This window comes from Triturus cristatus, chromosome 10 (genome assembly GCF_964204655.1).
Source record: "Triturus cristatus chromosome 10, aTriCri1.1, whole genome shotgun sequence".
NCBI classification, from domain to species: domain Eukaryota; kingdom Metazoa; phylum Chordata; class Amphibia; order Caudata; family Salamandridae; genus Triturus; species Triturus cristatus.
In genome coordinates, this window is record NC_140593.1 from 826,654,508 (window position 1) to 826,726,596 (window position 72,089).

Below are 72,089 nucleotides of genomic sequence, written 5' to 3' on the forward strand. Positions count from 1 at the left end.
TGGAACAAAAACAAGTGTGTTTAGTGTCACTTTAATGCCTTAAATTGGTCGAAATAGAAGCTTCTGAATAGGAGAAAAAGTCTGTAATAATGGCAATTTTGGTCACATTGAGGCTTTAAAAAATAGTTCTTCAACATGAGGCACATTCCAAATGACATTTTGAATCAATTTTTCTACAGTCCAAAAAATAAATTTTCTGACGAAAAACGATGACCCGTGACCTGTCGAAATTTCTCCAGATGGTCAGAAATGGAAATTTTTTCATGTTTAATTTTTTGACTGCAAATGACTATTCCATGTAAAGTATCACTTTTGGAACAAAAACAAGTGTGTTTAGAGTCACTTTAATGCCTGAAATTGGTCGAAATAGAAGCTTCTGAATAGGAGAAAAAGTCTGTAATAATGGCAATTTTGGTCACATTGGGGCTTTAAAAAGCAGTTCTTCAACATGAGGCACATTCCAAATGACATTTTGAATCAATTTTTCTACAGTCCAAAAAATCAATTTTCTGATGAAAAACGATGACCCGTGACCTGTCGAAATTTCTCCAGATGGTCAGAAATGGAAATTTTTTAATGTTTAATTTTTGACTGCAAATGACTATTCCATGTAAATTATCACTTTTGGAACAAAAACAAGTGTGTTTAGAGTCACTTTAATGCCTGAAATAGGCCGAAATAGAAGCTTCTGAATAGGAGAAAATGCCTGTAATAAGGCAATTTTGGTCACATTGAGGCTTTAAAAAGAGTTATTCAACATGAGGCACACTCCAAATGACATTTTGAATCAATTTTTCTACAGTCCAAAAAATCCATTTTCTGATGAAAAATGATGACCCGGGACCTGTCGAAATTTCTCCAGATGGTCAGAAATGGAAATTTTTTTATGTTTAATTTTTTGACTGCAAATGACTATTCCATGTAAAGTATCACTTTTGGAACACAAACACGTGTGTTTAGAGTCACCTTAATGCCTGAAATTGGTCGAAATAGAAGCTTCTGAATAGGAGAAAAAGTCTGTAATAATGGCAATTTTGGTCACATTGAGGCTTTAAATAATAGTTCTTCAACATGAGGCACATTCCAAATGACATTTTGAATCAATTTTTCTATAGTCCAAAAAATCAATTTTCTGATGAAAAACGATGACCCGGTGACCTGACGAAATATTTCCAGATGGTCAGAAATGGAAATTTTTTAAAGTTTAATTTTTTGACTGCAAATGACTATTCCATGTACATTATCACTTTTGGAACAAAAACAAGTGTGTTTAGAGTAACTTTAATGCCTGAAATTGGTCGAAATAGAAGCTTCTGAATAGGAGAAAAAGTCTGTAATAATGGTAATTTTGGTCACATTGAGGCTTTAAAAAGTAGTTATTCAACATGAGGCACATTTAAAAAGACATTTTGAATACATTTTTCTACAGTCCAAAATATCAATTTTCTGTTGAAAAACGATGACCCGTGACCTGAGGAAATTTCTCCAGATGGTCAGAAATGGAATTTTAAGTTTAATTTTTTGACTGCAAATAACTATTCCATGTAAATTATCACTTTTGCAACAAAAACAAGTGTGTTTAGAGTCACTGTAATGCCTTAAATTGGTCGAAATAGAAGCTTCTGAATAGGAGAAAAAGTCTGTAATAATGGCAATTTTGGTCACATTGAGGCTTTAAAAAGAGTTATTCAACATGAGGTACACTCCAAATGACATTTTGAATCAATTTTTCTACAGTCCAAAAAATCCATTTTCTGATGAAAAATGATGACCCGGGACCTGTCGAAATTTCTCCAGATGGTCAGAAATGGAAATTTTTTTATGTTTAATTTTTTGACTGCAAATGACTATTCCATGTAAAGTATCACTTTTGGAACACAAACAAGTGTGTTTAGAGTCACCTTAATGCCTGAAATTGGTCGAAATAGAAGCTTCTGAATAGGAGAAAAAGTCTGTAATAATGGCAATTTTGGTCACATTGGGGCTTTAAAAAGTAGTTCTTCAACATGAGGCACATTCCAAATGACATTTTGAATCAATTTTTCTACAGTCCAAAAAATTAATTTTCTGATGAAAAACGATGACCCGTGACCTGTCGAAATTTCTCCAGATGGTCAGAAATGGAAAAAATTTTATGTTTAATTTTTTGACTGCAAATTACTGTTCCATGTAAATTATCACTTTTGGAACAAAAACAAGTGTGTTTAGAGTCACTGTAATGCCTTAAATTGGTCGAAATAGAAGCTTCTGAATAGGAGAAAAAGTCTGTAATAATGGCAATTTTGGTCACATTGAGGATTTAAATAATCGTTCTTCAACATGAGGCACATTCCAAATGACATTTTGAATCAATTTTTCTACAGTCCAAAAAAATCAATTTTCTGATGAAAAACGATGACCCGTGACCTGTCGAAATTTCTCCAGATGGTCAGAAATGGACATTTTTTAATGTTTAATTTTTTGACTGCAAATGACTATTCCATGTAAATTATCACTTTTGCAACAAAAACAAGTGTGTTTAGAGTCACTGTAATGCCTGAAATTGGTCGAAATAGAAGCTTCTGAATAGGAGAAAATGTCTGTAATAAGGCAATTTTGGTCACATTGAGGCTTTTAAAAATAGTTCTTCAACATGAGGCACATTCCAAATGACATTTTGAATCAATTTTTCTACAGTCCACAAAATCCATTTTCTGACGAAAAACGATGACCCGTGACCTGTCGAAATTTCTCCAGATGGTCAGAAATGGAAATTTTTTAAAGTTTAATTTTTTGACTGCAAATGACTATTCCATGTAAATTATCACTTTTGGAACAAAAACAAGTGTGCTTAGAGTCACTTTAATGCCTGAAATTGGTCGAAATAGAAGCTTCTGAATAGGAGAAAATGTCTGTAATAAGGCAATTTTGGTCACATTGAGGCTTTAAAAAGTAGTTATTCAACATGAGGCACAATCCAAATGACATTTTGAATCAATTTTTCTACAGTCCAAAAACATCAATTTTCTGATGAACAACGATGACCCGGGACCTGTCGAAATTTCTCCAGATGGTCAGAAATGGAAATTTTTTTATGTTTAATTTTTTGACTGCAAATGACTATTCCATGTAAATTATCACTTTTGCAACAAAAACAAGTGTGTTTAGAGTCACTGTAATGCCTTAAATTGGTCGAAATAGAAGCTTCTGAGTAGGAGAAAAAGTCTGTAATAATGGCAATTTTGGTCACATTGAGGCTTTAAATAATAGTTCTTCAACATGAGGCACATTCCAAATGACATTTTGAATCAATTTTTCTACAGTCCAAAAAATCAATTTTCTGATGAAAAACGATGACCCGTGACCTGACGAAATTTCTCCAGATGGTCAGAAATGGAAATTTTTTAAAGTTAAATTTTTTGACTGCAAATGACTATTCCATGTAAATTATCACTTTTGGAACAAAAACAAGTGTGTTTAGAGTAACTTTAATGCCTGAAATTGGTCGAAATAGAAGCTTCTGAATAGGAGAAAAAGTCTGTAATAATGGTAATTTTGGTCACATTAAGGCTTTAAAAAGTAGTTATTCAACATGAGGCACATTTAAAAAGACATTTTGAATACATTTTTCTACAGTCCAAAAAATCAATTTTCTGTTGAAAAACGATGACCCGTGACCTGTGGAAATTTCTCCAGATGGTCAGAAATGGAATTTTTTTTAAGTTTAATTTTTTGACTGGAAATAACTATTCCATGTAAATTATCACTTTTGGAACAAAAACAAGTGTGTTTAGAGTCACTTTAATGCCTTAAATTGGTCGAAATAGAAGCTTCTGAATAGGAGAAAAAGTCTGTAATAATGGCAATTTTGGTCACATTGGGGCTTTAAAAAGTAGTTCTTCAACATGAGGCACATTCCAAATGACATTTTGAATCAATTTTTCTACAGTCCAAAAAATCAATTTTCTGACGAAAAACGATGACCCGTGACCTGTCGAAATTTCTCCAGATGGTCAGAAATGGAAATTTTTTAATGTTTAATTTTTTGACTGCAAATGACTATTCCATGTAAAGTATCACTTTTGGAACAAAAACAAGTGTGTTTAGAGTCACTTTAATGCCTGAAATAGGCCGAAATAGAAGCTTCTGAATAGGAGAAAAAGTCTGTAATAATGGCAATTTTGGTCACATTGGGGCTTTAAAAAGTAGTTCTTCAACATGAGGCACATTCCAAATAACATTTTGAATCAATTTTTCTACAGTCCAAAAAATCAATTTTCTGATGAAAAACGATGACCCGGGACCTGTCGAAATTTCTCCAGATGGTCAGAAATGGAAATTTTTTTATGTTTAATTTTTTGACTGCAAATGACTATTCCATGTAAAGTATCACTTTTGGAACACAAACAAGTGTGTTTAGAGTCACCTTAATGCCTGAAATTGGTCGAAATAGAAGCTTCTGAATAGGAGAAAAAGTCTGTAATAATGGCAATTTTGGTCACATTGGGGCTTTAAAAAGTAGTTCTTCAACATGAGGCACATTCCAAATGACATTTTGAATCAATTTTTCTACAGTCCAAAAAATTAATTTTCTGATGAAAAACGATGACCCGTGACCTGTCGAAATTTCTCCAGATGGTCAGAAATGGAAATTTTTTTATGTTTAATTTTTTGACTGCAAATGACTGTTCCATGTACATGATCACTTTTGGAACAAAAACAAGTGTGTTTAGAGTCACTGTAATGCCTTAAATTGGTCGAAATAGAAGCTTCTGAATAGGAGAAAAAGTCTGTAATAATGGCAATTTTGGTCACATTGAGGCTTTAAATAATAGTTCTTCAACATGAGGCACATTCCAAATGACATTTTGAATCAATTTTTCTACAGTCCAAAAAATCAATTTTCTGATGAAAAATGATGACCCGTGACCTGACGAAATTTCTCCAGATGGTCAGAAATGGAAAGTTTTTTAAAGTTTAATTGTTTGACTGCAAATGACTATTCCATGTAAATTATCACTTTTGGAACAAAAACAAGTGTGTTTAGAGTAACTTTAATGCCTGAAATTGGTCGAAATAGAAGCTTCTGAATAGGAGAAAAAGTCTGTAATAATGGTAATTTTGGTCAAATTGAGGCTTTAAAAAGTAGTTATTCAACATGAGGCACATTTAAAAAGACATTTTGAATAAATTTTTCTACAGTCCAAAAAATCAATTTTCTGTTGAAAAACGATGACCCGTGACCTGTGGAAATTTCTCCAGATGGTCAGAAATGGAATTTTTTTTAAGTTGAATTTTTTGACTGCAAATAACTATTCCATGTAAATTATCACTTTTGGAACAAAAACAAGTGTGTTTAGAGTCACTTTAATGCCTTAAATTGGTCGAAATAGAAGCTTCTGAATAGGAGAAAAAGTCTGTAATAATGGCAATTTTGGTCACATTGAGGCTTTAAAAAATAGTTCTTCAACATGAGGCACATTCCAAATGACATTTTGAATCAATTTTTCTACAGTCCAAAAAATAAATTTTCTGACGAAAAACGATGACCCGTGACCTGTCGAAATTTCTCCAGATGGTCAGAAATGGAAATTTTTTCATGTTTAATTTTTTGACTGCAAATGACTATTCCATGTAAAGTATCACTTTTGGAACAAAAACAAGTGTGTTTAGAGTCACTTTAATGCCTGAAATTGGTCGAAATAGAAGCTTCTGAATAGGAGAAAAAGTCTGTAATAATGGCAATTTTGGTCACATTGGGGCTTTAAAAAGCAGTTCTTCAACATGAGGCACATTCCAAATGACATTTTGAATCAATTTTTCTACAGTCCAAAAAATCAATTTTCTGATGAAAAACGATGACCCGTGACCTGTCGAAATTTCTCCAGATGGTCAGAAATGGAAATTTTTTAATGTTTAATTTTTGACTGCAAATGACTATTCCATGTAAATTATCACTTTTGGAACAAAAACAAGTGTGTTTAGAGTCACTTTAATGCCTGAAATAGGCCGAAATAGAAGCTTCTGAATAGGAGAAAATGCCTGTAATAAGGCAATTTTGGTCACATTGAGGCTTTAAAAAGAGTTATTCAACATGAGGCACACTCCAAATGACATTTTGAATCAATTTTTCTACAGTCCAAAAAATCCATTTTCTGATGAAAAATGATGACCCGGGACCTGTCGAAATTTCTCCAGATGGTCAGAAATGGAAATTTTTTTATGTTTAATTTTTTGACTGCAAATGACTATTCCATGTAAAGTATCACTTTTGGAACACAAACACGTGTGTTTAGAGTCACCTTAATGCCTGAAATTGGTCGAAATAGAAGCTTCTGAATAGGAGAAAAAGTCTGTAATAATGGCAATTTTGGTCACATTGAGGCTTTAAATAATAGTTCTTCAACATGAGGCACATTCCAAATGACATTTTGAATCAATTTTTCTATAGTCCAAAAAATCAATTTTCTGATGAAAAACGATGACCCGGTGACCTGACGAAATATTTCCAGATGGTCAGAAATGGAAATTTTTTAAAGTTTAATTTTTTGACTGCAAATGACTATTCCATGTACATTATCACTTTTGGAACAAAAACAAGTGTGTTTAGAGTAACTTTAATGCCTGAAATTGGTCGAAATAGAAGCTTCTGAATAGGAGAAAAAGTCTGTAATAATGGTAATTTTGGTCACATTGAGGCTTTAAAAAGTAGTTATTCAACATGAGGCACATTTAAAAAGACATTTTGAATACATTTTTCTACAGTCCAAAATATCAATTTTCTGTTGAAAAACGATGACCCGTGACCTGAGGAAATTTCTCCAGATGGTCAGAAATGGAATTTTAAGTTTAATTTTTTGACTGCAAATAACTATTCCATGTAAATTATCACTTTTGCAACAAAAACAAGTGTGTTTAGAGTCACTGTAATGCCTTAAATTGGTCGAAATAGAAGCTTCTGAATAGGAGAAAAAGTCTGTAATAATGGCAATTTTGGTCACATTGAGGCTTTAAAAAGAGTTATTCAACATGAGGTACACTCCAAATGACATTTTGAATCAATTTTTCTACAGTCCAAAAAATCCATTTTCTGATGAAAAATGATGACCCGGGACCTGTCGAAATTTCTCCAGATGGTCAGAAATGGAAATTTTTTTATGTTTAATTTTTTGACTGCAAATGACTATTCCATGTAAAGTATCACTTTTGGAACACAAACAAGTGTGTTTAGAGTCACCTTAATGCCTGAAATTGGTCGAAATAGAAGCTTCTGAATAGGAGAAAAAGTCTGTAATAATGGCAATTTTGGTCACATTGGGGCTTTAAAAAGTAGTTCTTCAACATGAGGCACATTCCAAATGACATTTTGAATCAATTTTTCTACAGTCCAAAAAATTAATTTTCTGATGAAAAACGATGACCCGTGACCTGTCGAAATTTCTCCAGATGGTCAGAAATGGAAAAAATTTTATGTTTAATTTTTTGACTGCAAATTACTGTTCCATGTAAATTATCACTTTTGGAACAAAAACAAGTGTGTTTAGAGTCACTGTAATGCCTTAAATTGGTCGAAATAGAAGCTTCTGAATAGGAGAAAAAGTCTGTAATAATGGCAATTTTGGTCACATTGAGGATTTAAATAATCGTTCTTCAACATGAGGCACATTCCAAATGACATTTTGAATCAATTTTTCTACAGTCCAAAAAAATCAATTTTCTGATGAAAAACGATGACCCGTGACCTGTCGAAATTTCTCCAGATGGTCAGAAATGGACATTTTTTAATGTTTAATTTTTTGACTGCAAATGACTATTCCATGTAAATTATCACTTTTGCAACAAAAACAAGTGTGTTTAGAGTCACTGTAATGCCTGAAATTGGTCGAAATAGAAGCTTCTGAATAGGAGAAAATGTCTGTAATAAGGCAATTTTGGTCACATTGAGGCTTTTAAAAATAGTTCTTCAACATGAGGCACATTCCAAATGACATTTTGAATCAATTTTTCTACAGTCCACAAAATCCATTTTCTGACGAAAAACGATGACCCGTGACCTGTCGAAATTTCTCCAGATGGTCAGAAATGGAAATTTTTTAAAGTTTAATTTTTTGACTGCAAATGACTATTCCATGTAAATTATCACTTTTGGAACAAAAACAAGTGTGCTTAGAGTCACTTTAATGCCTGAAATTGGTCGAAATAGAAGCTTCTGAATAGGAGAAAATGTCTGTAATAAGGCAATTTTGGTCACATTGAGGCTTTAAAAAGTAGTTATTCAACATGAGGCACAATCCAAATGACATTTTGAATCAATTTTTCTACAGTCCAAAAACATCAATTTTCTGATGAACAACGATGACCCGGGACCTGTCGAAATTTCTCCAGATGGTCAGAAATGGAAATTTTTTTATGTTTAATTTTTTGACTGCAAATGACTATTCCATGTAAATTATCACTTTTGCAACAAAAACAAGTGTGTTTAGAGTCACTGTAATGCCTTAAATTGGTCGAAATAGAAGCTTCTGAGTAGGAGAAAAAGTCTGTAATAATGGCAATTTTGGTCACATTGAGGCTTTAAATAATAGTTCTTCAACATTAGGCACATTCCAAATGACATTTTGAATCAATTTTTCTACAGTCCAAAAAATCAATTTTCTGATGAAAAACGATGACCCGTGACCTGACGAAATTTCTCCAGATGGTCAGAAATGGAAATTTTTTAAAGTTAAATTTTTTGACTGCAAATGACTATTCCATGTAAATTATCACTTTTGGAACAAAAACAAGTGTGTTTAGAGTCACTGTAATGCCTTAAATTGGTCGAAATAGAAGCTTCTGAATAGGAGAAAAAGTCTGTAATAATGGTAATTTTGGTCACATTGAGGCTTTAAAAAGTAGTTATTCAACATGAGGCACATTTAAAAAGACATTTTGAATAAATTTTTCTACAGTCCAAAAAATCAATTTTCTGTTGAAAAACGATGACCCGTGACCTGTGGAAATTTCTCCAGATGGTCAGAAATGGAATTTTTTTTAAGTTTAATTTTTTGACTGGAAATAACTATTCCATGTAAATTATCACTTTTGGAACAAAAACAAGTGTGTTTAGAGTCACTTTAATGCCTTAAATTGGTCGCAATAGAAGCTTCTGAATAGGAGAAAAAGTCTGTAATAATGGCAATTTTGGTCACATTGGGGCTTTAAAAAGTAGTTCTTCAACATGAGGCACATTCCAAATGACATTTTGAATCAATTTTTCTACAGTCCAAAAAATCAATTTTCTGATGAAAAACGATGACCCGTGACCTGTCGAAATTTCTCCAGATGGTCAGAAATGGACATTTTTTAATGTTTAATTTTTTGACTGCAAATGACTATTCCATGTAAATTATCACTTTTGCAACAAAAACAAGTGTGTTTAGAGTCACTGTAATGCCTTAAATTGGTCGAAATAGAAGCTTCTGAATAGGAGAAAAAGTCTGTAATAATGGCAATTTTGGTCACATTGAGGCTTTAAAAAATAGTTCTTCAACATGAGGCACATTCCAAATGACATTTTGAATCAATTTTTCTACAGTCCAAAAAATCAATTTTCTGACGAAAAACGATGACCCGTGACCTGTCGAAATTTCTCCAGATGGTCAGAAATGGAAAAATGTTTATGTTTAATTTTTTGACTGCAAATGACTATTCCATGTAAAGTATCACTTTTGGAACAAAAACAAGTGTGTTTAGAGTCACTTTAATGCCTGAAATTGGTCGAAATAGAAGCTTCTGAATAGGAGAAAAAGTCTGTAATAATGGCAATTTTGGTCACATTGGGGCTTTAAAAAGTAGTTCTTCAACATGAGGCACATTCCAAATAACATTTTGAATCAATTGTTCTACAGTCCAAAAAATCAATTTTCTGATGAAAAACGATGACCCGTGACCTGTCGAAATTTCTCCAGATGGTCAGAAATGGAAATTTTTTAATGTTTAATTTTTTGACTGCAAATGACTATTCCATGTAAATTATCACTTTTGGAACAAAAACAAGTGTGTTTAGAGTCACTTTAATGCCTGAAATAGGCCGAAATAGAAGCTTCTGAATCGGAGAAAATGTCTGTAATAAGGCAATTTTGGTCACTTTGAGGCTTTAAAAAGAGTTATTCAACATGAGGCACACTCCAAATGACATTTTGAATCAATTTTTCTACAGTCCAAAAAATCAATTTTCTGATGAAAAATGATGACCCGGGACCTGTCGAAATTTCTCCAGATGGTCAGAAATGGAAATTTTTTTATGTTTAATTTTTTGACTGCAAATGACTATTCCATGTAAAGTATCACTTTTGGAACACAAACAACTGTGTTTAGAGTCACCTTAATGTCTGAAATTGGTCGAAATAGAAGCTTCTGAATAGGAGAAAAAGTCTGTAATAATGGCAATTTTGGTCACATTGGGGCTTTAAAAAGTAGTTCTTCAACATGAGGCACATTCCAAATGACATTTTGAATCAATTTTTCTACAGTCCAAAAAATTAATTTTCTGATGAAAAACGATGACCCGTGACCTGTCGAAATTTCTCCAGATGGTCAGAAATGGAAATTTTTTTATGTTTAATTTTTTGACTGCAAATGACTGTTCCATGTAAATTATCACTTTTGCAACAAAAACAAGTGTGTTTAGAGTCACTGTAATGCCTTAAATTGGTCGAAATAGAAGCTTCTGAATAGGAGAAAAAGTCTGTAATAATGGCAATTTTGGTCACATTGAGGCTTTAAAAAGAGTTATTCAACATGAGGTACACTCCAAATGACATTTTGAATCAATTTTTCTACAGTCCAAAAAATCCATTTTCTGATGAAAAATGATGACCCGGGACCTGTCGAAATTTCTCCAGATGGTCAGAAATGGAAATTTTTTTATGTTTAATTTTTTGACTGCAAATGACTATTCCATGTAAAGTATCACTTTTGGAACACAAACAAGTGTGTTTAGAGTCACCTTAATGCCTGAAATTGGTCGAAATAGAAGCTTCTGAATAGGAGAAAAAGTCTGTAATAATGGCAATTTTGGTCACATTGGGGCTTTAAAAAGTAGTTCTTCAACATGAGGCACATTCCAAATGACATTTTGAATCAATTTTTCTACAGTCCAAAAAATTAATTTTCTGACGAAAAACGATGACCCGTGACCTGTCGAAATTTCTCCAGATGGTCAGAAATGGAAAAAATTTTATGTTTAATTTTTTGACTGCAAATTACTGTTCCATGTAAATTATCACTTTTGGAACAAAAACAAGTGTGTTTAGAGTCACTGTAATGCCTTAAATTGGTCGAAATAGAAGCTTCTGAATAGGAGAAAAAGTCTGTAATAATGGCAATTTTGGTCACATTGAGGATTTAAATAATCGTTCTTCAACATGAGGCACATTCCAAATGACATTTTGAATCAATTTTTCTACAGTCCAAAAAATCAATTTTCTGATGAAAAACGATGACCCGTGACCTGTCGAAATTTCTCCAGATGGTCAGAAATGGACATTTTTTAATGTTTAATTTTTTGACTGCAAATGACTATTCCATGTAAATTATCACTTTTGCAACAAAAACAAGTGTGTTTAGAGTCACTGTAATGCCTGAAATTGGTCGAAATAGAAGCTTCTGAATAGGAGAAAATGTCTGTAATAAGGCAATTTTGGTCACATTGAGGCTTTTAAAAATAGTTCTTCAACATGAGGCACATTCCAAATGACATTTTGAATCAATTTTTCTACAGTCCACAAAATCCATTTTCTGACGAAAAACGATGACCCGTGACCTGTCGAAATTTCTCCAGATGGTCAGAAATGGAAATTTTTTAAAGTTTAATTTTTTGACTGCAAATGACTATTTCATGTAAATTATCACTTTTGGAACAAAAACAAGTGTGTTTAGAGTCACTTTAATGCCTGAAATTGGTCGAAATAGAAGCTTCTGAATAGGAGAAAATGTCTGTAATAAGGCAATTTTGGTCACATTGAGGCTTTAAAAAGTAGTTATTCAACATGAGGCACAATCCAAATGACATTTTGAATCAATTTTTCTACAGTCCAAAAACATCAATTTTCTGATGAACAACGATGACCCGGGACCTGTCGAAATTTCTCCAGATGGTCAGAAATGGAAATTTTTTTATGTTTAATTTTTTGACTGCAAATGACTATTCCATGTAAATTATCACTTTTGCAACAAAAACAAGTGTGTTTAGAGTCACTGTAATGCCTTAAATTGGTCGAAATAGAAGCTTCTGAGTAGGAGAAAAAGTCTGTAATAATGGCAATTTTGGTCACATTGAGGCTTTAAATAATAGTTCTTCAACATTAGGCACATTCCAAATGACATTTTGAATCAATTTTTCTACAGTCCAAAAAATCAATTTTCTGATGAAAAACGATGACCCGTGACCTGACGAAATTTCTCCAGATGGTCAGAAATGGAAATTTTTTAAAGTTAAATTTTTTGACTGCAAATGACTATTCCATGTAAATTATCACTTTTGGAACAAAAACAAGTGTGTTTAGAGTCACTGTAATGCCTTAAATTGGTCGAAATAGAAGCTTCTGAATAGGAGAAAAAGTCTGTAATAATGGTAATTTTGGTCACATTGAGGCTTTAAAAAGTAGTTATTCAACATGAGGCACATTTAAAAAGACATTTTGAATAAATTTTTCTACAGTCCAAAAAATCAATTTTCTGTTGAAAAACGATGACCCGTGACCTGTGGAAATTTCTCCAGATGGTCAGAAATGGAATTTTTTTTAAGTTTAATTTTTTGACTGGAAATAACTATTCCATGTAAATTATCACTTTTGGAACAAAAACAAGTGTGTTTAGAGTCACTTTAATGCCTTAAATTGGTCGCAATAGAAGCTTCTGAATAGGAGAAAAAGTCTGTAATAATGGCAATTTTGGTCACATTGGGGCTTTAAAAAGTAGTTCTTCAACATGAGGCACATTCCAAATGACATTTTGAATCAATTTTTCTACAGTCCAAAAAATCAATTTTCTGATGAAAAACGATGACCCGTGACCTGTCGAAATTTCTCCAGATGGTCAGAAATGGACATTTTTTAATGTTTAATTTTTTGACTGCAAATGACTATTCCATGTAAATTATCACTTTTGCAACAAAAACAAGTGTGTTTAGAGTCACTGTAATGCCTTAAATTGGTCGAAATAGAAGCTTCTGAATAGGAGAAAAAGTCTGTAATAATGGCAATTTTGGTCACATTGAGGCTTTAAAAAATAGTTCTTCAACATGAGGCACATTCCAAATGACATTTTGAATCAATTTTTCTACAGTCCAAAAAATCAATTTTCTGACGAAAAACGATGACCCGTGACCTGTCGAAATTTCTCCAGATGGTCAGAAATGGAAAAATTTTTATGTTTAATTTTTTGACTGCAAATGACTATTCCATGTAAAGTATCACTTTTGGAACAAAAACAAGTGTGTTTAGAGTCACTTTAATGCCTGAAATTGGTCGAAATAGAAGCTTCTGAATAGGAGAAAAAGTCTGTAATAATGGCAATTTTGGTCACATTGGGGCTTTAAAAAGTAGTTCTTCAACATGAGGCACATTCCAAATAACATTTTGAATCAATTGTTCTACAGTCCAAAAAATCAATTTTCTGATGAAAAACGATGACCCGTGACCTGTCGAAATTTCTCCAGATGGTCAGAAATGGAAATTTTTTAATGTTTAATTTTTTGACTGCAAATGACTATTCCATGTAAATTATCACTTTTGGAACAAAAACAAGTGTGTTTAGAGTCACTTTAATGCCTGAAATAGGCCGAAATAGAAGCTTCTGAATAGGAGAAAATGTCTGTAATAAGGCAATTTTGGTCACTTTGAGGCTTTAAAAAGAGTTATTCAACATGAGGCACACTCCAAATGACATTTTGAATCAATTTTTCTACAGTCCAAAAAATCAATTTTCTGATGAAAAATGATGACCCGGGACCTGTCGAAATTTCTCCAGATGGTCAGAAATGGAAATTTTTTTATGTTTAATTTTTTGACTGCAAATGACTATTCCATGTAAAGTATCACTTTTGGAACACAAACAACTGTGTTTAGAGTCACCTTAATGTCTGAAATTGGTCGAAATAGAAGCTTCTGAATAGGAGAAAAAGTCTGTAATAATGGCAATTTTGGTCACATTGGGGCTTTAAAAAGTAGTTCTTCAACATGAGGCACATTCCAAATGACATTTTGAATCAATTTTTCTACAGTCCAAAAAATTAATTTTCTGATGAAAAACGATGACCCGTGACCTGTCGAAATTTCTCCAGATGGTCAGAAATGGAAATTTTTTTATGTTTAATTTTTTGACTGCAAATGACTGTTCCATGTAAATTATCACTTTTGGAACAAAAACAAGTGTGTTTAGAGTCACTGTAATGCCTTAAATTGGTCGAAATAGAAGCTTCTGAATAGGAGAAAAAGTCTGTAATAATGGCAATTTTGGTCACATTGAGGCTTTAAATAATAGTTCTTCAACATGAGGCACATTCCAAATGACATTTTGAATCAATTTTTCTACAGTCCAAAAAATCAATTTTCTGATGAATAATGATGACCCGTGACCTGACGAAATTTCTCCAGATGGTCAGAAATGGAAAGTTTTTTAAAGTTTAATTGTTTGACTGCAAATGACTATTCCATGTAAATTATCACTTTTGGAACAAAAACAAGTGTGTTTAGAGTAACTTTAATGCCTGAAATTGGTCGAAATAGAAGCTTCTGAATAGGAGAAAAAGTCTGTAATATTGGTAATTTTGGTCACATTGAGGCTTTAAAAAGTAGTTATTCAACATGAGGCACATTTAAAAAGACATTTTGAATACATTTTTCTACAGTCCAAAAAATCAATTTTCTGTTGAAAAACGATGACCCGTGACCTGTGGAAATTTCTCCAGATGGTCAGAAATGGAAATTTTTTAAAGTTTAATTTTTTGACTGCAAATGACTATTCCATGTAAATTATCACTTTTGGAACAAAAACAAGTGTGTTTAGAGTCACTTTATTGCCTGAAATTGGTCGAAATAGAAGCTTCTGAATAGGAGAAAAAGTCTGTAATAATGGTAATTTTGGTCACATTGAGGCTTTAAAAAGTAGTTATTCAACGTGAGGCACATTCCAAATGACATTTGGAGTCAATTTTTCTACAGTCCAAAAAATCTATTTTCTGATGAAAAACGATGACCCGTGACCTGTCGAAATTTCTCCAGATGGTCAGAAATGGAAATTTTTTAAAGTTTAATTTTTCGACTGCAAATGACTATTCAATGTAAATTATCACTTTTGGAACAAAAACAAGTGTGTTTAGAGTCACTTTAATGCCTGAAATTGGTCGAAATAGAAGCTTCTGAATAGGAGAAAATGTCTGTAATAAGGCAATTTTGGTCACATTGAGGCTTTAAAAAGTAGTTATTCAACATGAGGCACAATCCAAATGACATTTTGAATCAATTTTTCTACAGTCCAAAAACATCAACTTTCTGATGAAAAACGATGACCCGGGACCTGTCGAAATTTCTCCAGATGGTCAGAAATGGAAATTTTTTTATGTTTAATTTTTTGACTGCAAATGACTATTCCATGTAAATTATCACTTTTGCTACAAAAACAAGTGTGTTTAGAGTCACTGTAATGCCTTAAATTGGTCAAAATAGAAGCTTCTGAGTAGGAGAAAAAGTCTGTAATAATGGCAATTTTGGTCACATTGAGGCTTTAAATAATAGTTCTTCAACATGAGGCACATTCCAAATGACATTTTGAATCAATTTTTCTACAGTCCAAAAAATCAATTTTCTGATGAAAAACGATGACCCGTGACCTGACGAAATTTCTCCAGATGGTCAGAAATGGAAATTTTTTAAAGTTAAATTTTTTGACTGCAAATGACTATTCCATGTAAATTATCACTTTTGGAACAAAAACAAGTGTGTTTAGAGTAACTTTAATGCCTGAAATTGGTCGAAATAGAAGCTTCTGAATAGGAGAAAAAGTCTGTAATAATGGTAATTTTGGTCACATTAAGGCTTTAAAAAGTAGTTATTCAACATGAGGCACATTTAAAAAGACATTTTGAATAAATTTTTCTACAGTCCAAAAAATCAATTTTCTGTTGAAAAACGATGACCCGTGACCTGTGGAAATTTCTCCAGATGGTCAGAAATGGAATTTTTTTTAAGTTTAATTTTTTGACTGGAAATAACTATTCCATGTAAATTATCACTTTTGGAACAAAAACAAGTGTGTTTAGAGTCACTTTAATGCCTTAAATTGGTCGAAATAGAAGCTTCTGAATAGGAGAAAAAGTCTGTAATAATGGCAATTTTGGTCACATTGGGGCTTTAAAAAGTAGTTCTTCAACATGAGGCACATTCCAAATGACATTTTGAATCAATTTTTCTACAGTCCAAAAAATCAATGTTCTGACGAAAAACGATGACCCGTGACCTGTCGAAATTTCTCCAGATGGTCAGAAATGGAAATTTTTTAATGTTTAATTTTTTGACTGCAAATGACTATTCCATGTAAAGTATCACTTTTGGAACAAAAACAAGTGTGTTTAGAGTCACTTTAATGCCTGAAATTGGTCGAAATAGAAGCTTCTGAATAGGAGAAAAAGTTTGTAATAATGGCAATTTTGGTCACATTGGGGCTTTAAAAAGTAGTTCTTCAACATGAGGCACATTCCAAATAACATTTTGAATCAATTTTTCTACAGTCCAAAAAATCAATTTTCTGATGAAAAACGATGACCCGTGACCTGTCGAAATTTCTCCAGATGGTCAGAAATGGAAATTTTTTAATGTTTAATTTTTTGACTGCAAATGACTATTCCATGTAAATTATCACTTTTGGAACAAAAACAAGTGTGTTTAGAGTCACTTTAATGCCTGAAATAGGCCGAAATAGAAGCTTCTGAATAGGAGAAAATGTCTGTAATAAGGCAATTTTGGTCACATTGAGGCTTTAAAAAGAGTTATTCAACATGAGGCACACTCCAAATGACATTTTGAATCAATTTTTCTACAGTCCAAAAAATCCATTTTCTGATGAAAAATGATGACCCGGGACCTGTCGAAATTTCTCCAGATGGTCAGAAATGGAAATTTTTTTATGTTTAATTTTTTGACTGCAAATGACTATTCCATGTAAAGTATCACTTTTGGAACACAAACAAGTGTGTTTAGAGTCACCTTAATGCCTGAAATTGGTCGAAATAGAAGCTTCTGAATAGGAGAAAAAGTCTGTAATAATGGCAATTTTGGTCACATTGGGGCTTTAAAATGTAGTTCTTCAACATGAGGCACATTCCAAATGACATTTTGAATCAATTTTTCTACAGTCCAAAAAATTAATTTTCTGATGAAAAACGATGACCCGTGACCTGTCGAAATTTCTCCAGATGGTCAGAAATGGAAATTTTTTTATGTTTAATTTTTTGACTGCAAATGACTGTTCCATGTAAATGATCACTTTTGGAACAAAAACAAGTGTGTTTAGAGTCACTGTAATGCCTTAAATTGGTCGAAATAGAAGCTTCTGAATAGGAGAAAAAGTCTGTAATAATGGCAATTTTGGTCACATTGAGGCTTTAAATAATAGTTCTTCAACATGAGGCACATTCCAAATGACATTGTGAATCAATTTTTCTACAGTCCAAAAAATCAATTTTCTGATGAAAAACGATGACCCGTGACCTGACGAAATTTCTCCAGATGGTCAGAAATGGAAAGTTTTTTAAAGTTTAATTGTTTGACTGCAAATGACTATTCCATGTAAAGTATCACTTTTGGAACAAAAACAAGTGTGTTTAGAGTCACTTTAATGCCTGAAATTGGTCGAAATAGAAGCTTCTGAATAGGAGAAAATGTCTGTAATAAGGCAATTTTGGTCACATTGAGGCTTTTAAAAATAGTTCTTCAACATGAGGCACATTCCAAATGACATTTTGAATCAATTTTTCTACAGTCCAAAAAATCCATTTTCTGACGAAAAACGATGACCCGTGACCTGTCGAAATTTCTCCAGATGGTCAGAAATGGAAATTTTTTAAAGTTTAATTTTTTGACTGCAAATTACTATTCCATGTAAATTATCACTTTTGGAACAAAAACAAGTGTGTTTAGAGTCACTTTATTGCCTGAAATTGGTCGAAATAGAAGCTTCTGAATAGGAGAAAATGTCTGTAATAAGGCAATTTTGGTCACATTGAGGCTTTAAAAAGTAGTTATTCAACATGAGGCACAATCCAAATGACATTTTGAATCAATTTTTCTACAGTCCAAAAACATCAATTTTCTGATGAAAAACGATGACCCGGGACCTGTCGAAATTTCTCCAGATGGTCAGAAATGGAATTTTTTTTAAGTTTAATTTTTTGACTGGAAATAACTATTCCATGTAAATTATCACTTTTGGAACAAAAACAAGTGTGTTTAGAGTCACTTTAATGCCTTAAATTGGTCGCAATAGAAGCTTCTGAATAGGAGAAAAAGTCTGTAATAATGGCAATTTTGGTCACATTGGGGCTTTAAAAAGTAGTTCTTCAACATGAGGCACATTCCAAATGACATTTTGAATCAATTTTTCTACAGTCCAAAGAATCAATTTTCTGATGAAAAACGATGACCCGTGACCTGTCGAAATTTCTCCAGATGGTCAGAAATGGACATTTTTTAATGTTTAATTTTTTGACTGCAAATGACTATTCCATGTAAATTATCACTTTTGCAACAAAAACAAGTGTGTTTAGAGTCACTGTAATGCCTTAAATTGGTCGAAATAGAAGCTTCTGAATAGGAGAAAAAGTCTGTAATAATGGCAATTTTGGTCACATTGAGGCTTTAAAAAATAGTTCTTCAACATGAGGCACATTCCAAATGACATTTTGAATCAATTTTTCTACAGTCCAAAAAATCAATTTTCTGACGAAAAACGATGACCCGTGACCTGTCGAAATTTCTCCAGATGGTCAGAAATGGAAAATTTTTTATGTTTAATTTTTTGACTGCAAATGACTATTCCATGTAAAGTATCACTTTTGGAACAAAAACAAGTGTGTTTAGAGTCACTTTAATGCCTGAAATTGGTCGAAATAGAAGCTTCTGAATAGGAGAAAAAGTCTGTAATAATGGCAATTTTGGTCACATTGGGGCTTTAAAAAGTAGTTCTTCAACATGAGGCACATTCCAAATAACATTTTGAATCAATTTTTCTACAGTCCAAAAAATCAATTTTCTGATGAAAAACGATGACCCGTGACCTGTCGAAATTTCTCCAGATGGTCAGAAATGGAAATTTTTTAATGTTTAATTTTTTGACTGCAAATGACTATTCCATGTAAATTATCACTTTTGGAACAAAAACAAGTGTGTTTAGAGTCACTTTAATGCCTGAAATAGGCCGAAATAGAAGCTTCTGAATAGGAGAAAATGTCTGTAATAAGGCAATTTTGGTCACATTGAGGCTTTAAAAAGAGTTATTCAACATGAGGCACACTCCAAATGACATTTTGAATCAATTTTTCTACAGTCCAAAAAATCCATTTTCTGATGAAAAATGATGACCCGGGACCTGTCGAAATTTCTCCAGATGGTCAGAAATGGAAATTTTTTTATGTTTAATTTTTTGACTGCAAATGACTATTCCATGTAAAGTATCACTTTTGGAACACAAACAAGTGTGTTTAGAGTCACCTTAATGCCTGAAATTGGTCGAAATAGAAGCTTCTGAATAGGAGAAAAAGTCTGTAATAATGGCAATTTTGGTCACATTGGGGCTTTAAAAAGTAGTTCTTCAACATGAGGCACATTCCAAATGACATTTTGAATCAATTTTTCTACAGTCCAAAAAATCCATTTTCTGACGAAAAACGATGACCCGTGACCTGTCGAAATTTCTCCAGATGGTCAGAAATGGAAATTTTTTAAAGTTTAATTTTTTGACTGCAAATGACTATTCCATGTAAATTATCACTTTTGGAACAAAAACAAGTGTGTTTAGAGTCACTTTATTGCCTGAAATTGGTCGAAATAGAAGCTTCTGAATAGGAGAAAAAGTCTGTAATAATGGTAATTTTGGTCACATTGAGGCTTTAAAAAGTAGTTATTCAACGTGAGGCACATTCCAAATGACATTTGGAGTCAATTTTTCTACAGTCCAAAAAATCAATTTTCTGATGAAAAACGATGACCCGTGACCTGTCGAAATTTCTCCAGATGGTCAGAAATGGAAATTTTTTAAAGTTTAATTTTTCGACTGCAAATGACTATTCAATGTAAATTATCACTTTTGGAACAAAAACAAGTGTGTTTAGAGTCACTTTAATGCCTGAAATTGGTCGAAATAGAAGCTTCTGAATAGGAGAAAATGTCTGTAATAAGGCAATTTTGGTCACATTGAGGCTTTAAAAAGTAGTTATTCAACATGAGGCACAATCCAAATGACATTTTGAATCAATTTTTCTACAGTCCAAAAACATCAATTTTCTGATGAAAAACGATGACCCGGGACCTGTCGAAATTTCTCCAGATGGTCAGAAATGGAAATTTTTTTATGTTTATTTTTTTGACTGCAAATGACTATTCCATGTAAATTATCACTTTTGCAACAAAAACAAGTGTGTTTAGAGTCACTGTAATGCCTTAAATTGGTCGAAATAGAAGCTTCTGAGTAGGAGAAAAAGTCTGTAATAATGGCAATTTTGGTCACATTGAGGCTTTAAATAATAGTTCTTCAACATGAGGCACATTCCAAATGACATTTTGAATCAATTTTTCTACAGTCCAAAAAATCAATTTTCTGATGAAAAACGATGACCCGTGACCTGACGAAATTTCTCCAGATGGTCAGAAATGGAAATTTTTTAAAGTTAAATTTTTTGACTGCAAATGACTATTCCATGTAAATTATCACTTTTGGAACAAAAACAAGTGTGTTTAGAGTCACTGTAATGCCTTAAATTGGTCGAAATAGAAGCTTCTGAATAGGAGAAAAAGTCTGTAATAATGGTAATTTTGGTCACATTGAGGCTTTAAAAAGTAGTTATTCAACATGAGGCACATTTAAAAAGACATTTTGAATAAATTTTTCTACAGTCCAAAAAATCAATTTTCTGTTGAAAAACGATGACCCGTGACCTGTGGAAATTTCTCCAGATGGTCAGAAATGGAATTTTTTTTAAGTTTAATTTTTTGACTGGAAATAACTATTCCATGTAAATTATCACTTTTGGAACAAAAACAAGTGTGTTTAGAGTCACTTTAATGCCTTAAATTGGTCGCAATAGAAGCTTCTGAATAGGAGAAAAAGTCTGTAATAATGGCAATTTTGGTCACATTGGGGCTTTAAAAAGTAGTTCTTCAACATGAGGCACATTCCAAATGACATTTTGAATCAATTTTTCTACAGTCCAAAAAATCAATTTTCTGATGAAAAACGATGACCCGTGACCTGTCGAAATTTCTCCAGATGGTCAGAAATGGACATTTTTTAATGTTTAATTTTTTGACTGCAAATGACTATTCCATGTAAAGTATCACTTTTGGAACAAAAACAAGTGTGTTTAGAGTCACTTTAATGCCTGAAATTGGTCGAAATAGAAGCTTCTGAATAGGAGAAAAAGTTTGTAATAATGGCAATTTTGGTCACATTGGGGCTTTAAAAAGTAGTTCTTCAACATGAGGCACATTCCAAATAACATTTTGAATCAATTTTTCTACAGTCCAAAAAATCAATTTTCTGATGAAAAACGATGACCCGTGACCTGTCGAAATTTCTCCAGATGGTCAGAAATGGAAATTTTTTAATGTTTAATTTTTTGACTGCAAATGACTATTCCATGTAAATTATCACTTTTGGAACAAAAACAAGTGTGTTTAGAGTCACTTTAATGCCTGAAATAGGCCGAAATAGAAGCTTCTGAATAGGAGAAAATGTCTGTAATAAGGCAATTTTGGTCACATTGAGGCTTTAAAAAGAGTTATTCAACATGAGGCACACTCCAAATGACATTTTGAATCAATTTTTCTACAGTCCAAAAAATCCATTTTCTGATGAAAAATGATGACCCGGGACCTGTCGAAATTTCTCCAGATGGTCAGAAATGGAAATTTTTTTATGTTTAATTTTTTGACTGCAAATGACTATTCCATGTAAAGTATCACTTTTGGAACACAAACAAGTGTGTTTAGAGTCACCTTAATGCCTGAAATTGGTCGAAATAGAAGCTTCTGAATAGGAGAAAAAGTCTGTAATAATGGCAATTTTGGTCACATTGGGGCTTTAAAATGTAGTTCTTCAACATGAGGCACATTCCAAATGACATTTTGAATCAATTTTTCTACAGTCCAAAAAATTAATTTTCTGATGAAAAACGATGACCCGTGACCTGTCGAAATTTCTCCAGATGGTCAGAAATGGAAATTTTTTTATGTTTAATTTTTTGACTGCAAATGACTGTTCCATGTAAATGATCACTTTTGGAACAAAAACAAGTGTGTTTAGAGTCACTGTAATGCCTTAAATTGGTCGAAATAGAAGCTTCTGAATAGGAGAAAAAGTCTGTAATAATGGCAATTTTGGTCACATTGAGGCTTTAAATAATAGTTCTTCAACATGAGGCACATTCCAAATGACATTGTGAATCAATTTTTCTACAGTCCAAAAAATCAATTTTCTGATGAAAAACGATGACCCGTGACCTGACGAAATTTCTCCAGATGGTCAGAAATGGAAAGTTTTTTAAAGTTTAATTGTTTGACTGCAAATGACTATTCCATGTAAAGTATCACTTTTGGAACAAAAACAAGTGTGTTTAGAGTCACTTTAATGCCTGAAATTGGTCGAAATAGAAGCTTCTGAATAGGAGAAAATGTCTGTAATAAGGCAATTTTGGTCACATTGAGGCTTTTAAAAATAGTTCTTCAACATGAGGCACATTCCAAATGACATTTTGAATCAATTTTTCTACAGTCCAAAAAATCCATTTTCTGACGAAAAACGATGACCCGTGACCTGTCGAAATTTCTCCAGATGGTCAGAAATGGAAATTTTTTAAAGTTTAATTTTTTGACTGCAAATTACTATTCCATGTAAATTATCACTTTTGGAACAAAAACAAGTGTGTTTAGAGTCACTTTATTGCCTGAAATTGGTCGAAATAGAAGCTTCTGAATAGGAGAAAATGTCTGTAATAAGGCAATTTTGGTCACATTGAGGCTTTAAAAAGTAGTTATTCAACATGAGGCACAATCCAAATGACATTTTGAATCAATTTTTCTACAGTCCAAAAACATCAATTTTCTGATGAAAAACGATGACCCGGGACCTGTCGAAATTTCTCCAGATGGTCAGAAATGGAATTTTTTTTAAGTTTAATTTTTTGACTGGAAATAACTATTCCATGTAAATTATCACTTTTGGAACAAAAACAAGTGTGTTTAGAGTCACTTTAATGCCTTAAATTGGTCGCAATAGAAGCTTCTGAATAGGAGAAAAAGTCTGTAATAATGGCAATTTTGGTCACATTGGGGCTTTAAAAAGTAGTTCTTCAACATGAGGCACATTCCAAATGACATTTTGAATCAATTTTTCTACAGTCCAAAGAATCAATTTTCTGATGAAAAACGATGACCCGTGACCTGTCGAAATTTCTCCAGATGGTCAGAAATGGACATTTTTTAATGTTTAATTTTTTGACTGCAAATGACTATTCCATGTAAATTATCACTTTTGCAACAAAAACAAGTGTGTTTAGAGTCACTGTAATGCCTTAAATTGGTCGAAATAGAAGCTTCTGAATAGGAGAAAAAGTCTGTAATAATGGCAATTTTGGTCACATTGAGGCTTTAAAAAATAGTTCTTCAACATGAGGCACATTCCAAATGACATTTTGAATCAATTTTTCTACAGTCCAAAAAATCAATTTTCTGACGAAAAACGATGACCCGTGACCTGTCGAAATTTCTCCAGATGGTCAGAAATGGAAAATTTTTTATGTTTAATTTTTTGACTGCAAATGACTATTCCATGTAAAGTATCACTTTTGGAACAAAAACAAGTGTGTTTAGAGTCACTTTAATGCCTGAAATTGGTCGAAATAGAAGCTTCTGAATAGGAGAAAAAGTCTGTAATAATGGCAATTTTGGTCACATTGGGGCTTTAAAAAGTAGTTCTTCAACATGAGGCACATTCCAAATAACATTTTGAATCAATTTTTCTACAGTCCAAAAAATCAATTTTCTGATGAAAAACGATGACCCGTGACCTGTCGAAATTTCTCCAGATGGTCAGAAATGGAAATTTTTTAATGTTTAATTTTTTGACTGCAAATGACTATTCCATGTAAATTATCACTTTTGGAACAAAAACAAGTGTGTTTAGAGTCACTTTAATGCCTGAAATAGGCCGAAATAGAAGCTTCTGAATAGGAGAAAATGTCTGTAATAAGGCAATTTTGGTCACATTGAGGCTTTAAAAAGAGTTATTCAACATGAGGCACACTCCAAATGACATTTTGAATCAATTTTTCTACAGTCCAAAAAATCCATTTTCTGATGAAAAATGATGACCCGGGACCTGTCGAAATTTCTCCAGATGGTCAGAAATGGAAATTTTTTTATGTTTAATTTTTTGACTGCAAATGACTATTCCATGTAAAGTATCACTTTTGGAACACAAACAAGTGTGTTTAGAGTCACCTTAATGCCTGAAATTGGTCGAAATAGAAGCTTCTGAATAGGAGAAAAAGTCTGTAATAATGGCAATTTTGGTCACATTGGGGCTTTAAAAAGTAGTTCTTCAACATGAGGCACATTCCAAATGACATTTTGAATCAATTTTTCTACAGTCCAAAAAATCCATTTTCTGACGAAAAACGATGACCCGTGACCTGTCGAAATTTCTCCAGATGGTCAGAAATGGAAATTTTTTAAAGTTTAATTTTTTGACTGCAAATGACTATTCCATGTAAATTATCACTTTTGGAACAAAAACAAGTGTGTTTAGAGTCACTTTATTGCCTGAAATTGGTCGAAATAGAAGCTTCTGAATAGGAGAAAAAGTCTGTAATAATGGTAATTTTGGTCACATTGAGGCTTTAAAAAGTAGTTATTCAACGTGAGGCACATTCCAAATGACATTTGGAGTCAATTTTTCTACAGTCCAAAAAATCAATTTTCTGATGAAAAACGATGACCCGTGACCTGTCGAAATTTCTCCAGATGGTCAGAAATGGAAATTTTCTAAAGTTTAATTTTTCGACTGCAAATGACTATTCAATGTAAATTATCACTTTTGGAACAAAAACAAGTGTGTTTAGAGTCACTTTAATGCCTGAAATTGGTCGAAATAGAAGCTTCTGAATAGGAGAAAATGTCTGTAATAAGGCAATTTTGGTCACATTGAGGCTTTAAAAAGTAGTTATTCAACATGAGGCACAATCCAAATGACATTTTGAATCAATTTTTCTACAGTCCAAAAACATCAATTTTCTGATGAAAAACGATGACCCGGGACCTGTCGAAATTTCTCCAGATGGTCAGAAATGGAAATTTTTTTATGTTTATTTTTTTGACTGCAAATGACTATTCCATGTAAATTATCACTTTTGCAACAAAAACAAGTGTGTTTAGAGTCACTGTAATGCCTTAAATTGGTCGAAATAGAAGCTTCTGAGTAGGAGAAAAAGTCTGTAATAATGGCAATTTTGGTCACATTGAGGCTTTAAATAATAGTTCTTCAACATGAGGCACATTCCAAATGACATTTTGAATCAATTTTTCTACAGTCCAAAAAATCAATTTTCTGATGAAAAACGATGACCCGTGACCTGACGAAATTTCTCCAGATGGTCAGAAATGGAAATTTTTTAAAGTTAAATTTTTTGACTGCAAATGACTATTCCATGTAAATTATCACTTTTGGAACAAAAACAAGTGTGTTTAGAGTCACTGTAATGCCTTAAATTGGTCGAAATAGAAGCTTCTGAATAGGAGAAAAAGTCTGTAATAATGGTAATTTTGGTCACATTGAGGCTTTAAAAAGTAGTTATTCAACATGAGGCACATTTAAAAAGACATTTTGAATAAATTTTTCTACAGTCCAAAAAATCAATTTTCTGTTGAAAAACGATGACCCGTGACCTGTGGAAATTTCTCCAGATGGTCAGAAATGGAATTTTTTTTAAGTTTAATTTTTTGACTGGAAATAACTATTCCATGTAAATTATCACTTTTGGAACAAAAACAAGTGTGTTTAGAGTCACTTTAATGCCTTAAATTGGTCGCAATAGAAGCTTCTGAATAGGAGAAAAAGTCTGTAATAATGGCAATTTTGGTCACATTGGGGCTTTAAAAAGTAGTTCTTCAACATGAGGCACATTCCAAATGACATTTTGAATCAATTTTTCTACAGTCCAAAAAATCAATTTTCTGATGAAAAACGATGACCCGTGACCTGTCGAAATTTCTCCAGATGGTCAGAAATGGACATTTTTTAATGTTTAATTTTTTGACTGCAAATGACTATTCCATGTAAATTATCACTTTTGCAACAAAAACAAGTGTGTTTAGAGTCACTGTAATGCCTTAAATTGGTCGAAATAGAAGCTTCTGAATAGGAGAAAAAGTCTGTAATAATGGCAATTTTGGTCACATTGAGGCTTTAAAAAATAGTTCTTCAACATGAGGCACATTCCAAATGACATTTTGAATCAATTTTTCTACAGTCCAAAAAATCAATTTTCTGATGAAAAACGATGACCCGTGACCTGTCGAAATTTCTCCAGATGGTCAGAAATGGAAAATTTTTTATGTTTAATTTTTTGACTGCAAATGACTATTCCATGTAAAGTATCACTTTTGGAACAAAAACAAGTGTGTTTAGAGTCACTTTAATGCCTGAAATTGGTCGAAATAGAAGCTTCTGAATAGGAGAAAAAGTCTGTAATAATGGCAATTTTGGTCACATTGGGGCTTTAAAAAGTAGTTCTTCAACATGAGGCACATTCCAAATAACATTTTGAATCAATTTTTCTACAGTCCAAAAAATCAATTTTCTGATGAAAAACGATGACCCGTGACCTGTCGAAATTTCTCCAGATGGTCAGAAATGGAAATTTTTTAATGTTTAATTTTTTGACTGCAAATGACTATTCCATGTAAATTATCACTTTTGGAACAAAAACAAGTGTGTTTAGAGTCACTTTAATGCCTGAAATAGGCCGAAATAGAAGCTTCTGAATAGGAGAAAATGTCTGTAATAAGGCAATTTTGGTCACATTGAGGCTTTAAAAAGAGTTATTCAACATGAGGCACACTCCAAATGACATTTTGAATCAATTTTTCTACAGTCCAAAAAATCCATTTTCTGATGAAAAATGATGACCCGGGACCTGTCGAAATTTCTCCAGATGGTCAGAAATGGAAATTTTTTTATGTTTAATTTTTTGACTGCAAATGACTATTCCATGTAAAGTATCACTTTTGGAACACAAACAAGTGTGTTTAGAGTCACCTTAATGCCTGAAATTGGTCGAAATAGAAGCTTCTGAATAGGAGAAAAAGTCTGTAATAATGGCAATTTTGGTCACATTGGGGCTTTAAAAAGTAGTTCTTCAACATGAGGCACATTCCAAATGACATTTTGAATCAATTTTTCTACAGTCCAAAAAATTAATTTTCTGATGAAAAACGATGACCCGTGACCTGTCGAAATTTCTCCAGATGGTCAGAAATGGAAATTTTTTAAAGTTTAATTTTTCGACTGCAAATGACTATTCAATGTAAATTATCACTTTTGGAACAAAAACAATTGTGTTTAGAGTCACTTTAATGCCTTTAATTGGTCGAAATAGAAGCTTCTGAATAGGAGAAAATGTCTGTAATAAGGCAATTTTGGTCACAATGAGGCTTTAAAAAGTAGTTATTCAACATGAGGCACAATCCAAATGACATTTTGAATCAATTTTTCTACAGTACAAAAAATCAATTTTCTGATGAAAAACGATGACCCGGGACCTGTCGAAATTTCTCCAGATGGTCAGAAATGGAAATTTTTTTATGTTTAATTTTTTGACTGCAAATGACTATTCCATGTAAATTATCACTTTTGCAACAAAAACAAGTGTGTATAGAGTCACTGTAATGCCTTAAATTGGTCGAAATAGAAGCTTCTGAATAGGAGAAAAAGTCTGTAATAATGGCAATTTTGGTCACATTGAGGCTTTAAATAATAGTTCTTCAACATGAGGCACATTCCAAATGACATTTTGAATCAATTTTTCTATAGTCCAAAAAATCAATTTTCTGATGAAAAACGATGACCCGTGACCTGACGAAATTTCTCCAGATGGTCAGAAATGGAAATTTTTTAAAGTTTAATTTTTTGACTGCAAATGACTATTCCATGTACATTATCACTTTTGGAACAAAAACAAGTGTGTTTAGAGTAACTTTAATGCCTGAAATTGGTCGAAATAGAAGCTTCTGAATAGGAGAAAAAGTCTGTAATAATGGTAATTTTGGTCACATTGAGGCTTTAAAAAGTAGTTATTCAACATGAGGCACATTTAAAAAGACATTTTGAATACATTTTTCTACAGTCCAAAATATCAATTTTCTGTTGAAAAACGATGACCCGTGACCTGTGGAAATTTCTCCAGATGGTCAGAAATGGAATTTTAAGTTTAATTTTTTGACTGCAAATAACTATTCCATGTAAATTATCACTTTTGCAACAAAAACAAGTGTGTTTAGAGTCACTGTAATGCCTTAAATTGGTCGAAATAGAAGCTTCTGAATAGGAGAAAAAGTCTGTAATAATGGCAATTTTGGTCACATTGAGGCTTTAAAAAGAGTTATTCAACATGAGGTACACTCCAAATGACATTTTGAATCAATTTTTCTACAGTCCAAAAAATCAATTTTCTGATGAAAAATGATGACCCGTGACCTGACGAAATTTCTCCAGATGGTCAGAAATGGAAAGTTTTTTAAAGTTTAATTGTTTGACTGCAAATGACTATTCCATGTAAATTATCACTTTTGGAACAAAAACAAGTGTGTTTAGAGTAACTTTAATGCCTGAAATTGGTCGAAATAGAAGCTTCTGAATAGGAGAAAAAGTCTGTAATATTGGTAATTTTGGTCACATTGAGGCTTTAAAAAGTAGTTATTCAACGTGAGGCACATTCCAAATGACATTTGGAGTCAATTTTTCTACAGTCCAAAAAATCTATTTTCTGATGAAAAACGATGACCCGTGACCTGTCGAAATTTCTCCAGATGGTCAGAAATGGAAATTTTTTAAAGTTTAATTTTTCGACTGCAAATGACTATTCAATGTAAATTATCACTTTTGGAACAAAAACAAGTGTGTTTAGAGTCACTTTAATGCCTGAAATTGGTCGAAATAGAAGCTTCTGAATAAGAGAAAATGTCTGTAATAAGGCAATTTTGGTCACATTGAGGCTTTAAAAAGTAGTTATTCAACATGAGGCACAATCCAAATGACATTTTGAATCAATTTTTCTACAGTCCAAAAACATCAACTTTCTGATGAAAAACGATGACCCGGGACCTGTCGAAATTTCTCCAGATGGTCAGAAATGGAAATTTTTTTATGTTTAATTTTTTGACTGCAAATGACTATTCCATGTAAATTATCACTTTTGCTACAAAAACAAGTGTGTTTAGAGTCACTGTAATGCCTTAAATTGGTCGAAATAGAAGCTTCTGAGTAGGAGAAAAAGTCTGTAATAATGGCAATTTTGGTCACATTGAGGCTTTAAATAATAGTTCTTCAACATGAGGCACATTCCAAATGACATTTTGAATCAATTTTTCTACAGTCCAAAAAATCAATTTTCTGATGAAAAACGATGACCCGTGACCTGACGAAATTTCTCCAGATGGTCAGAAATGGAAATTTTTTAAAGTTAAATTTTTTGACTGCAAATGACTATTCCATGTAAATTATCACTTTTGGAACAAAAACAAGTGTGTTTAGAGTAACTTTAATGCCTGAAATTGGTCGAAATAGAAGCTTCTGAATAGGAGAAAAAGTCTGTAATAATGGTAATTTTGGTCACATTAAGGCTTTAAAAAGTAGTTATTCAACATGAGGCACATTTAAAAAGACATTTTGAATACATTTTTCTACAGTCCAAAAAATCAATTTTCTGTTGAAAAACGATGACCCGTGACCTGTGGAAATTTCTCCAGATGGTCAGAAATGGAATTTTTTTTAAGTTTAATTTTTTGACTGGAAATAACTATTCCATGTAAATTATCACTTTTGGAACAAAAACAAGTGTGTTTAGAGTCACTTTAATGCCTTAAATTGGTCGAAATAGAAGCTTCTGAATAGGAGAAAAAGTCTGTAATAATGGCAATTTTGGTCACATTGGGGCTTTAAAAAGTAGTTCTTCAACATGAGGCACATTCCAAATGACATTTTGAATCAATTTTTCTACAGTCCAAAAAATCAATTTTCTGATGAAAAACGATGACCCGTGACCTGTCGAAATTTCTCCAGATGGTCAGAAATGGAAATTTTTTAATGTTTAATTTTTTGACTGCAAATGACTATTCCATGTAAATTATCACTTTTGGAACAAAAACAAGTGTGTTTAGAGTCACTTTAATGCCTGAAATAGGCCGAAATAGAAGCTTCTGAATAGGAGAAAATGTCTGTAATAAGGCAATTTTGGTCACATTGAGGCTTTAAAAAGAGTTATTCAACATGAGGCACACTCCAAATGACATTTTGAATCAATTTTTCTACAGTCCAAAAAATCCATTTTCTGATGAAAAATGATGACCCGGGACCTGTCGAAATTTCTCCAGATGGTCAGAAATGGAAATTTTTTTATGTTTAATTTTTTGACTGCAAATGACTATTCCATGTAAAGTATCACTTTTGGAACACAAACAAGTGTGTTTAGAGTCACCTTAATGCCTGAAATTGGTCGAAATAGAAGCTTCTGAATAGGAGAAAAAGTCTGTAATAATGGCAATTTTGGTCACATTGGGGCTTTAAAAAGTAGTTCTTCAACATGAGGCACATTCCAAATGACATTTTGAATCAATTTTTCTACAGTCCAAAAAATCAATTTTCTGATGAAAAACGATGACCCGTGACCTGACGAAATTTCTCCAGATGGTCAGAAATGGAAAGTTTTTTAAAGTTTAATTGTTTGACTGCAAATGACTATTCCATGTAAATTATCACTTTTGGAACAAAAACAAGTGTGTTTAGAGTAACTTTAATGCCTGAAATTGGTCGAAATAGAAGCTTCTGAATAGGAGAAAAAGTCTGTAATAATGGTAATTTTGGTCAAATTGAGGCTTTAAAAAGTAGTTATTCAACATGAGGCACATTTAAAAAGACATTTTGAATCAATTTTTCTACAGTCCAAAAAATTAATTTTCTGATGAAAAACGATGACCCGTGACCTGTCGAAATTTCTCCAGATGGTCAGAAATGGAAATTTTTTAAAGTTTAATTTTTCGACTGCAAATGACTATTCAATGTAAATTATCACTTTTGGAACAAAAACAATTGTGTTTAGAGTCACTTTAATGCCTTTAATTGGTCGAAATAGAAGCTTCTGAATAGGAGAAAATGTCTGTAATAAGGCAATTTTGGTCACAATGAGGCTTTAAAAAGTAGTTATTCAACATGAGGCACAATCCAAATGACATTTTGAATCAATTTTTCTACAGTACAAAAAATCAATTTTCTGATGAAAAACGATGACCCGGGACCTGTCGAAATTTCTCCAGATGGTCAGAAATGGAAATTTTTTTATGTTTAATTTTTTGACTGCAAATGACTATTCCATGTAAATTATCACTTTTGCAACAAAAACAAGTGTGTATAGAGTCACTGTAATGCCTTAAATTGGTCGAAATAGAAGCTTCTGAATAGGAGAAAAAGTCTGTAATAATGGCAATTTTGGTCACATTGAGGCTTTAAATAATAGTTCTTCAACATGAGGCACATTCCAAATGACATTTTGAATCAATTTTTCTATAGTCCAAAAAATCAATTTTCTGATGAAAAACGATGACCCGTGACCTGACGAAATTTCTCCAGATGGTCAGAAATGGAAATTTTTTAAAGTTTAATTTTTTGACTGCAAATGACTATTCCATGTACATTATCACTTTTGGAACAAAAACAAGTGTGTTTAGAGTAACTTTAATGCCTGAAATTGGTCGAAATAGAAGCTTCTGAATAGGAGAAAAAGTCTGTAATAATGGTAATTTTGGTCACATTGAGGCTTTAAAAAGTAGTTATTCAACATGAGGCACATTTAAAAAGACATTTTGAATACATTTTTCTACAGTCCAAAATATCAATTTTCTGTTGAAAAACGATGACCCGTGACCTGTGGAAATTTCTCCAGATGGTCAGAAATGGAATTTTAAGTTTAATTTTTTGACTGCAAATAACTATTCCATGTAAATTATCACTTTTGCAACAAAAACAAGTGTGTTTAGAGTCACTGTAATGCCTTAAATTGGTCGAAATAGAAGCTTCTGAATAGGAGAAAAAGTCTGTAATAATGGCAATTTTGGTCACATTGAGGCTTTAAAAAGAGTTATTCAACATGAGGTACACTCCAAATGACATTTTGAATCAATTTTTCTACAGTCCAAAAAATCCATTTTCTGATGAAAAATGATGACCCGGGACCTGTCGAAATTTCTCCAGATGGTCAGAAATGGAAATTTTTTTATGTTTAATTTTTTGACTGCAAATGACTATTCCATGTAAAGTATCACTTTTGGAACACAAACAAGTGTGTTTAGAGTCACTGTAATGCCTTAAATTGGTCGAAATAGAAGCTTCTGAATAGGAGAAAAAGTCTGTAATAATGGCAATTTTGGTCACATTGAGGCTTTAAATAATAGTTCTTCAACATGAGGCACATTCCAAATGACATTTTGAATCAATTTTTCTACAGTCCAAAAAATCAATTTTCTGATGAAAAATGATGACCCGTGACCTGACGAAATTTCTCCAGATGGTCAGAAATGGAAAGTTTTTTAAAGTTTAATTGTTTGACTGCAAATGACTATTCCATGTAAATTATCACTTTTGGAACAAAAACAAGTGTGTTTAGAGTAACTTTAATGCCTGAAATTGGTCGAAATAGAAGCTTCTGAATAGGAGAAAAAGTCTGTAATATTGGTAATTTTGGTCACATTGAGGCTTTAAAAAGTAGTTATTCAACGTGAGGCACATTCCAAATGACATTTGGAGTCAATTTTTCTACAGTCCAAAAAATCTATTTTCTGATGAAAAACGATGACCCGTGACCTGTCGAAATTTCTCCAGATGGTCAGAAATGGAAATTTTTTAAAGTTTAATTTTTCGACTGCAAATGACTATTCAATGTAAATTATCACTTTTGGAACAAAAACAAGTGTGTTTAGAGTCACTTTAATGCCTGAAATTGGTCGAAATAGAAGCTTCTGAATAAGAGAAAATGTCTGTAATAAGGCAATTTTGGTCACATTGAGGCTTTAAAAAGTAGTTATTCAACATGAGGCACAATCCAAATGACATTTTGAATCAATTTTTCTACAGTCCAAAAACATCAACTTTCTGATGAAAAACGATGACCCGGGACCTGTCGAAATTTCTCCAGATGGTCAGAAATGGAAATTTTTTTATGTTTAATTTTTTGACTGCAAATGACTATTCCATGTAAATTATCACTTTTGCTACAAAAACAAGTGTGTTTAGAGTCACTGTAATGCCTTAAATTGGTCGAAATAGAAGCTTCTGAGTAGGAGAAAAAGTCTGTAATAATGGCAATTTTGGTCACATTGAGGCTTTAAATAATAGTTCTTCAACATGAGGCACATTCCAAATGACATTTTGAATCAATTTTTCTACAGTCCAAAAAATCAATTTTCTGATGAAAAACGATGACCCGTGACCTGACGAAATTTCTCCAGATGGTCAGAAATGGAAATTTTTTAAAGTTAAATTTTTTGACTGCAAATGACTATTCCATGTAAATTATCACTTTTGGAACAAAAACAAGTGTGTTTAGAGTAACTTTAATGCCTGAAATTGGTCGAAATAGAAGCTTCTGAATAGGAGAAAAAGTCTGTAATAATGGTAATTTTGGTCACATTAAGGCTTTAAAAAGTAGTTATTCAACATGAGGCACATTTAAAAAGACATTTTGAATACATTTTTCTACAGTCCAAAAAATCAATTTTCTGTTGAAAAACGATGACCCGTGACCTGTGGAAATTTCTCCAGATGGTCAGAAATGGAATTTTTTTTAAGTTTAATTTTTTGACTGGAAATAACTATTCCATGTAAATTATCACTTTTGGAACAAAAACAAGTGTGTTTAGAGTCACTTTAATGCCTTAAATTGGTCGAAATAGAAGCTTCTGAATAGGAGAAAAAGTCTGTAATAATGGCAATTTTGGTCACATTGGGGCTTTAAAAAGTAGTTCTTCAACATGAGGCACATTCCAAATGACATTTTGAATCAATTTTTCTACAGTCCAAAAAATCAATTTTCTGACGAAAAACGATGACCCGTGACCTGTCGAAATTTCTCCAGATGGTCAGAAATGGAAATTTTTTAATGTTTAATTTTTTGACTGCAAATGACTATTCCATGTAAAGTATCACTTTTGGAACAAAAACAAGTGTGTTTAGAGTCACTTTAATGCCTGAAATTGGTCGAAATAGAAGCTTCTGAATAGGAGAAAAAGTCTGTAATAATGGCAATTTTGGTCACATTGGGGCTTTAAAAAGTAGTTCTTCAACATGAGGCACATTCCAAATAACATTTTGAATCAATTTTTCTACAGTCCAAAAAATCAATTTTCTGATGAAAAACGATGACCCGTGACCTGTCGAAATTTCTCCAGATGGTCAGAAATGGAAATTTTTTAATGTTTAATTTTTTGACTGCAAATGACTATTCCATGTAAATTATCACTTTTGGAACAAAAACAAGTGTGTTTAGAGTCACTTTAATGCCTGAAATAGGCCGAAATAGAAGCTTCTGAATAGGAGAAAATGTCTGTAATAAGGCAATTTTGGTCACATTGAGGCTTTAAAAAGAGTTATTCAACATGAGGCACACTCCAAATGACATTTTGAATCAATTTTTCTACAGTCCAAAAAATCCATTTTCTGATGAAAAATGATGACCCGGGACCTGTCGAAATTTCTCCAGATGGTCAGAAATGGAAATTTTTTTATGTTTAATTTTTTGACTGCAAATGACTATTCCATGTAAAGTATCACTTTTGGAACACAAACAAGTGTGTTTAGAGTCACCTTAATGCCTGAAATTGGTCGAAATAGAAGCTTCTGAATAGGAGAAAAAGTCTGTAATAATGGCAATTTTGGTCACATTGGGGCTTTAAAAAGTAGTTCTTCAACATGAGGCACATTCCAAATGACATTTTGAATCAATTTTTCTACAGTCCAAAAAATCAATTTTCTGATGAAAAACGATGACCCGTGACCTGACGAAATTTCTCCAGATGGTCAGAAATGGAAAGTTTTTTAAAGTTTAATTGTTTGACTGCAAATGACTATTCCATGTAAATTATCACTTTTGGAACAAAAACAAGTGTGTTTAGAGTAACTTTAATGCCTGAAATTGGTCGAAATAGAAGCTTCTGAATAGGAGAAAAAGTCTGTAATAATGGTAATTTTGGTCAAATTGAGGCTTTAAAAAGTAGTTATTCAACATGAGGCACATTTAAAAAGACATTTTGAATAAATTTTTCTACAGTCCAAAAAATCAATTTTCTGTTGAAAAACGATGACCCGTGACCTGTGGAAATTTCTCCAGATGGTCAGAAATGGAAATTTTTTAATGTTTAATTTTTTGACTGCAAATGACTATTCCATGTAAAGTATCACTTTTGGAACAAAAACAAGTGTGTTTAGAGTCACTTTAATGCCTGAAATTGGTCGAAATAGAAGCTTCTGAATAGGAGAAAAAGTCTGTAATAATGGCAATTTTGGTCACATTGGGGCTTTAAAAAGTAGTTCTTCAACATGAGGCACATTCCAAATAACATTTTGAATCAATTTTTCTACAGTCCAAAAAATCAATTTTCTGATGAAAAACGATGACCCGTGACCTGTCGAAATTTCTCCAGATGGTCAGAAATGGAAATTTTTTAAAGTTTAATTTTTTGACTGCAAATGACTATTCCATGTACATTATCACTTTTGGAACAAAAACAAGTGTGTTTAGAGTAACTTTAATGCCTGAAATTGGTCGAAATAGAAGCTTCTGAATAGGAGAAAAAGTCTGTAATAATGGTAATTTTGGTCACATTGAGGCTTTAAAAAGTAGTTATTCAACATGAGGCACATTTAAAAAGACATTTTGAATACATTTTTCTACAGTCCAAAATATCAATTTTCTGTTGAAAAACGATGACCCGTGACCTTTGGAAATTTCTCCAGATGGTCAGAAATGGAATTTTAAGTTTAATTTTTTGACTGCAAATAACTATTCCATGTAAATTATCACTTTTGCAACAAAAACAAGTGTGTTTAGAGTCACTGTAATGCCTTAAATTGGTCGAAATAGAAGCTTCTGAATAGGAGAAAAAGTCTGTAATAATGGCAATTTTGGTCACATTGAGGCTTTAAAAAGAGTTATTCAACATGAGGTACACTCCAAATGACATTTTGAATCAATTTTTCTACAGTCCAAAAAATCCATTTTCTGATGAAAAATGATGACCCGGGACCTGTCGAAATTTCTCCAGATGGTCAGAAATGGAAATTTTTTTATGTTTAATTTTTTGACTGCAAATGACTATTCCATGTAAATTATCACTTTTGGAACAAAAACAAGTGTGTTTAGAGTCACTTTATTGCCTGAAATTGGTCGCAATAGAAGCTTCTGAATAGGAGAAAAAGTCTGTAATAATGGTAATTTTGGTCACATTGAGGCTTTAAAAAGTAGTTATTCAACGTGAGGCACATTCCAAATGACATTTGGAGTCAATTTTTCTACAGTCCAAAAAATCTATTTTCTGATGAAAAACGATGACCCGTGACCTGTCGAAATTTCTCCAGATGGTCAGAAATGGAAATTTTTTAAAGTTTAATTTTTCGACTGCAAATGACTATTCAATGTAAATTATCACTTTTGGAACAAAAACAAGTGTGTTTAGAGTCACTTTAATGCCTGAAATTGGTCGAAATAGAAGCTTCTGAATAGGAGAAAATGTCTGTAATAAGGCAATTTTGGTCACATTGAGGCTTTAAAAAGTAGTTATTCAACATGAGGCACAATCCAAATGACATTTTGAATCAATTTTTCTACAGTCCAAAAACATCAACTTTCTGATGAAAAACGATGACCCGAGACCTGTCGAAATTTCTCCAGATGGTCAGAAATGGAAATTTTTTTATGTTTAATTTTTTGACTGCAAATGACTATTCCATGTAAATTATCACTTTTGCTACAAAAACAAGTGTGTTTAGAGTCACTGTAATGCCTTAAATTGGTCGAAATAGAAGCTTCTGAGTAGGAGAAAAAGTCTGTAATAATGGCAATTTTGGTCACATTGAGGCTTTAAATAATAGTTCTTCAACATGAGGCACATTCCAAATGACATTTTGAATCAATTTTTCTACAGTCCAAAAAATCAATTTTCTGATGAAAAACGATGACCCGTGACCTGACGAAATTTCTCCAGATGGTCAGAAATGGAAATTTTTTAAAGTTAAATTTTTTGACTGCAAATGACTATTCCATGTAAATTATCACTTTTGGAACAAAAACAAGTGTGTTTAGAGTAACTTTAATGCCTGAAATTGGTCAAAATAGAAGCTTCTGAATAGGAGAAAAAGTCTGTAATAATGGTAATTTTGGTCACATTAAGGCTTTAAAAAGTAGTTATTCAACATGAGGCACATTTAAAAAGACATTTTGAATAAATTTTTCTACAGTCCAAAAAATCAATTTTCTGTTGAAAAACGATGACCCGTGACCTGTGGAAATTTCTCCAGATGGTCAGAAATGGAATTTTTTTTAAGTTTAATTTTTTGACTGGAAATAACTATTCCATGTAAATTATCACTTTTGGAACAAAAACAAGTGTGTTTAGAGTCACTTTAATGCCTTAAATTGGTCGAAATAGAAGCTTCTGAATAGGAGAAAAAGTCTGTAATAATGGCAATTTTGGTCACATTGGGGCTTTAAAAAGTAGTTCTTCAACATGAGGCACATTCCAAATGACATTTTGAATCAATTTTTCTACAGTCCAAAAAATCAATTTTCTGACGAAAAACGATGACCCGTGACCTGTCGAAATTTCTCCAGATGGTCAGAAATGGAAATTTTTTAATGTTTAATTTTTTGACTGCAAATGACTATTCCATGTAAAGTATCACTTTTGGAACAAAAACAAGTGTGTTTAGAGTCACTTTAATGCCTGAAATAGGCCGAAATAGAAGCTTCTGAATAGGAGAAAAAGTCTGTAATAATGGCAATTTTGGTCACATTGGGGCTTTAAAAAGTAGTTCTTCAACATGAGGCACATTCCAAATAACATTTTGAATCAATTTTTCTACAGTCCAAAAAATCAATTTTCTGATGAAAAACGATGACCCGGGACCTGTCGAAATTTCTCCAGATGGTCAGAAATGGAAATTTTTTTATGTTTAATTTTTTGACTGCAAATGACTATTCCATGTAAAGTATCACTTTTGGAACACAAACAAGTGTGTTTAGAGTCACCTTAATGCCTGAAATTGGTCGAAATAGAAGCTTCTGAATAGGAGAAAAAGTCTGTAATAATGGCAATTTTGGTCACATTGGGGCTTTAAAAAGTAGTTCTTCAACATGAGGCACATTCCAAATGACATTTTGAATCAATTTTTCTACAGTCCAAAAAATTAATTTTCTGATGAAAAACGATGACCCGTGACCTGTCGAAATTTCTCCAGATGGTCAGAAATGGAAATTTTTTTATGTTTAATTTTTTGACTGCAAATGACTGTTCCATGTAAATGATCACTTTTGGAACAAAAACAAGTGTGTTTAGAGTCACTGTAATGCCTTAAATTGGTCGAAATAGAAGCTTCTGAATAGGAGAAAAAGTCTGTAATAATGGCAATTTTGGTCACATTGAGGCTTTAAATAATAGTTCTTCAACATGAGGCACATTCCAAATGACATTTTGAATCAATTTTTCTACAGTCCAAAAAATCAATTTTCTGATGAAAAACGATGACCCGTGACCTGACGAAATTTCTCCAGATGGTCAGAAATGGAAAGTTTTTTAAAGTTTAATTGTTTGACTGCAAATGACTATTCCATGTAAATTATCACTTTTGGAACAAAAACAAGTGTGTTTAGAGTAACTTTAATGCCTGAAATTGGTCGAAATAGAAGCTTCTGAATAGGAGAAAAAGTCTGTAATAATGGTAATTTTGGTCAAATTGAGGCTTTAAAAAGTAGTTATTCAACATGAGGCACATTTAAAAAGACATTTTGAATACATTTTTCTACAGTCCAAAAAATCAATTTTCTGTTGAAAAACGATGACCCGTGACCTGTGGAAATTTCTCCAGATGGTCAGAAATGGAATTTTTTTTAAGTTGAATTTTTTGACTGCAAATAACTATTCCATGTAAATTATCACTTTTGGAACAAAAACAAGTGTGTTTAGAGTCACTTTAATGCCTTAAATTGGTCGAAATAGAAGCTTCTGAATAGGAGAAAAAGTCTGTAATAATGGCAATTTTGGTCACATTGAGGCTTTAAAAAATAGTTCTTCAACATGAGGCACATTCCAAATGACATTTTGAATCAATTTTTCTACAGTCCAAAAAATCAATTTTCTGACGAAAAACGATGACCCGTGACCTGTCGAAATTTCTCCAGATGGTCAGAAATGGAAAATTTTTTATGTTTAATTTTTTGACTGCAAATGACTATTCCATGTAAAGTATCACTTTTGGAACAAAAACAAGTGTGTTTAGAGTCACTTTAATGCCTGAAATTGGTCGAAATAGAAGCTTCTGAATAGGAGAAAAAGTCTGTAATAATGGCAATTTTGGTCACATTGGGGCTTTAAAAAGTAGTTCTTCAACATGAGGCACATTCCAAATAACATTTTGAATCAATTTTTCTACAGTCCAAAAAATCAATTTTCTGATGAAAAACGATGACCCGTGACCTGTCGAAATTTCTCCAGATGGTCAGAAATGGAAATTTTTTAATGTTTAATTTTTTGACTGCAAATGACTATTCCATGTAAATTATCACTTTTGGAACAAAAACAAGTGTGTTTAGAGTCACTTTAATGCCTGAAATAGGCCGAAATAGAAGCTTCTGAATAGGAGAAAATGTCTGTAATAAGGCAATTTTGGTCACATTGAGGCTTTAAAAAGAGTTATTCAACATGAGGCACACTCCAAATGACATTTTGAATCAATTTTTCTACAGTCCAAAAAATCCATTTTCTGATGAAAAATGATGACCCGGGACCTGTCGAAATTTCTCCAGATGGTCAGAAATGGAAATTTTTTTATGTTTAATTTTTTGACTGCAAATGACTATTCCATGTAAAGTATCACTTTTGGAACACAAACAAGTGTGTTTAGAGTCACCTTAATGCCTGAAATTGGTCGAAATAGAAGCTTCTGAATAGGAGAAAAAGTCTGTAATAATGGCAATTTTGGTCACATTGGGGCTTTAAAAAGTAGTTCTTCAACATGAGGCACATTCCAAATGACATTTTGAATCAATTTTTCTACAGTCCAAAAAATTAATTTTCTGATGAAAAACGATGACCCGTGACCTGTCGAAATTTCTCCAGATGGTCAGAAATGGAAATTTTTTAAAGTTTAATTTTTCGACTGCAAATGACTATTCAATGTAAATTATCACTTTTGGAACAAAAACAATTGTGTTTAGAGTCACTTTAATGCCTTTAATTGGTCGAAATAGAAGCTTCTGAATAGGAGAAAATGTCTGTAATAAGGCAATTTTGGTCACAATGAGGCTTTAAAAAGTAGTTATTCAACATGAGGCACAATCCAAATGACATTTTGAATCAATTTTTCTACAGTACAAAAAATCAATTTTCTGATGAAAAACGATGACCCGGGACCTGTCGAAATTTCTCCAGATGGTCAGAAATGGAAATTTTTTTATGTTTAATTTTTTGACTGCAAATGACTATTCCATGTAAATTATCACTTTTGCAACAAAAACAAGTGTGTATAGAGTCACTGTAATGCCTTAAATTGGTCGAAATAGAAGCTTCTGAATAGGAGAAAAAGTCTGTAATAATGGCAATTTTGGTCACATTGAGGCTTTAAATAATAGTTCTTCAACATGAGGCACATTCCAAATGACATTTTGAATCAATTTTTCTATAGTCCAAAAAATCAATTTTCTGATGAAAAACGATGACCCGTGACCTGACGAAATTTCTCCAGATGGTCAGAAATGGAAATTTTTTAAAGTTTAATTTTTTGACTGCAAATGACTATTCCATGTACATTATCACTTTTGGAACAAAAACAAGTGTGTTTAGAGTAACTTTAATGCCTGAAATTGGTCGAAATAGAAGCTTCTGAATAGGAGAAAAAGTCTGTAATAATGGTAATTTTGGTCACATTGAGGCTTTAAAAAGTAGTTATTCAACATGAGGCACATTTAAAAAGACATTTTGAATACATTTTTCTACAGTCCAAAATATCAATTTTCTGTTGAAAAACGATGACCCGTGACCTGTGGAAATTTCTCCAGATGGTCAGAAATGGAATTTTAAGTTTAATTTTTTGACTGCAAATAACTATTCCATGTAAATTATCACTTTTGCAACAAAAACAAGTGTGTTTAGAGTCACTGTAATGCCTTAAATTGGTCGAAATAGAAGCTTCTGAATAGGAGAAAAAGTCTGTAATAATGGCAATTTTGGTCACATTGAGGCTTTAAAAAGAGTTATTCAACATGAGGTACACTCCAAATGACATTTTGAATCAATTTTTCTACAGTCCAAAAAATCCATTTTCTGATGAAAAATGATGACCCGGGACCTGTCGAAATTTCTCCAGATGGTCAGAAATGGAAATTTTTTTATGTTTAATTTTTTGACTGCAAATGACTATTCCATGTAAAGTATCACTTTTGGAACACAAACAAGTGTGTTTAGAGTCACTGTAATGCCTTAAATTGGTCGAAATAGAAGCTTCTGAATAGGAGAAAAAGTCTGTAATAATGGCAATTTTGGTCACATTGAGGCTTTAAATAATAGTTCTTCAACATGAGGCACATTCCAAATGACATTTTGAATCAATTTTTCTACAGTCCAAAAAATCAATTTTCTGATGAAAAATGATGACCCGTGACCTGACGAAATTTCTCCAGATGGTCAGAAATGGAAAGTTTTTTAAAGTTTAATTGTTTGACTGCAAATGACTATTCCATGTAAATTATCACTTTTGGAACAAAAACAAGTGTGTTTAGAGTAACTTTAATGCCTGAAATTGGTCGAAATAGAAGCTTCTGAATAGGAGAAAAAGTCTGTAATATTGGTAATTTTGGTCACATTGAGGCTTTAAAAAGTAGTTATTCAACGTGAGGCACATTCCAAATGACATTTGGAGTCAATTTTTCTACAGTCCAAAAAATCTATTTTCTGATGAAAAACGATGACCCGTGACCTGTCGAAATTTCTCCAGATGGTCAGAAATGGAAATTTTTTAAAGTTTAATTTTTCGACTGCAAATGACTATTCAATGTAAATTATCACTTTTGGAACAAAAACAAGTGTGTTTAGAGTCACTTTAATGCCTGAAATTGGTCGAAATAGAAGCTTCTGAATAAGAGAAAATGTCTGTAATAAGGCAATTTTGGTCACATTGAGGCTTTAAAAAGTAGTTATTCAACATGAGGCACAATCCAAATGACATTTTGAATCAATTTTTCTACAGTCCAAAAACATCAACTTTCTGATGAAAAACGATGACCCGGGACCTGTCGAAATTTCTCCAGATGGTCAGAAATGGAAATTTTTTTATGTTTAATTTTTTGACTGCAAATGACTATTCCATGTAAATTATCACTTTTGCTACAAAAACAAGTGTGTTTAGAGTCACTGTAATGCCTTAAATTGGTCGAAATAGAAGCTTCTGAGTAGGAGAAAAAGTCTGTAATAATGGCAATTTTGGTCACATTGAGGCTTTAAATAATAGTTCTTCAACATGAGGCACATTCCAAATGACATTTTGAATCAATTTTTCTACAGTCCAAAAAATCAATTTTCTGATGAAAAACGATGACCCGTGACCTGACGAAATTTCTCCAGATGGTCAGAAATGGAAATTTTTTAAAGTTAAATTTTTTGACTGCAAATGACTATTCCATGTAAATTATCACTTTTGGAACAAAAACAAGTGTGTTTAGAGTAACTTTAATGCCTGAAATTGGTCGAAATAGAAGCTTCTGAATAGGAGAAAAAGTCTGTAATAATGGTAATTTTGGTCACATTAAGGCTTTAAAAAGTAGTTATTCAACATGAGGCACATTTAAAAAGACATTTTGAATACATTTTTCTACAGTCCAAAAAATCAATTTTCTGTTGAAAAACGATGACCCGTGACCTGTGGAAATTTCTCCAGATGGTCAGAAATGGAATTTTTTTTAAGTTTAATTTTTTGACTGGAAATAACTATTCCATGTAAATTATCACTTTTGGAACAAAAACAAGTGTGTTTAGAGTCACTTTAATGCCTTAAATTGGTCGAAATAGAAGCTTCTGAATAGGAGAAAAAGTCTGTAATAATGGCAATTTTGGTCACATTGGGGCTTTAAAAAGTAGTTCTTCAACATGAGGCACATTCCAAATGACATTTTGAATCAATTTTTCTACAGTCCAAAAAATCAATTTTCTGACGAAAAACGATGACCCGTGACCTGTCGAAATTTCTCCAGATGGTCAGAAATGGAAATTTTTTAATGTTTAATTTTTTGACTGCAAATGACTATTCCATGTAAAGTATCACTTTTGGAACAAAAACAAGTGTGTTTAGAGTCACTTTAATGCCTGAAATTGGTCGAAATAGAAGCTTCTGAATAGGAGAAAAAGTCTGTAATAATGGCAATTTTGGTCACATTGGGGCTTTAAAAAGTAGTTCTTCAACATGAGGCACATTCCAAATAACATTTTGAATCAATTTTTCTACAGTCCAAAAAATCAATTTTCTGATGAAAAACGATGACCCGTGACCTGTCGAAATTTCTCCAGATGGTCAGAAATGGAAATTTTTTAATGTTTAATTTTTTGACTGCAAATGACTATTCCATGTAAATTATCACTTTTGGAACAAAAACAAGTGTGTTTAGAGTCACTTTAATGCCTGAAATAGGCCGAAATAGAAGCTTCTGAATAGGAGAAAATGTCTGTAATAAGGCAATTTTGGTCACATTGAGGCTTTAAAAAGAGTTATTCAACATGAGGCACACTCCAAATGACATTTTGAATCAATTTTTCTACAGTCCAAAAAATCCATTTTCTGATGAAAAATGATGACCCGGGACCTGTCGAAATTTCTCCAGATGGTCAGAAATGGAAATTTTTTTATGTTTAATTTTTTGACTGCAAATGACTATTCCATGTAAAGTATCACTTTTGGAACACAAACAAGTGTGTTTAGAGTCACCTTAATGCCTGAAATTGGTCGAAATAGAAGCTTCTGAATAGGAGAAAAAGTCTGTAATAATGGCAATTTTGGTCACATTGGGGCTTTAAAAAGTAGTTCTTCAACATGAGGCACATTCCAAATGACATTTTGAATCAATTTTTCTACAGTCCAAAAAATCAATTTTCTGATGAAAAACGATGACCCGTGACCTGACGAAATTTCTCCAGATGGTCAGAAATGGAAAGTTTTTTAAAGTTTAATTGTTTGACTGCAAATGACTATTCCATGTAAATTATCACTTTTGGAACAAAAACAAGTGTGTTTAGAGTAACTTTAATGCCTGAAATTGGTCGAAATAGAAGCTTCTGAATAGGAGAAAAAGTCTGTAATAATGGTAATTTTGGTCAAATTGAGGCTTTAAAAAGTAGTTATTCAACATGAGGCACATTTAAAAAGACATTTTGAATAAATTTTTCTACAGTCCAAAAAATCAATTTTCTGTTGAAAAACGATGACCCGTGACCTGTGGAAATTTCTCCAGATGGTCAGAAATGGAAATTTTTTAATGTTTAATTTTTTGACTGCAAATGACTATTCCATGTAAAGTATCACTTTTGGAACAAAAACAAGTGTGTTTAGAGTCACTTTAATGCCTGAAATTGGTCGAAATAGAAGCTTCTGAATAGGAGAAAAAGTCTGTAATAATGGCAATTTTGGTCACATTGGGGCTTTAAAAAGTAGTTCTTCAACATGAGGCACATTCCAAATAACATTTTGAATCAATTTTTCTACAGTCCAAAAAATCAATTTTCTGATGAAAAACGATGACCCGTGACCTGTCGAAATTTCTCCAGATGGTCAGAAATGGAAATTTTTTAAAGTTTAATTTTTTGACTGCAAATGACTATTCCATGTACATTATCACTTTTGGAACAAAAACAAGTGTGTTTAGAGTAACTTTAATGCCTGAAATTGGTCGAAATAGAAGCTTCTGAATAGGAGAAAAAGTCTGTAATAATGGTAATTTTGGTCACATTGAGGCTTTAAAAAGTAGTTATTCAACATGAGGCACATTTAAAAAGACATTTTGAATACATTTTTCTACAGTCCAAAATATCAATTTTCTGTTGAAAAACGATGACCCGTGACCTTTGGAAATTTCTCCAGATGGTCAGAAATGGAATTTTAAGTTTAATTTTTTGACTGCAAATAACTATTCCATGTAAATTATCACTTTTGCAACAAAAACAAGTGTGTTTAGAGTCACTGTAATGCCTTAAATTGGTCGAAATAGAAGCTTCTGAATAGGAGAAAAAGTCTGTAATAATGGCAATTTTGGTCACATTGAGGCTTTAAAAAGAGTTATTCAACATGAGGTACACTCCAAATGACATTTTGAATCAATTTTTCTACAGTCCAAAAAATCCATTTTCTGATGAAAAATGATGACCCGGGACCTGTCGAAATTTCTCCAGATGGTCAGAAATGGAAATTTTTTTATGTTTAATTTTTTGACTGCAAATGACTATTCCATGTAAATTATCACTTTTGGAACAAAAACAAGTGTGTTTAGAGTCACTTTATTGCCTGAAATTGGTCGCAATAGAAGCTTCTGAATAGGAGAAAAAGTCTGTAATAATGGTAATTTTGGTCACATTGAGGCTTTAAAAAGTAGTTATTCAACGTGAGGCACATTCCAAATGACATTTGGAGTCAATTTTTCTACAGTCCAAAAAATCTATTTTCTGATGAAAAACGATGACCCGTGACCTGTCGAAATTTCTCCAGATGGTCAGAAATGGAAATTTTTTAAAGTTTAATTTTTCGACTGCAAATGACTATTCAATGTAAATTATCACTTTTGGAACAAAAACAAGTGTGTTTAGAGTCACTTTAATGCCTGAAATTGGTCGAAATAGAAGCTTCTGAATAGGAGAAAATGTCTGTAATAAGGCAATTTTGGTCACATTGAGGCTTTAAAAAGTAGTTATTCAACATGAGGCACAATCCAAATGACATTTTGAATCAATTTTTCTACAGTCCAAAAACATCAACTTTCTGATGAAAAACGATGACCCGAGACCTGTCGAAATTTCTCCAGATGGTCAGAAATGGAAATTTTTTTATGTTTAATTTTTTGACTGCAAATGACTATTCCATGTAAATTATCACTTTTGCTACAAAAACAAGTGTGTTTAGAGTCACTGTAATGCCTTAAATTGGTCGAAATAGAAGCTTCTGAGTAGGAGAAAAAGTCTGTAATAATGGCAATTTTGGTCACATTGAGGCTTTAAATAATAGTTCTTCAACATGAGGCACATTCCAAATGACATTTTGAATCAATTTTTCTACAGTCCAAAAAATCAATTTTCTGATGAAAAACGATGACCCGTGACCTGACGAAATTTCTCCAGATGGTCAGAAATGGAAATTTTTTAAAGTTAAATTTTTTGACTGCAAATGACTATTCCATGTAAATTATCACTTTTGGAACAAAAACAAGTGTGTTTAGAGTAACTTTAATGCCTGAAATTGGTCGAAATAGAAGCTTCTGAATAGGAGAAAAAGTCTGTAATAATGGTAATTTTGGTCACATTAAGGCTTTAAAAAGTAGTTATTCAACATGAGGCACATTTAAAAAGACATTTTGAATAAATTTTTCTACAGTCCAAAAAATCAATTTTCTGTTGAAAAACGATGACCCGTGACCTGTGGAAATTTCTCCAGATGGTCAGAAATGGAATTTTTTTTAAGTTTAATTTTTTGACTGGAAATAACTATTCCATGTAAATTATCACTTTTGGAACAAAAACAAGTGTGTTTAGAGTCACTTTAATGCCTTAAATTGGTCGAAATAGAAGCTTCTGAATAGGAGAAAAAGTCTGTAATAATGGCAATTTTGGTCACATTGGGGCTTTAAAAAGTAGTTCTTCAACATGAGGCACATTCCAAATGACATTTTGAATCAATTTTTCTACAGTCCAAAAAATCAATTTTCTGACGAAAAACGATGACCCGTGACCTGTCGAAATTTCTCCAGATGGTCAGAAATGGAAATTTTTTAATGTTTAATTTTTTGACTGCAAATGACTATTCCATGTAAAGTATCACTTTTGGAACAAAAACAAGTGTGTTTAGAGTCACCTTAATGCCTGAAATTGGTCGAAATAGAAGCTTCTGAATAGGAGAAAAAGTCTGTAATAATGGCAATTTTGGTCACATTGGGGCTTTAAAAAGTAGTTCTTCAACATGAGGCACATTCCAAATGACATTTTGAATCAATTTTTCTACAGTCCAAAAAATTAATTTTCTGATGAAAAACGATGACCCGTGACCTGTCGAAATTTCTCCAGATGGTCAGAAATGGAAATTTTTTTATGTTTAATTTTTTGACTGCAAATGACTGTTCCATGTAAATGATCACTTTTGGAACAAAAACAAGTGTGTTTAGAGTCACTGTAATGCCTTAAATTGGTCGAAATAGAAGCTTCTGAATAGGAGAAAAAGTCTGTAATAATGGCAATTTTGGTCACATTGAGGCTTTAAATAATAGTTCTTCAACATGAGGCACATTCCAAATGACATTTTGAATCAATTTTTCTACAGTCCAAAAAATCAATTTTCTGATGAAAAACGATGACCCGTGACCTGACGAAATTTCTCCAGATGGTCAGAAATGGAAAGTTTTTTAAAGTTTAATTGTTTGACTGCAAATGACTATTCCATGTAAATTATCACTTTTGGAACAAAAACAAGTGTGTTTAGAGTAACTTTAATGCCTGAAATTGGTCGAAATAGAAGCTTCTGAATAGGAGAAAAAGTCTGTAATAATGGTAATTTTGGTCAAATTGAGGCTTTAAAAAGTAGTTATTCAACATGAGGCACATTTAAAAAGACATTTTGAATAAATTTTTCTACAGTCCAAAAAATCAATTTTCTGTTGAAAAACGATGACCCGTGACCTGTGGAAATTTCTCCAGATGGTCAGAAATGGAATTTTTTTTAAGTTGAATTTTTTGACTGCAAATAACTATTCCATGTAAATTATCACTTTTGGAACAAAAACAAGTGTGTTTAGAGTCACTTTAATGCCTTAAATTGGTCGAAATAGAAGCTTCTGAATAGGAGAAAAAGTCTGTAATAATGGCAATTTTGGTCACATTGAGGCTTTAAAAAATAGTTCTTCAACATGAGGCACATTCCAAATGACATTTTGAATCAATTTTTCTACAGTCCAAAAAATAAATTTTCTGACGAAAAACGATGACCCGTGACCTGTCGAAATTTCTCCAGATGGTCAGAAATGGAAATTTTTTCATGTTTAATTTTTTGACTGCAAATGACTATTCCATGTAAAGTATCACTTTTGGAACAAAAACAAGTGTGTTTAGAGTCACTTTAATGCCTGAAATTGGTCGAAATAGAAGCTTCTGAATAGGAGAAAAAGTCTGTAATAATGGCAATTTTGGTCACATTGGGGCTTTAAAAAGCAGTTCTTCAACATGAGGCACATTCCAAATGACATTTTGAATCAATTTTTCTACAGTCCAAAAAATCAATTTTCTGATGAAAAACGATGACCCGTGACCTGTCGAAATTTCTCCAGATGGTCAGAAATGGAAATTTTTTAAAGTTTAATTTTTTGACTGCAAATTACTATTCCATGTAAATTATCACGTTTGGAACAAAATTAAGTGTGTTTAGAGTCACTTTAATGCCTGAAATTGGTTCGAAATAGAAGCTTCTGAATAGGAGAAAAAGTCTGTAATAATGGCATTTTTGGTCACATTGAGGCTTTAAAAAGTAGTTATTCAACGCGAGGCACATTCTAAATGACATTTGGAATCAATTTTTCTACAGTCCAAAAAATCCATTTTCTGATGAAAAATGATGACCCGGGACCTGTCGAAATTTCTCCAGATGGTCAGAAATGGAAATTTTTTTATGTTTAATTTTTTGACTGCAAATGACTATTCCATGTAAAGTATCACTTTTGGAACACAAACAAGTGTGTTTAGAGTCACCTTAATGCCTGAAATTGGTCGAAATAGAAGCTTCTGAATAGGAGAAAAAGTCTGTAATAATGGCAATTTTGGTCACATTGAGGCTTTAAATAATAGTTCTTCAACATGAGGCACATTCCAAATGACATTTTGAATCAATTTTTCTATAGTCCAAAAAATCAATTTTCTGATGAAAAACGATGACCCGGTGACCTGACGAAATTTCTCCAGATGGTCAGAAATGGAAATTTTTTAAAGTTTAATTTTTTGACTGCAAATGACTATTCCATGTACATTATCACTTTTGGAACAAAAACAAGTGTGTTTAGAGTAACTTTAATGCCTGAAATTGGTCGAAATAGAAGCTTCTGAATAGGAGAAAAAGTCTGTAATAATGGTAATTTTGGTCACATTGAGGCTTTAAAAAGTAGTTATTCAACATGAGGCACATTTAAAAAGACATTTTGAATACATTTTTCTACAGTCCAAAATATCAATTTTCTGTTGAAAAACGATGACCCGTGACCTGAGGAAATTTCTCCAGATGGTCAGAAATGGAATTTTAAGTTTAATTTTTTGACTGCAAATAACTATTCCATGTAAATTATCACTTTTGCAACAAAAACAAGTGTGTTTAGAGTCACTGTAATGCCTTAAATTGGTCGAAATAGAAGCTTCTGAATAGGAGAAAAAGTCTGTAATAATGGCAATTTTGGTCACATTGAGGCTTTAAAAAGAGTTATTCAACATGAGGTACACTCCAAATGACATTTTGAATCAATTTTTCTACAGTCCAAAAAATCCATTTTCTGATGAAAAATGATGACCCGGGACCTGTCGAAATTTCTCCAGATGGTCAGAAATGGAAATTTTTTTATGTTTAATTTTTTGACTGCAAATGACTATTCCATGTAAAGTATCACTTTTGGAACACAAACAAGTGTGTTTAGAGTCACCTTAATGCCTGAAATTGGTCGAAATAGAAGCTTCTGAATAGGAGAAAAAGTCTGTAATAATGGCAATTTTGGTCACATTGGGGCTTTAAAAAGTAGTTCTTCAACATGAGGCACATTCCAAATGACATTTTGAATCAATTTTTCTACAGTCCAAAAAATTAATTTTCTGATGAAAAACGATGACCCGTGACCTGTCGAAATTTCTCCAGATGGTCAGAAATGGAAAAAATTTTATGTTTAATTTTTTGACTGCAAATTACTGTTCCATGTAAATTATCACTTTTGGAACAAAAACAAGTGTGTTTAGAGTCACTGTAATGCCTTAAATTGGTCGAAATAGAAGCTTCTGAATAGGAGAAAAAGTCTGTAATAATGGCAATTTTGGTCACATTGAGGATTTAAATAATCGTTCTTCAACATGAGGCACATTCCAAATGACATTTTGAATCAATTTTTCTACAGTCCAAAAAATCAATTTTCTGATGAAAAACGATGACCCGTGACCTGTCGAAATTTCTCCAGATGGTCAGAAATGGACATTTTTTAATGTTTAATTTTTTGACTGCAAATGACTATTCCATGTAAATTATCACTTTTGCAACAAAAACAAGTGTGTTTAGAGTCACTGTAATGCCTGAAATTGGTCGAAATAGAAGCTTCTGAATAGGAGAAAATGTCTGTAATAAGGCAATTTTGGTCACATTGAGGCTTTTAAAAATAGTTCTTCAACATGAGGCACATTCCAAATGACATTTTGAATCAATTTTTCTACAGTCCACAAAATCCATTTTCTGACGAAAAACGATGACCCGTGACCTGTCGAAATTTCTCCAGATGGTCAGAAATGGAAATTTTTTAAAGTTTAATTTTTTGACTGCAAATGACTATTCCATGTAAATTATCACTTTTGGAACAAAAACAAGTGTGTTTAGAGTCACTTTAATGCCTGAAATTGGTCGAAATAGAAGCTTCTGAATAGGAGAAAATGTCTGTAATAAGGCAATTTTGGTCACATTGAGGCTTTAAAAAGTAGTTATTCAACATGAGGCACAATCCAAATGACATTTTGAATCAATTTTTCTACAGTCCAAAAACATCAATTTTCTGATGAACAACGATGACCCGGGACCTGTCGAAATTTCTCCAGATGGTCAGAAATGGAAATTTTTTTATGTTTAATTTTTTGACTGCAAATGACTATTCCATGTAAATTATCACTTTTGCAACAAAAACAAGTGTGTTTAGAGTCACTGTAATGCCTTAAATTGGTCGAAATAGAAGCTTCTGAGTAGGAGAAAAAGTCTGTAATAATGGCAATTTTGGTCACATTGAGGCTTTAAATAATAGTTCTTCAACATTAGGCACATTCCAAATGACATTTTGAATCAATTTTTCTACAGTCCAAAAAATCAATTTTCTGATGAAAAACGATGACCCGTGACCTGACGAAATTTCTCCAGATGGTCAGAAATGGAAATTTTTTAAAGTTAAATTTTTTGACTGCAAATGACTATTCCATGTAAATTATCACTTTTGGAACAAAAACAAGTGTGTTTAGAGTCACTGTAATGCCTTAAATTGGTCGAAATAGAAGCTTCTGAATAGGAGAAAAAGTCTGTAATAATGGTAATTTTGGTCACATTGAGGCTTTAAAAAGTAGTTATTCAACATGAGGCACATTTAAAAAGACATTTTGAATAAATTTTTCTACAGTCCAAAAAATCAATTTTCTGTTGAAAAACGATGACCCGTGACCTGTGGAAATTTCTCCAGATGGTCAGAAATGGAATTTTTTTTTAAGTTTAATTTTTTGACTGGAAATAACTATTCCATGTAAATTATCACTTTTGGAACAAAAACAAGTGTGTTTAGAGTCACTTTAATGCCTTAAATTGGTCGCAATAGAAGCTTCTGAATAGGAGAAAAAGTCTGTAATAATGGCAATTTTGGTCACATTGGGGCTTTAAAAAGTAGTTCTTCAACATGAGGCACATTCCAAATGACATTTTGAATCAATTTTTCTACAGTCCAAAAAATCAATTTTCTGATGAAAAACGATGACCCGTGACCTGTCGAAATTTCTCCAGATGGTCAGAAATGGACATTTTTTAATGTTTAATTTTTTGACTGCAAATGACTATTCCATGTAAATTATCACTTTTGCAACAAAAACAAGTGTGTTTAGAGTCACTGTAATGCCTTAAATTGGTCGAAATAGAAGCTTCTGAATAGGAGAAAAAGTCTGTAATAATGGCAATTTTGGTCACATTGAGGCTTTAAAAAATAGTTCTTCAACATGAGGCACATTCCAAATGACATTTTGAATCAATTTTTCTACAGTCCAAAAAATCAATTTTCTGACGAAAAACGATGACCCGTGACCTGTCGAAATTTCTCCAGATGGTCAGAAATGGAAAAATTTTTATGTTTAATTTTTTGACTGCAAATGACTATTCCATGTAAAGTATCACTTTTGGAACAAAAACAAGTGTGTTTAGAGTCACTTTAATGCCTGAAATTGGTCGAAATAGAAGCTTCTGAATAGGAGAAAAAGTCTGTAATAATGGCAATTTTGGTCACATTGGGGCTTTAAAAAGTAGTTCTTCAACATGAGGCACATTCCAAATAACATTTTGAATCAATTGTTCTACAGTCCAAAAAATCAATTTTCTGATGAAAAACGATGACCCGTGACCTGTCGAAATTTCTCCAGATGGTCAGAAATGGAAATTTTTTAATGTTTAATTTTTTGACTGCAAATGACTATTCCATGTAAATTATCACTTTTGGAACAAAAACAAGTGTGTTTAGAGTCACTTTAATGCCTGAAATAGGCCGAAATAGAAGCTTCTGAATCGGAGAAAATGTCTGTAATAAGGCAATTTTGGTCACTTTGAGGCTTTAAAAAGAGTTATTCAACATGAGGCACACTCCAAATGACATTTTGAATCAATTTTTCTACAGTCCAAAAAATCAATTTTCTGATGAAAAATGATGACCCGGGACCTGTCGAAATTTCTCCAGATGGTCAGAAATGGAAATTTTTTTATGTTTAATTTTTTGACTGCAAATGACTATTCCATGTAAAGTATCACTTTTGGAACACAAACAACTGTGTTTAGAGTCACCTTAATGTCTGAAATTGGTCGAAATAGAAGCTTCTGAATAGGAGAAAAAGTCTGTAATAATGGCAATTTTGGTCACATTGGGGCTTTAAAAAGTAGTTCTTCAACATGAGGCACATTCCAAATGACATTTTGAATCAATTTTTCTACAGTCCAAAAAATTAATTTTCTGATGAAAAACGATGACCCGTGACCTGTCGAAATTTCTCCAGATGGTCAGAAATGGAAATTTTTTTATGTTTAATTTTTTGACTGCAAATGACTGTTCCATGTAAATTATCACTTTTGCAACAAAAACAAGTGTGTTTAGAGTCACTGTAATGCCTTAAATTGGTCGAAATAGAAGCTTCTGAATAGGAGAAAAAGTCTGTAATAATGGCAATTTTGGTCACATTGAGGCTTTAAAAAGAGTTATTCAACATGAGGTACACTCCAAATGACATTTTGAATCAATTTTTCTACAGTCCAAAAAATCCATTTTCTGATGAAAAATGATGACCCGGGACCTGTCGAAATTTCTCCAGATGGTCAGAAATGGAAATTTTTTTATGTTTAATTTTTTGACTGCAAATGACTATTCCATGTAAAGTATCACTTTTGGAACACAAACAAGTGTGTTTAGAGTCACCTTAATGCCTGAAATTGGTCGAAATAGAAGCTTCTGAATAGGAGAAAAAGTCTGTAATAATGGCAATTTTGGTCATATTGGGGCTTTAAAAAGTAGTTCTTCAACATGAGGCACATTCCAAATGACATTTTGAATCAATTTTTCTACAGTCCAAAAAATTAATTTTCTGATGAAAAACGATGACCCGTGACCTGTCGAAATTTCTCCAGATGGTCAGAAATGGAAAAAATTTTATGTTTAATTTTTTGACTGCAAATTACTGTTCCATGTAAATTATCACTTTTGGAACAAAAACAAGTGTGTTTAGAGTCACTGTAATGCCTTAAATTGGTCGAAATAGAAGCTTCTGAATAGGAGAAAAAGTCTGTAATAATGGCAATTTTGGTCACATTGAGGATTTAAATAATCGTTCTTCAACATGAGGCACATTCCAAATGACATTTTGAATCAATTTTTCTACAGTCCAAAAAATCAATTTTCTGATGAAAAACGATGACCCGTGACCTGTCGAAATTTCTCCAGATGGTCAGAAATGGACATTTTTTAATGTTTAATTTTTTGACTGCAAATGACTATTCCATGTAAATTATCACTTTTGCAACAAAAACAAGTGTGTTTAGAGTCACTGTAATGCCTGAAATTGGTCGAAATAGAAGCTTCTGAATAGGAGAAAATGTCTGTAATAAGGCAATTTTGGTCACATTGAGGCTTTTAAAAATAGTTCTTCAACATGAGGCACATTCCAAATGACATTTTGAATCAATTTTTCTACAGTCCACAAAATCCATTTTCTGACGAAAAACGATGACCCGTGACCTGTCGAAATTTCTCCAGATGGTCAGAAATGGAAATTTTTTAAAGTTTAATTTTTTGACTGCAAATGACTATTCCATGTAAATTATCACTTTTGGAACAAAAACAAGTGTGTTTAGAGTCACTTTAATGCCTGAAATTGGTCGAAATAGAAGCTTCTGAATAGGAGAAAATGTCTGTAATAAGGCAATTTTGGTCACATTGAGGCTTTAAAAAGTAGTTATTCAACATGAGGCACAATCCAAATGACATTTTGAATCAATTTTTCTACAGTCCAAAAACATCAATTTTCTGATGAACAACGATGACCCGGGACCTGTCGAAATTTCTCCAGATGGTCAGAAATGGAAATTTTTTTATGTTTAATTTTTTGACTGCAAATGACTATTCCATGTAAATTATCACTTTTGCAACAAAAACAAGTGTGTTTAGAGTCACTGTAATGCCTTAAATTGGTCGAAATAGAAGCTTCTGAGTAGGAGAAAAAGTCTGTAATAATGGCAATTTTGGTCACATTGAGGCTTTAAATAATAGTTCTTCAACATTAGGCACATTCCAAATGACATTTTGAATCAATTTTTCTACAGTCCAAAAAATCAATTTTCTGATGAAAAACGATGACCCGTGACCTGACGAAATTTCTCCAGATGGTCAGAAATGGAAATTTTTTAAAGTTAAATTTTTTGACTGCAAATGACTATTCCATGTAAATTATCACTTTTGGAACAAAAACAAGTGTGTTTAGAGTCACTGTAATGCCTTAAATTGGTCGAAATAGAAGCTTCTGAATAGGAGAAAAAGTCTGTAATAATGGTAATTTTGGTCACATTGAGGCTTTAAAAAGTAGTTATTCAACATGAGGCACATTTAAAAAGACATTTTGAATAAATTTTTCTACAGTCCAAAAAATCAATTTTCTGTTGAAAAACGATGACCCGTGACCTGTGGAAATTTCTCCAGATGGTCAGAAATGGAATTTTTTTTAAGTTTAATTTTTTGACTGGAAATAACTATTCCATGTAAATTATCACTTTTGGAACAAAAACAAGTGTGTTTAGAGTCACTTTAATGCCTTAAATTGGTCGCAATAGAAGCTTCTGAATAGGAGAAAAAGTCTGTAATAATGGCAATTTTGGTCACATTGAGGCTTTAAAAAATAGTTCTTCAACATGAGGCACATTCCAAATGACATTTTGAATCAATTTTTCTACAGTCCAAAAAATCAATTTTCTGATGAAAAACGATGACCCGTGACCTGTCGAAATTTCTCCAGATGGTCAGAAATGGAAATTTTTTAATGTTTAATTTTTTGACTGCAAATGACTATTCCATGTAAATTATCACTTTTGGAACAAAAACAAGTGTGTTTAGAGTCACTTTAATGCCTGAAATAGGCCGAAATAGAAGCTTCTGAATCGGAGAAAATGTCTGTAATAAGGCAATTTTGGTCACTTTGAGGCTTTAAAAAGAGTTATTCAACATGAGGCACACTCCAAATGACATTTTGAATCAATTTTTCTACAGTCCAAAAAATCAATTTTCTGATGAAAAATGATGACCCGGGACCTGTCGAAATTTCTCCAGATGGTCAGAAATGGAAATTTTTTTATGTTTAATTTTTTGACTGCAAATGACTATTCCATGTAAAGTATCACTTTTGGAACACAAACAACTGTGTTTAGAGTCACCTTAATGTCTGAAATTGGTCGAAATAGAAGCTTCTGAATAGGAGAAAAAGTCTGTAATAATGGCAATTTTGGTCACATTGGGGCTTTAAAAAGTAGTTCTTCAACATGAGGCACATTCCAAATGACATTTTGAATCAATTTTTCTACAGTCCAAAAAATCAATTTTCTGACGAAAAACGATGACCCGTGACCTGTCGAAATTTCTCCAGATGGTCAGAAATGGAAATTTTTTAATGTTTAATTTTTTGACTGCAAATGACTATTCCATGTAAAGTATCACTTTTGGAACAAAAACAAGTGTGTTTAGAGTCACTTTAATGCCTGAAATTGGTCGAAATAGAAGCTTCTGAATAGGAGAAAAAGTCTGTAATAATGGCAATTTTGGTCACATTGGGGCTTTAAAAAGTAGTTCTTCAACATGAGGCACATTCCAAATAACATTTTGAATCAATTTTTCTACAGTCCAAAAAATCAATTTTCTGATGAAAAACGATGACCCGTGACCTGTCGAAATTTCTCCAGATGGTCAGAAATGGAAATTTTTTAATGTTTAATTTTTTGACTGCAAATGACTATTCCATGTAAATTATCACTTTTGGAACAAAAACAAGTGTGTTTAGAGTCACTTTAATGCCTGAAATAGGCCGAAATAGAAGCTTCTGAATAGGAGAAAATGTCTGTAATAAGGCAATTTTGGTCACATTGAGGCTTTAAAAAGAGTTATTCAACATGAGGCACACTCCAAATGACATTTTGAATCAATTTTTCTACAGTCCAAAAAATCCATTTTCTGATGAAAAATGATGACCCGGGACCTGTCGAAATTTCTCCAGATGGTCAGAAATGGAAATTTTTTTATGTTTAATTTTTTGACTGCAAATGACTATTCCATGTAAAGTATCACTTTTGGAACACAAACAAGTGTGTTTAGAGTCACCTTAATGCCTGAAATTGGTCGAAATAGAAGCTTCTGAATAGGAGAAAAAGTCTGTAATAATGGCAATTTTGGTCACATTGGGGCTTTAAAAAGTAGTTCTTCAACATGAGGCACATTCCAAATGACATTTTGAATCAATTTTTCTACAGTCCAAAAAATCAATTTTCTGATGAAAAACGATGACCCGTGACCTGACGAAATTTCTCCAGATGGTCAGAAATGGAAAGTTTTTTAAAGTTTAATTGTTTGACTGCAAATGACTATTCCATGTAAATTATCACTTTTGGAACAAAAACAAGTGTGTTTAGAGTAACTTTAATGCCTGAAATTGGTCGAAATAGAAGCTTCTGAATAGGAGAAAAAGTCTGTAATAATGGTAATTTTGGTCAAATTGAGGCTTTAAAAAGTAGTTATTCAACATGAGGCACATTTAAAAAGACATTTTGAATAAATTTTTCTACAGTCCAAAAAATCAATTTTCTGTTGAAAAACGATGACCCGTGACCTGTGGAAATTTTTCCAGATGGTCAGAAATGGAAATTTTTTAATGTTTAATTTTTTGACTGCAAATGACTATTCCATGTAAAGTATCACTTTTGGAACAAAAACAAGTGTGTTTAGAGTCACTTTAATGCCTGAAATTGGTCGAAATAGAAGCTTCTGAATAGGAGAAAAAGTCTGTAATAATGGCAATTTTGGTCACATTGGGGCTTTAAAAAGTAGTTCTTCAACATGAGGCACATTCCAAATAACATTTTGAATCAATTTTTCTACAGTCCAAAAAATCAATTTTCTGATGAAAAACGATGACCCGTGACCTGTCGAAATTTCTCCAGATGGTCAGAAATGGAAATTTTTTAAAGTTTAATTTTTTGACTGCAAATGACTATTCCATGTACATTATCACTTTTGGAACAAAAACAAGTGTGTTTAGAGTAACTTTAATGCCTGAAATTGGTCGAAATAGAAGCTTCTGAATAGGAGAAAAAGTCTGTAATAATGGTAATTTTGGTCACATTGAGGCTTTAAAAAGTAGTTATTCAACATGAGGCACATTTAAAAAGACATTTTGAATACATTTTTCTACAGTCCAAAATATCAATTTTCTGTTGAAAAACGATGACCCGTGACCTGTGGAAATTTCTCCAGATGGTCAGAAATGGAATTTTAAGTTTAATTTTTTGACTGCAAATAACTATTCCATGTAAATTATCACTTTTGCAACAAAAACAAGTGTGTTTAGAGTCACTGTAATGCCTTAAATTGGTCGAAATAGAAGCTTCTGAATAGGAGAAAAAGTCTGTAATAATGGCAATTTTGGTCACATTGAGGCTTTAAAAAGAGTTATTCAACATGAGGTACACTCCAAATGACATTTTGAATCAATTTTTCTACAGTCCAAAAAATCCATTTTCTGATGAAAAATGATGACCCGGGACCTGTCGAAATTTCTCCAGATGGTCAGAAATGGAAATTTTTTTATGTTTAATTTTTTGACTGCAAATGACTATTCCATGTAAAGTATCACTTTTGGAACACAAACAAGTGTGTTTAGAGTCACTGTAATGCCTTAAATTGGTCGAAATAGAAGCTTCTGAATAGGAGAAAAAGTCTGTAATAATGGCAATTTTGGTCACATTGAGGCTTTAAATAATAGTTCTTCAACATGAGGCACATTCCAAATGACATTTTGAATCAATTTTTCTACAGTCCAAAAAATCAATTTTCTGATGAAAAATGATGACCCGTGACCTGACGAAATTTCTCCAGATGGTCAGAAATGGAAAGTTTTTTAAAGTTTAATTGTTTGACTGCAAATGACTATTCCATGTAAATTATCACTTTTGGAACAAAAACAAGTGTGTTTAGAGTAACTTTAATGCCTGAAATTGGTCGAAATAGAAGCTTCTGAATAGGAGAAAAAGTCTGTAATATTGGTAATTTTGGTCACATTGAGGCTTTAAAAAGTAGTTATTCAACATGAGGCACATTTAAAAAGACATTTTGAATAAATTTTTCTACAGTCCAAAAAATCAATTTTCTGCTGAAAAACGATGACCCGTGACCTGTGGAAATTTCTCCAGATGGTCAGAAATGGAAATTTTTTAAAGTTTAATTTTTTGACTGCAAATGACTATTCCATGTAAATTATCACTTTTGGAACAAAAACAAGTGTGTTTAGAGTCACTTTATTGCCTGAAATTGGTCGCAATAGAAGCTTCTGAATAGGAGAAAAAGTCTGTAATAATGGTAATTTTGGTCACATTGAGGCTTTAAAAAGTAGTTATTCAACGTGAGGCACATTCCAAATGACATTTGGAGTCAATTTTTCTACAGTCCAAAAAATCTATTTTCTGATGAAAAACGATGACCCGTGACCTGTCGAAATTTCTCCAGATGGTCAGAAATGGAAATTTTTTAAAGTTTAATTTTTCGACTGCAAATGACTATTCAATGTAAATTATCACTTTTGGAACAAAAACAAGTGTGTTTAGAGTCACTTTAATGCCTGAAATTGGTCGAAATAGAAGCTTCTGAATAGGAGAAAATGTCTGTAATAAGGCAATTTTGGTCACATTGAGGCTTTAAAAAGTAGTTATTCAACATGAGGCACAATCCAAATGACATTTTGAATCAATTTTTCTACAGTCCAAAAACATCAACTTTCTGATGAAAAACGATGACCCGAGACCTGTCGAAATTTCTCCAGATGGTCAGAAATGGAAATTTTTTTATGTTTAATTTTTTGACTGCAAATGACTATTCCATGTAAATTATCACTTTTGCTACAAAAACAAGTGTGTTTAGAGTCACTGTAATGCCTTAAATTGGTCGAAATAGAAGCTTCTGAGTAGGAGAAAAAGTCTGTAATAATGGCAATTTTGGTCACATTGAGGCTTTAAATAATAGTTCTTCAACATGAGGCACATTCCAAATGACATTTTGAATCAATTTTTCTACAGTCCAAAAAATCAATTTTCTGATGAAAAACGATGACCCGTGACCTGACGAAATTTCTCCAGATGGTCAGAAATGGAAATTTTTTAAAGTTAAATTTTTTGACTGCAAATGACTATTCCATGTAAATTATCACTTTTGGAACAAAAACAAGTGTGTTTAGAGTAACTTTAATGCCTGAAATTGGTCGAAATAGAAGCTTCTGAATAGGAGAAAAAGTCTGTAATAATGGTAATTTTGGTCACATTAAGGCTTTAAAAAGTAGTTATTCAACATGAGGCACATTTAAAAAGACATTTTGAATAAATTTTTCTACAGTCCAAAAAATAAATTTTCTGTTGAAAAACGATGACCCGTGACCTGTGGAAATTTCTCCAGATGGTCAGAAATGGAATTTTTTTTAAGTTTAATTTTTTGACTGGAAATAACTATTCCATGTAAATTATCACTTTTGGAACAAAAACAAGTGTGTTTAGAGTCACTTTAATGCCTTAAATTGGTCGAAATAGAAGCTTCTGAATAGGAGAAAAAGTCTGTAATAATGGCAATTTTGGTCACATTGGGGCTTTAAAAAGTAGTTCTTCAACATGAGGCACATTCCAAATGACATTTTGAATCAATTTTTCTACAGTCCAAAAAATCAATTTTCTGACGAAAAACGATGACCCGTGACCTGTCGAAATTTCTCCAGATGGTCAGAAATGGAAATTTTTTTATGTTTAATTTTTTGACTGCAAATGACTGTTCCATGTAAATGATCACTTTTGGAACAAAAACAAGTGTGTTTAGAGTCACTGTAATGCCTTAAATTGGTCGAAATAGAAGCTTCTGAATAGGAGAAAAAGTCTGTAATAATGGCAATTTTGGTCACATTGAGGCTTTAAATAATAGTTCTTCAACATGAGGCACATTCCAAATGACATTTTGAATCAATTTTTCTACAGTCCAAAAAATCAATTTTCTGATGAAAAACGATGACCCGTGACCTGACGAAATTTCTCCAGATGGTCAGAAATGGAAAGTTTTTTAAAGTTTAATTGTTTGACTGCAAATGACTATTCCATGTAAATTATCACTTTTGGAACAAAAACAAGTGTGTTTAGAGTAACTTTAATGCCTGAAATTGGTCGAAATAGAGCTTCTGAATAGGAGAAAAAGTCTGTAATAATGGTAATTTTGGTCAAATTGAGGCTTTAAAAAGTAGTTATTCAACATGAGGCACATTTAAAAAGACATTTTGAATAAATTTTTCTACAGTCCAAAAAATCAATTTTCTGTTGAAAAACGATGACCCGTGACCTGTGGAAATTTCTCCAGATGGTCAGAAATGGAATTTTTTTTAAGTTGAATTTTTTGACTGCAAATAACTATTCCATGTAAATTATCACTTTTGGAACAAAAACAAGTGTGTTTAGAGTCACTTTAATGCCTTAAATTGGTCGAAATAGAAGCTTCTGAATAGGAGAAAAAGTCTGTAATAATGGCAATTTTGGTCACATTGAGGCTTTAAAAAATAGTTCTTCAACATGAGGCACATTCCAAATGACATTTTGAATCAATTTTTCTACAGTCCAAAAAATAAATTTTCTGACGAAAAACGATGACCCGTGACCTGTCGAAATTTCTCCAGATGGTCAGAAATGGAAATTTTTTCATGTTTAATTTTTTGACTGCAAATGACTATTCCATGTAAAGTATCACTTTTGGAACAAAAACAAGTGTGTTTAGAGTCACTTTAATGCCTGAAATTGGTCGAAATAGAAGCTTCTGAATAGGAGAAAAAGTCTGTAATAATGGCAATTTTGGTCACATTGGGGCTTTAAAAAGCAGTTCTTCAACATGAGGCACATTCCAAATGACATTTTGAATCAATTTTTCTACAGTCCAAAAAATCAATTTTCTGATGAAAAACGATGACCCGTGACCTGTCGAAATTTCTCCAGATGGTCAGAAATGGAAATTTTTTAATGTTTAATTTTTTGACTGCAAATGACTATTCCATGTAAATTATCACTTTTGGAACAAAAACAAGTGTGTTTAGAGTCACTTTAATGCCTGAAATAGGCCGAAATAGAAGCTTCTGAATAGGAGAAAATGCCTGTAATAAGGCAATTTTGGTCACATTGAGGCTTTAAAAAGAGTTATTCAACATGAGGCACACTCCAAATGACATTTTGAATCAATTTTTCTACAGTCCAAAAAATCCATTTTCTGATGAAAAATGATGACCCGGGACCTGTCGAAATTTCTCCAGATGGTCAGAAATGGAAATTTTTTTATGTTTAATTTTTTGACTGCAAATGACTATTCCATGTAAAGTATCACTTTTGGAACACAAACACGTGTGTTTAGAGTCACCTTAATGCCTGAAATTGGTCGAAATAGAAGCTTCTGAATAGGAGAAAAAGTCTGTAATAATGGCAATTTTGGTCACATTGAGGCTTTAAATAATAGTTCTTCAACATGAGGCACATTCCAAATGACATTTTGAATCAATTTTTCTATAGTCCAAAAAATCAATTTTCTGATGAAAAACGATGACCCGGTGACCTGACGAAATTTCTCCAGATGGTCAGAAATGGAAATTTTTTAAAGTTTAATTTTTTGACTGCAAATGACTATTCCATGTACATTATCACTTTTGGAACAAAAACAAGTGTGTTTAGAGTAACTTTAATGCCTGAAATTGGTCGAAATAGAAGCTTCTGAATAGGAGAAAAAGTCTGTAATAATGGTAATTTTGGTCACATTGAGGCTTTAAAAAGTAGTTATTCAACATGAGGCACATTTAAAAAGACATTTTGAATACATTTTTCTACAGTCCAAAATATCAATTTTCTGTTGAAAAACGATGACCCGTGACCTGAGGAAATTTCTCCAGATGGTCAGAAATGGAATTTTAAGTTTAATTTTTTGACTGCAAATAACTATTCCATGTAAATTATCACTTTTGCAACAAAAACAAGTGTGTTTAGAGTCACTGTAATGCCTTAAATTGGTCGAAATAGAAGCTTCTGAATAGGAGAAAAAGTCTGTAATAATGGCAATTTTGGTCACATTGAGGCTTTAAAAAGAGTTATTCAACATGAGGTACACTCCAAATGACATTTTGAATCAATTTTTCTACAGTCCAAAAAATCCATTTTCTGATGAAAAATGATGACCCGGGACCTGTCGAAATTTCTCCAGATGGTCAGAAATGGAAATTTTTTTATGTTTAATTTTTTGACTGCAAATGACTATTCCATGTAAAGTATCACTTTTGGAACACAAACAAGTGTGTTTAGAGTCACCTTAATGCCTGAAATTGGTCGAAATAGAAGCTTCTGAATAGGAGAAAAAGTCTGTAATAATGGCAATTTTGGTCACATTGGGGCTTTAAAAAGTAGTTCTTCAACATGAGGCACATTCCAAATGACATTTTGAATCAATTTTTCTACAGTCCAAAAAATTAATTTTCTGATGAAAAACGATGACCCGTGACCTGTCGAAATTTCTCCAGATGGTCAGAAATGGAAAAAATTTTATGTTTAATTTTTTGACTGCAAATTACTGTTCCATGTAAATTATCACTTTTGGAACAAAAACAAGTGTGTTTAGAGTCACTGTAATGCCTTAAATTGGTCGAAATAGAAGCTTCTGAATAGGAGAAAAAGTCTGTAATAATGGCAATTTTGGTCACATTGAGGATTTAAATATTCGTTCTTCAACATGAGGCACATTCCAAATGACATTTTGAATCAATTTTTCTACAGTCCAAAAAAATCAATTTTCTGATGAAAAACGATGACCCGTGACCTGTCGAAATTTCTCCAGATGGTCAGAAATGGACATTTTTTAATGTTTAATTTTTTGACTGCAAATGACTATTCCATGTAAATTATCACTTTTGCAACAAAAACAAGTGTGTTTAGAGTCACTGTAATGCCTGAAATTGGTCGAAATAGAAGCTTCTGAATAGGAGAAAATGTCTGTAATAAGGCAATTTTGGTCACATTGAGGCTTTTAAAAATAGTTCTTCAACATGAGGCACATTCCAAATGACATTTTGAATCAATTTTTCTACAGTCCACAAAATCCATTTTCTGACGAAAAACGATGACCCGTGACCTGTCGAAATTTCTCCAGATGGTCAGAAATGGAAATTTTTTAAAGTTTAATTTTTTGACTGCAAATGACTATTCCATGTAAATTATCACTTTTGGAACAAAAACAAGTGTGCTTAGAGTCACTTTAATGCCTGAAATTGGTCGAAATAGAAGCTTCTGAATAGGAGAAAATGTCTGTAATAAGGCAATTTTGGTCACATTGAGGCTTTAAAAAGTAGTTATTCAACATGAGGCACAATCCAAATGACATTTTGAATCAATTTTTCTACAGTCCAAAAACATCAATTTTCTGATGAACAACGATGACCCGGGACCTGTCGAAATTTCTCCAGATGGTCAGAAATGGAAATTTTTTTATGTTTAATTTTTTGACTGCAAATGACTATTCCATGTAAATTATCACTTTTGCAACAAAAACAAGTGTGTTTAGAGTCACTGTAATGCCTTAAATTGGTCGAAATAGAAGCTTCTGAGTAGGAGAAAAAGTCTGTAATAATGGCAATTTTGGTCACATTGAGGCTTTAAATAATAGTTCTTCAACATTAGGCACATTCCAAATGACATTTTGAATCAATTTTTCTACAGTCCAAAAAATCAATTTTCTGATGAAAAACGATGACCCGTGACCTGACGAAATTTCTCCAGATGGTCAGAAATGGAAATTTTTTAAAGTTAAATTTTTTGACTGCAAATGACTATTCCATGTAAATTATCACTTTTGGAACAAAAACAAGTGTGTTTAGAGTCACTGTAATGCCTTAAATTGGTCGAAATAGAAGCTTCTGAATAGGAGAAAAAGTCTGTAATAATGGTAATTTTGGTCACATTGAGGCTTTAAAAAGTAGTTATTCAACATGAGGCACATTTAAAAAGACATTTTGAATAAATTTTTCTACAGTCCAAAAAATCAATTTTCTGTTGAAAAACGATGACCCGTGACCTGTGGAAATTTCTCCAGATGGTCAGAAATGGAATTTTTTTTAAGTTTAATTTTTTGACTGGAAATAACTATTCCATGTAAATTATCACTTTTGGAACAAAAACAAGTGTGTTTAGAGTCACTTTAATGCCTTAAATTGGTCGCAATAGAAGCTTCTGAATAGGAGAAAAAGTCTGTAATAATGGCAATTTTGGTCATATTGGGGCTTTAAAAAGTAGTTCTTCAACATGAGGCACATTCCAAATGACATTTTGAATCAATTTTTCTACAGTCCAAAAAATCAATTTTCTGATGAAAAACGATGACCCGTGACCTGTCGAAATTTCTCCAGATGGTCAGAAATGGACATTTTTTAATGTTTAATTTTTTGACTGCAAATGACTATTCCATGTAAATTATCACTTTTGCAACAAAAACAAGTGTGTTTAGAGTCACTGTAATGCCTTAAATTGGTCGAAATAGAAGCTTCTGAATAGGAGAAAAAGTCTGTAATAATGGCAATTTTGGTCACATTGAGGCTTTAAAAAATAGTTCTTCAACATGAGGCACATTCCAAATGACATTTTGAATCAATTTTTCTACAGTCCAAAAAATCAATTTTCTGACGAAAAACGATGACCCGTGACCTGTCGAAATTTCTCCAGATGGTCAGAAATGGAAAAATTTTTATGTTTAATTTTTTGACTGCAAATGACTATTCCATGTAAAGTATCACTTTTGGAACAAAAACAAGTGTGTTTAGAGTCACTTTAATGCCTGAAATTGGTCGAAATAGAAGCTTCTGAATAGGAGAAAAAGTCTGTAATAATGGCAATTTTGGTCACATTGGGGCTTTAAAAAGTAGTTCTTCAACATGAGGCACATTCCAAATAACATTTTGAATCAATTGTTCTACAGTCCAAAAAATCAATTTTCTGATGAAAAACGATGACCCGTGACCTGTCGAAATTTCTCCAGATGGTCAGAAATGGAAATTTTTTAATGTTTAATTTTTTGACTGCAAATGACTATTCCATGTAAATTATCACTTTTGGAACAAAAACAAGTGTGTTTAGAGTCACTTTAATGCCTGAAATAGGCCGAAATAGAAGCTTCTGAATCGGAGAAAATGTCTGTAATAAGGCAATTTTGGTCACTTTGAGGCTTTAAAAAGAGTTATTCAACATGAGGCACACTCCAAATGACATTTTGAATCAATTTTTCTACAGTCCAAAAAATCAATTTTCTGATGAAAAATGATGACCCGGGACCTGTCGAAATTTCTCCAGATGGTCAGAAATGGAAATTTTTTTATGTTTAATTTTTTGACTGCAAATGACTATTCCATGTAAAGTATCACTTTTGGAACACAAACAACTGTGTTTAGAGTCACCTTAATGTCTGAAATTGGTCGAAATAGAAGCTTCTGAATAGGAGAAAAAGTCTGTAATAATGGCAATTTTGGTCACATTGGGGCTTTAAAAAGTAGTTCTTCAACATGAGGCACATTCCAAATGACATTTTGAATCAATTTTTCTACAGTCCAAAAAATTAATTTTCTGATGAAAAACGATGACCCGTGACCTGTCGAAATTTCTCCAGATGGTCAGAAATGGAAATTTTTTTATGTTTAATTTTTTGACTGCAAATGACTGTTCCATGTAAATTATCACTTTTGCAACAAAAACAAGTGTGTTTAGAGTCACTGTAATGCCTTAAATTGGTCGAAATAGAAGCTTCTGAATAGGAGAAAAAGTCTGTAATAATGGCAATTTTGGTCACATTGAGGCTTTAAAAAGAGTTATTCAACATGAGGTACACTCCAAATGACATTTTGAATCAATTTTTCTACAGTCCAAAAAATCCATTTTCTGATGAAAAATGATGACCCGGGACCTGTCGAAATTTCTCCAGATGGTCAGAAATGGAAATTTTTTTATGTTTAATTTTTTGACTGCAAATGACTATTCCATGTAAAGTATCACTTTTGGAACACAAACAAGTGTGTTTAGAGTCACCTTAATGCCTGAAATTGGTCGAAATAGAAGCTTCTGAATAGGAGAAAAAGTCTGTAATAATGGCAATTTTGGTCACATTGGGGCTTTAAAAAGTAGTTCTTCAACATGAGGCACATTCCAAATGACATTTTGAATCAATTTTTCTACAGTCCAAAAAATTAATTTTCTGATGAAAAACGATGACCCGTGACCTGTCGAAATTTCTCCAGATGGTCAGAAATGGAAAAAATTTTATGTTTAATTTTTTGACTGCAAATTACTGTTCCATGTAAATTATCACTTTTGGAACAAAAACAAGTGTGTTTAGAGTCACTGTAATGCCTTAAATTGGTCGAAATAGAAGCTTCTGAATAGGAGAAAAAGTCTGTAATAATGGCAATTTTGGTCACATTGAGGATTTAAATAATCGTTCTTCAACATGAGGCACATTCCAAATGACATTTTGAATCAATTTTTCTACAGTCCAAAAAATCAATTTTCTGATGAAAAACGATGACCCGTGACCTGTCGAAATTTCTCCAGATGGTCAGAAATGGACATTTTTTAATGTTTAATTTTTTGACTGCAAATGACTATTCCATGTAAATTATCACTTTTGCAACAAAAACAAGTGTGTTTAGAGTCACTGTAATGCCTGAAATTGGTCGAAATAGAAGCTTCTGAATAGGAGAAAATGTCTGTAATAAGGCAATTTTGGTCACATTGAGGCTTTTAAAAATAGTTCTTCAACATGAGGCACATTCCAAATGACATTTTGAATCAATTTTTCTACAGTCCACAAAATCCATTTTCTGACGAAAAACGATGACCCGTGACCTGTCGAAATTTCTCCAGATGGTCAGAAATGGAAATTTTTTAAAGTTTAATTTTTTGACTGCAAATGACTATTCCATGTAAATTATCACTTTTGGAACAAAAACAAGTGTGTTTAGAGTCACTTTAATGCCTGAAATTGGTCGAAATAGAAGCTTCTGAATAGGAGAAAATGTCTGTAATAAGGCAATTTTGGTCACATTGAGGCTTTAAAAAGTAGTTATTCAACATGAGGCACAATCCAAATGACATTTTGAATCAATTTTTCTACAGTCCAAAAACATCAATTTTCTGATGAACAACGATGACCCGGGACCTGTCGAAATTTCTCCAGATGGTCAGAAATGGAAATTTTTTTATGTTTAATTTTTTGACTGCAAATGACTATTCCATGTAAATTATCACTTTTGCAACAAAAACAAGTGTGTTTAGAGTCACTGTAATGCCTTAAATTGGTCGAAATAGAAGCTTCTGAGTAGGAGAAAAAGTCTGTAATAATGGCAATTTTGGTCACATTGAGGCTTTAAATAATAGTTCTTCAACATTAGGCACATTCCAAATGACATTTTGAATCAATTTTTCTACAGTCCAAAAAATCAATTTTCTGATGAAAAACGATGACCCGTGACCTGACGAAATTTCTCCAGATGGTCAGAAATGGAAATTTTTTAAAGTTAAATTTTTTGACTGCAAATGACTATTCCATGTAAATTATCACTTTTGGAACAAAAACAAGTGTGTTTAGAGTCACTGTAATGCCTTAAATTGGTCGAAATAGAAGCTTCTGAATAGGAGAAAAAGTCTGTAATAATGGTAATTTTGGTCACATTGAGGCTTTAAAAAGAGTTATTCAACATGAGGTACACTCCAAATGACATTTTGAATCAATTTTTCTACAGTCCAAAAAATCCATTTTCTGATGAAAAATGATGACCCGGGACCTGTCGAAATTTCTCCAGATGGTCAGAAATGGAAATTTTTTTATGTTTAATTTTTTGACTGCAAATGACTATTCCATGTAAAGTATCACTTTTGGAACACAAACAAGTGTGTTTAGAGTCACCTTAATGCCTGAAATTGGTCGAAATAGAAGCTTCTGAATAGGAGAAAAAGTCTGTAATAATGGCAATTTTGGTCACATTGGGGCTTTAAAAAGTAGTTCTTCAACATGAGGCACATTCCAAATGACATTTTGAATCAATTTTTCTACAGTCCAAAAAATTAATTTTCTGATGAAAAACGATGACCCGTGACCTGTCGAAATTTCTCCAGATGGTCAGAAATGGAAAAAATTTTATGTTTAATTTTTTGACTGCAAATTACTGTTCCATGTAAATTATCACTTTTGGAACAAAAACAAGTGTGTTTAGAGTCACTGTAATGCCTTAAATTGGTCGAAATAGAAGCTTCTGAATAGGAGAAAAAGTCTGTAATAATGGCAATTTTGGTCACATTGAGGATTTAAATAATCGTTCTTCAACATGAGGCACATTCCAAATGACATTTTGAATCAATTTTTCTACAGTCCAAAAAATCAATTTTCTGATGAAAAACGATGACCCGTGACCTGTCGAAATTTCTCCAGATGGTCAGAAATGGACATTTTTTAATGTTTAATTTTTTGACTGCAAATGACTATTCCATGTAAATTATCACTTTTGCAACAAAAACAAGTGTGTTTAGAGTCACTGTAATGCCTGAAATTGGTCGAAATAGAAGCTTCTGAATAGGAGAAAATGTCTGTAATAAGGCAATTTTGGTCACATTGAGGCTTTTAAAAATAGTTCTTCAACATGAGGCACATTCCAAATGACATTTTGAATCAATTTTTCTACAGTCCACAAAATCCATTTTCTGACGAAAAACGATGACCCGTGACCTGTCGAAATTTCTCCAGATGGTCAGAAATGGAAATTTTTTAAAGTTTAATTTTTTGACTGCAAATGACTATTCCATGTAAATTATCACTTTTGGAACAAAAACAAGTGTGTTTAGAGTCACTTTAATGCCTGAAATTGGTCGAAATAGAAGCTTCTGAATAGGAGAAAATGTCTGTAATAAGGCAATTTTGGTCACATTGAGGCTTTAAAAAGTAGTTATTCAACATGAGGCACAATCCAAATGACATTTTGAATCAATTTTTCTACAGTCCAAAAACATCAATTTTCTGATGAACAACGATGACCCGGGACCTGTCGAAATTTCTCCAGATGGTCAGAAATGGAAATTTTTTTATGTTTAATTTTTTGACTGCAAATGACTATTCCATGTAAATTATCACTTTTGCAACAAAAACAAGTGTGTTTAGAGTCACTGTAATGCCTTAAATTGGTCGAAATAGAAGCTTCTGAGTAGGAGAAAAAGTCTGTAATAATGGCAATTTTGGTCACATTGAGGCTTTAAATAATAGTTCTTCAACATTAGGCACATTCCAAATGACATTTTGAATCAATTTTTCTACAGTCCAAAAAATCAATTTTCTGATGAAAAACGATGACCCGTGACCTGACGAAATTTCTCCAGATGGTCAGAAATGGAAATTTTTTAAAGTTAAATTTTTTGACTGCAAATGACTATTCCATGTAAATTATCACTTTTGGAACAAAAACAAGTGTGTTTAGAGTCACTGTAATGCCTTAAATTGGTCGAAATAGAAGCTTCTGAATAGGAGAAAAAGTCTGTAATAATGGTAATTTTGGTCACATTGAGGCTTTAAAAAGTAGTTATTCAACATGAGGCACATTTAAAAAGACATTTTGAATAAATTTTTCTACAGTCCAAAAAATCAATTTTCTGTTGAAAAACGATGACCCGTGACCTGTGGAAATTTCTCCAGATGGTCAGAAATGGAATTTTTTTTAAGTTTAATTTTTTGACTGGAAATAACTATTCCATGTAAATTATCACTTTTGGAACAAAAACAAGTGTGTTTAGAGTCACTTTAATGCCTTAAATTGGTCGCAATAGAAGCTTCTGAATAGGAGAAAAAGTCTGTAATAATGGCAATTTTGGTCACATTGGGGCTTTAAAAAGTAGTTCTTCAACATGAGGCACATTCCAAATGACATTTTGAATCAATTTTTCTACAGTCCAAAAAATCAATTTTCTGATGAAAAACGATGACCCGTGACCTGTCGAAATTTCTCCAGATGGTCAGAAATGGACATTTTTTAATGTTTAATTTTTTGACTGCAAATGACTATTCCATGTAAATTATCACTTTTGCAACAAAAACAAGTGTGTTTAGAGTCACTGTAATGCCTTAAATTGGTCGAAATAGAAGCTTCTGAATAGGAGAAAAAGTCTGTAATAATGGCAATTTTGGTCACATTGAGGCTTTAAAAAATAGTTCTTCAACATGAGGCACATTCCAAATGACATTTTGAATCAATTTTTCTACAGTC